Source organism: Pyrgilauda ruficollis, unplaced genomic scaffold (genome assembly GCF_017590135.1).
Source record: "Pyrgilauda ruficollis isolate IOZ18807 unplaced genomic scaffold, ASM1759013v1 scaffold180, whole genome shotgun sequence".
NCBI classification, from domain to species: Eukaryota; Metazoa; Chordata; class Aves; order Passeriformes; family Passeridae; genus Pyrgilauda; species Pyrgilauda ruficollis.
The window spans coordinates 470,365-542,453 of record NW_024516985.1 but is presented as its reverse complement, the minus strand read 5'-3'; the positions used below and the strand labels follow the sequence as shown (position 1 = coordinate 542,453).

The following is a 72,089-nucleotide window of genomic DNA, read 5'->3' as shown; positions in this document are numbered from 1 at the left end:
GGAAAATGTGATAGCTTGAAGCATAGACCTTCTGCCAGTGGGGAAAAAAAAAAAAAAATAAAAAGACAAAGAAAAAAAAAAAAGACAGCATAAACCCCACATTTTAGTCTTTGAAAAAAAAATATAAAATTACCCTTTGAGCTCTTGCTGCCTTGTTTCATGCTAGGCTGAGACTCCTCACTCAAACCCACTTCAAAGCTCCCACTTTGACAACCTGTGCTGAAGTGACCCATCTTTCCCTAACACAGCTGAATTACCCTGGTGCAAGGGGACAGGGTGCAAGTATCCTCTGCCTGTGCTGGGCCAGAAGATTGCAGCACAGAGATAAAAACAAACAAAACCCAGCGACAGTACCTCTGTAACAGTAACATTTGAAACCACAAGGCTCTGCTCTTGTGAGGTGAAAAATGAAATAAAAGTCCCTGGTTTTTAGAGTCGAAAGAAAGGTTGTCAGACAGCAGCACACTGATCAAGCCCCAGCATGGAGTAATTAAAAGACTCTCTAGCTAATAACCCGCCTTGTTTTACAGTGAAAAAATAAAATAAATAAAAAAGGCAGAGGCAAGAGCTTATCTGCTTCAGATAAGTGCAAGATATCTTTCCAGCAGATTGTTGGTAGACCATCCCACCCACACAGCAATTAAATGGGACACATTTTAATGATGCTGTATACTTTCAGCTGTGCTTTCAAGGAGATTATTTTTTTTTTTCCCCTCTAGAGTAGAATGACTTGTGTCCCAACTTCTGCCTCATGAAAGTTTAGCTGTTTTGTTAGCTGAACCCCTTTGCTCCCTGCAGTGTGCCACGCACCCACCAGGTCACCCTGACACCAGAGCCCTTTGCTCCTGGGTGCACGTTGCAGGATTGCTATGACAGCTGAGTCCCTCTGGAAAATATCTATGCTAGGATCCCAAAACAAATCATTTTCTACTGCTCTTTGCAGTAAGCCAAGGACACAACTGTAAACAATGCAATCAGACTCTTTTTCTGGAGTGCAGCACCTATAATAATTTATTTCTAAATGCTTTAACAAATTTCCACCTGACCCAAGAAAGTACTCACTTCACTTATTGTTTAATAAGAAAGTCTCTTGGAGATCTGCTGGACAGAGCAGGATGGTGAAAATACAAACTACACAGGCAAAGTAACAGATTTCTACTTTGTGGAAATGTCCTGGTCCCACCTGAATATTTTCATTTCTAGATTCTTACTATTTGAAGGCAAGGTTTGGGCAACCACAGACAAAAGCACATCACCTGTTTTGCTAATCTCAGAGAAAAAAAAAAAAAAAAAAAAAAACAAAAACAGAGAGGATAAGTTAACACAGTTTAAGAGGAGACAAGGCGGGTGAAGTGACTTGCCAAATGTCACCCACCAGGGAAAGATCATCTTAATTACAAATAAAAAAATTTACTTCACTTTATAGTGAAGTACATTTTTGCCACACTCCTGATCACTCCACTGTACAGTTCAAAGACAAAGCCTGTGGTTTTTGTCTTGGTTTGGCCAGAGTCAATCAGCAGCTGAAGAAGGAACCCTTGGACACACCTAAAATCAACAAAATGTCCAACACCTGTAGCAGATAAGCCAAAACCCTTGGAGGAACTTTGACACAGACTTGAAAACGAGAACTATTCTGCTACAACCAGAAAGAAATTACTTCAATCCACTACAGCAGGGAAATTGATAATATTCTGACCATCCCAGCCATCCCTGCTTGCCAGGGCAAGGAGCCCTTTCCTGGCCAGAGGGGCTGGGGAAGAGTCCCCTGAGCTCCACAGGCACAGGAGCTGGAGGCTCAGAATGAGATAGGGGGGGATTGAGCTCTGCCAACGCATTTCCCAATCAGCCTCAGCTGATGCTGTGCAAGAATTTTGGTGCTTGCACCAGGCTGACCCCTTCTCTCTGTGTGGTCTGTGTGACATGCTGCCAGATGCAGCACTGCTGTAGTCCTTAGAGAAGTTCAAGGTTATTAAAAGGAAAAAAAAAGAAGAAAATAAGGGTGAAAAAGGAAAAAGCAGCTCTCTCTTCTGAGAATGGGATGGTGCCCAACAGATACAGTGAAAAGAAATTAAATGGCGCTAATTTGTTGATTGCTTGCACTGCCATGAACACGGCAGATTAAATAGCAAATTTATAAGCTGACTGCACTCCAGCTGAAAAATCACAGTGCTTGGAAGAGAAAAGCCCCATAAGAGTGCTGCTGTGCTACTTAACTGCTTTTTCAATTGTTATGACCCACCTCCCTGCCTATTTTACAAGACATTTCTTTTCCTTTTCTGCTCCAGTTTAACAGGTGCCTGGTGCAGGAACAGGAAAGGGAAATGAGGCAAACGTGGAGGAGGACAGAGGCAGAAAGATGGGTGGAAGCAGAGCAGAGGGACACAGAGACATCATTTGAACAATGACATTTGCAGGGTTTAAGATGTGACAAAGGCTCATTCTCAGGAGCAAGAGTGGACCTGTGGGCCTCAGAAGGAAGGCAATGTTGTTGTAGGAAGCAGAGAGGAAGAGGCCAGTGCTCTGACTCTTCCATCTGCTCATCAGGCTGGAGGAAATAAGATTTCCTCATGTTGAAGGCCAGCAGCAGAGTCCCCTTTAGCAGCAGAGAGGACTTGTTCCTCTGCTGCATCTCCAGGCATCAGACTGGCTGCTCAGGAGGCCAGGATGACTCTTTGAGGGCTGCAAGATTAACAGGCAAAGAGAAAACCTGGAAACCAGTGATGCTGTACTAATGAGGGGAAAAAAAAAGCTTCCCTTTTATTTTAAAAATGTGATTATGGGCTCCCGACAGCACGGGGAATAAAACCAAAATGTGGAAGTGCCTAAATACAACAAAGGGAATCTGTTATGGGAACAGCCTCAAATATGGAGGGAAGCTTTTCAGTGGATGTCCCAGTGGGAGAAGTGGTATGAGAACTACTCTTCCTTATCTGCATCAGCAATTCCAGTGATCAAGTGGGAGGGTCAAGAGGAGCTCAGTTTCTGCCAAAAGTAAGGATTTGGCTTGCATGTGGACGGGACACCAAAATTAATGATTCTTCAGGACCAATCAGTGTTAATTACAGCATGTGTAGGAAGGTTTTGATAATGGCCTGTGGTGGGAAGCAACTCTGAGTTACCCTGCCTAGAGCAGATTGTTAGAGTTGTGAATTTGCTTTTCCCCAGCTCCAGCCCAGGATTAAACTTTCCTTCCCCCTAAAACTTCAAGGGAGTGATGGAGCACTGCTGCAACTTAGCTAACTCTCCTAAAAAAAAAAAAAAAAAAAGAGCAGCTCTTGCCTCTATTCTGGCTCTTGCTCATTTGCTCCTTCCCCTGCAAGCTGGCTCTGCTGAGCAACCTGCAGCACTGGTGATCCCAAAAGCACATTTGTGTCCCCTCTCCATCCTGCTGCCTACAGGAGTGCCAGGCTCTGGCTGACAGGCTGCTCCGCCTGAGCACTTGTGAAACAGAGAGGCTGTGCCAAGGAACAGGCAGTATGTCTGAAAACTGAGCACACAGATCAGTGCTTGGCCCTAAATAAGGGCATAAAATATATTACGATGTGTGAGTGCTAGAACCGATCCAAGTCTTCGCATTCTGAAATCCTGAGGGGAATTACTAATCTAATTTCAAGGGGCAAGGAAAAGCAGGGGAAGGTGTCCTTCTAAAATGTGGTCAATTTCTGTGCAGCCTGATTAGCACCCTGAAGATGTAGGGGTGCTCTGCACAACTATTTCTGGGTTTTAGTTAGAGTAGGTGGTGATTCTGGCATTGGACTGAGACCAAGGCAAGACCAGGGGCTGTGTTCAGAGTCACCAGCACTGGGTTCTACAGGCTGCTCTCAGAAGCAGCTGCCAGCAGGAAGGCTGTTTGATCTCCTAAGATTTTCCCTACCTGGTATGCTGGCAGACCTGCAAGACAACATTTTGCTAACCTCTCGGAAGACTTTCAGGAATTTCCACAGGAAACGAACAGGAGGCCAGGCCCTGGAGCTGACAAATATGACAGAGGGGAGTTTGGAGGATTCACATCTGGAATTCAGGGAGGTGTCCTGACAGTGGCAGCATAGCCTGCAGGGCTGAGGTGGCCTCAAGTCTGCATGGCTTTGGGCAAACTGCTTCTCCTGTAAAGGTCTGTGCCAGAGATGTCTCTTAGCAGATACTGGTGTGGCCACTGGCCCCTGGTCTCAGCTGGTGGCTCTGTGGCCACTCTGACACATACAGAAAGACTCTTTCCCAGTTAGTCACGTTGGGTTCATGGGAAGGAAAGAATGCCTGGAATTCTAAACACCCCAGCTAAACTGCAAGGAGAGTTATTGAGGAGTTCACTGCTATCCACCCAGGCTGCAATCCCCAGAAAAGGCAGGTCTACAAGCACACAAAGCTGAAGTTATCATTAAAAAAGTGAAGACAACATCATGATGGCCTGACTTAAAAAAGTTTCATGGAACCCCACAAAAGGTCCTTTACCCAAAATTGCTCCATTCAGCTGCTTCCTTTTTACAGCCACAAGAGAACAGCTAGACCTCAGGAGGAGGCTCAGGGTGAGGGGTGAAGATTAATTCTCTTGGTGCACAGGACATCTTATGAATGAGTCTCCTGCCAAAAATACGCGCAGGACATCCAGCACATGAGAACATCTTTGACCTAGGGGTGTAAATGTATCCCAGGACATTTTTTCCAGCCACCAGTGCCTACAAAGGTGCAAATGGCTTAGAGAAGACCTCTGCTTTACCTCTCCAGTGGGAAAGTCCAGCCAGCTGTTAGCAGCAAAGGCAAATGGAAGCCTGATTTAAGTGGGAGGTGGGACAAAACAAATGTAGTGTATTTTTTCTAACATGCTTTCCAGGGTGTGGATTTCATCAGAAGGTTTTGAGCAGCCAAGCTGCAATGGCTGTAAGAACAGATGGAAGGTGTCACTCCTCAGCTGGAAGCTGCCACCTCCCATCAAGCAGCAGTGCCCAGTGCTCTGCTCCTCCTCTGCAGTAGTGTTAGCTGAGAATAAAACTCCCACAAAATCTACAGCAGTCGAATAAGACACATCCAGGCATTTCCACACTGTGTGACTCTATCAGACACGGCAGACAATCAATTCTTACTTCAGCTTAAGAACTGAACAGCATTTTGTGGAAAAAGTAAACAAGCAGGACTAGCAGGGGGGACAGGTAAGTGATCCCATGCTGATTCATGAACACCCATAGTTTCATGACTAAGGGGTCAAGACTCCAGAAATCTGAGTCCTGGAGGTTTCAGTTCTGAATTCAAGACATCACAATTACCAGGGTGTGAAGCACAGGTTCTCTTGTGTGAGGTGGGGAAAGAGTGAAGCTCTTACTAAAGCGGAGAAAGAGGACTGTGTGTGGCACAATTTTTTTTTTTTTTCCATTCCTTATCATCCTCTTTCTAGAGAAAGACTGTGCCAGATTTCTGCTTGTCTTCCAGGAAGGAAAGCATGCAGGAATCACACATGTGATAGCATGGGGCCAACCTGGATAATGAGCAATTCTCTTGTGTTCCATCTTTATCCTAGACCTTCAACTGTAGCTGTCTAAAATAGGACACATCTCTCTTTATGGGGAGCCAACTGCACTGCATACCAAAACAAAGCCAGTGGCAGTTCTGAAAGGCACATTCCAGCCCAATCTGTCATTATCTCAAGCCCTTCATGCCCCATTTTGGGTGCCAGAAAGGACTGACAGTGAGTAATTACCACACAGCCACTTGCTCACTCCCCCAGCTGTGCACTGGGGGCAAAAGTGGAAGAGGAAAAAATGAAAAAAAACTCCTGGGCTGGGACAAAGTTCTATAGGAAAATCAAAAGCTGCACACACAAGCAAAGCAGGACAAGGAACTCATTCCCTGCTCCCCTTGGGCAGGCAGTGCTCAGCCATACCCAGGAAAGCCAGGCTCCACCACAGGTGGCTTGGGAAGACAAAGGCCACCACTCCAGACGTCCCCACCTCCTCCTGCCCCAGCTCTGTGTGCTGAGCCCAATCCCACACGGTCTGGAGCATCCCTGGGCCAGCTGGGCTCAGCTGTCCTGGCTGTGTCCCCTCCCAGCTCCTTGTGAGGAGCAGCAAAGCCTGGATGGGCAAAATCTGAGCTTCCACAACCAACACATCCCTGTGATATCAGCACTGCTTCCAGCACGGATCCAGAGCACGGTCACACTCCTGTGGGATGGAAATTAGCTGTGTTCCAGCCAAAAGCAGCAAAAATTATTGCTGTACACTGGATATCACAGGTGTACTCTGCTCCAGCTGTCCTTAAATGTGCTCTTTCCATGGCATTCTGCAGTAAGTGAAATTTCTCACTTTCTTCCTGGCATAGGGTACTTTGTACTGCCTTTGGTTTACTCCAGATAAAAACATCCAAACAGACCATCAACACAGATCATGACTACTTGTGACCCTTTGGGAAGTGGTAGCTTTAGGCTGCTACACCATGGGAGTAAATGGAAATTTATCTTGATTCCCTGACTTGGGAGTTCTGGTAGATGAAGCAGGCATTGTTGCGTTAACTTTTTTAGGCCTTTTGTGTCTCTGAGAATTTCTTCATGACTGGATGGGCCAAAATCTGATTCCTCTGCAGGAGGCTATCACCCGCATTATGGGAGAAGGAGATCAGATCATGTCTCTGCACCTCTGCTGCTCTCTTCTTGCTCAGGGTTTTATTTTTGTCTGTCAGCAAAGGTGCTGGGCAGTGAACAGTGCTGGCTGAGACAAAAGCTCATGCCCCTTCATGCTGCCCCTTTCCACAGAAGAGAAAACCTTTGGTAGCAGGAGAAGGAAAGTGAGCAGCACCACAGCACCTGCCCAGAAAGGATGAAGGGGGGAACCAGTCAGATCCAGACAAAGAGATTGTGAATAAGAGAGAAGTGTCAGGCAAGAACAGTGCAGAGAACCAGAGAAGAAATGGTTGGATTGCCTGGATACTGAGAGTCAAGCAGTGTACTGATGCCCTGGAGACCCAGCTGATTTCCCTTATAGTTGTTTTGTACTTGTACTTGTAAAAAACCAGCTAGTCTTCACCACTGTCTACTGCTCAAGAACCCTTTTGCTCTAAACAGACTGTTTCTGATGCCTGTGAAAAGTTCTGCTGAATGTGTTACTTTGACAAGTATTGTGAAACATTATTTCCTTACCACTGATGTGTGGTTAGAAAGAAATACCCCACAACCTATCCAGCTAAATCTGCAGTCACAATTTGTCAGGCAGATGCAACTGCCAGATCTGCAGCTGCAGAAGTGAAACCAGAGTTTGGTCAGTCAGTCACTGAAAGGGCTGTGCTGTGCAGTTAGACCTGCACTTGCTGTACGGTGAACCCAAAATTTCACTGCGTTTCCAGCTGCTGCAGAGTATGAAAGCCAGCACAATCCAAATGGGGCAGGATGGGATCAAATATCAGAAGACACCTTTTCCCCTGTGCTGTTTTATTAAAAATATTTTATTGTAGAAAAAAACTACATAGCAGTCAAAGAAGTTGGCAAGTTTGGGGTTAGAATTGCCATCAAAACAACTTACTCTCTTTCAGTTTGAAGCCATTCTCCCTTGTCCTGTCACTCCCAGCCCTCGTAAATAGTTTCTCCATCTTTCTTGTTGGCTCCTTCAGGCACTGGAAGGGGCAATTAGGTCACCCTGAAGCCTCCTGTTCCCAAGGCTGAACAAGAACAATTCTCTCAGTCTTTCCTCACAGTGGAGCTGCTCCATCCCTCTGCTCATCCTGGTGGTCTCCTCTGGACTGGCTCCAACAGATTGATGTCCTTCCTGTGCTGGAGAAGAGGAAACCACAAAGGAACCTGTGCATACAGAGCAAATTAAGGACACTTCAAGAATTCCAGGTGGAAATTCTGGGGCAATCCTTTCTTGGCCACTCTTCACTGTACTGATAGCACAGTGCTCTGTGAAAGTAGTGTCCCCTCAATGGCTCACCCCAACAGCTCTGTCATCCAAAGCTTACCTGCAAGGCTGTTGTGTGTCCCATGCTATTCCTCACCTTTGTTCAGCCTGCAGGCTTTGCTTGTCCTTCTCTGTTTGATCAGAGTGGGATGCTGCTGAGGTCAGACTCATTTTTGCGCTGCACTCTGCCATGCAGGCATCCCCCAGAGCAGTCCCCACTGCTTGCAGCTCTCAGCACACACATATTTGCTTCTATGATCAGGAAAATGAAAGAGCAGAATTATCCCCTGGTGGGATCTTCACGACCGGTTTGAAATGCTGCTGTCAGCCAAGGTATGTGGAGGCATGAACTGAGGCCTCTGCTGTACCCTACAGACAGCCTTTGTTGTCATCTTGTAATTCACACCAGTAACCTCTGCCAGTTACAGCTTGATTTTTTTCATCTGCCCTAATGTCCTTCATCTAAACAAAAACTATGCCCCAAAAAACAGCATAATGTCAAAATGGGGGCCTCTTCTGCCTTTTGAACCCTTGATGAACTCCATCTCCACTGGTGAGGATGCACCAGCATGGAAAACCATCACCACTCAGTCAGAGATGCTGATAGAAACAACCATGCTTTATCTATCCAGTTTAGCCTTTCCTGTCTGAGTATTAAAATCTGCTAGACAAAATCTCATGCCTCATATGCTATCAGTTTCCATTTAAAAGGAGCACTGAATTTCATTCTGCTGATTCTTGCCTAGTATACGTGCAGTGTACACCTTCCTCTTCTGAGTTTTTAGTCAGAATTTGTTAAATTCCAGAGTATTCAAATTAGGCACTTGCTAGGCACTCTGTAGGTGCAAATCAGATTTTCCATTGATTCTTGGACATCACAACATCTGAGGAGCTGACATTTTAAGCTGACCATATTTGCCCTTCTAGGTCTGTCTGAATAAAAGGAGATAGTTTTTTATATTCAGTTTGGGAATTCTGCCCTCTCCAAACTGTTTCTGAAACCACTCCTGGGATAAGCAAGAGTATTTCATGTGGTATGACTTTTCCCTAACAGCCAAATTAAGATGTGTTATCTGATGAAATACAAGGCCTGATGCTTGCTACATGAGAACAATACCTATTTTAAATGCCAATTCATAACATCTTTATTATAAATCACTTGGACAACTGCAATGTCTTGTTTTTGTTCCCATATAAAGGTCAAAGTGTCGTAGTGAACAGAAGTTCTCTACAAATACTAGGAGCTAATACTCTGCATGACTAAATGCTTGACAGAGAAAACACATCACTTGGAGCAGACCTGGACAGAGCAGCAGAGTTTATAAAAATCCTGGATCAGACTTTCTGATATGCCTGTCTGAGGACAGCATGCCTGAAGGGCAGCAGAAGTGACACAAATGGCTTTTTGCCATCATCTCACACTGTATCTTCCCCACAACTTTATCTCAGACCTCATCTTATCTAAAAAGCATGAAGGCTTGTGACACTAAAAGCTGTGTGTTTGTGTCTTAGTGCAGTCTTGAGCTCCCAAACATTTGCTGCTTTTAAAAAGAAAATGGTCATACAAATGACAAAACAAAACAAAACAAAGGTGCAGTTTTGGTCTCACATTTATTTTAATTTTCACAAAATTCATGGTTCAGAAGAGATACACGGGAGGCCTAACCAGGATTATTGGGGTGTTTGTTGTTTTATGGCACTATTTGGAACAGTTTTATCAAGAAGGCTGAACAGCAAATTGTATTGCAGACAGCTTCCAAGAGCAACTTTTTGTTTTCAGACCATAAAAGGCAAAAATAAACTGCCTTTTTCTGTGTGATCAAAGACCCAGCATAAAAAGTGTCAGGAGGACCTTAAATGCCAGTTCCTGTACTCCCAATGTGTGTATCTTGGACTTCTTCCAGTGTGGGAGCAAGATGGACTTTTATTTTTATTTTCCTTTTAAATGGAAGAAAGCTGCCAAAATACATAAGGAGAAGGATTAGAGCCAGTTGCTTTTTGTTGGTTCTTCAGTGGGAACACTGCCAGGCAAAGCTGTATGCTGAATTCCCAGGGAATTTCACTCTCAAAAGCCAGCTTCTGGATTTCCCTCATTTGGGAAGCTCTCCCTGAAAGGGATATTCATATCTAGGAATCAGCTCAAAGCAGAATTGTTGTACTGGCAAATTGGCTGCTGTCTATTCAAATGCTGCTCTGCATAGCAGCCTTTGCTGCTTTTTTTTTTTTTTTTTTTTTTTTTTTTTTTTTTTTTTTTTTTTTTTTTTTTTTAATTATTATTTTTTTCCCATTAGGTTGGGATGCCTGGTGAGCTGGGCATGTTTCAAAAGCAGGATTGCAGAGCACCCTGGGTAATCCAAAGTGTGCTCTTACAAAAGCAGGAAGAGACCGTTGCTCTTGGTATCAATAGCTGCTAACACTGACTCTCCAGGGTCACTTGCCAAGGCTGAACAATGGGCCACAAACACATTATTTCTGTCTTCTCTGGGCCTGTGGCAGTGTTGCAGCTGTTATCCTATAAAGGGACAGAGGGATGTCTCTTGCTGCTCATCCACCCTGTGCCAAACATCCTCCTTGTCCTGCGCCTCCCCTCTGCTCCCTTAGGTGGTCACATCTTTGGGGAAGAAAGGAATATTTCTAAAGGAAGCTGCAGCTTCCCAGAATCTTCTTGCTTGCCTACATAAGCAGAGGAAAAGGATGTGAAAATCAGACAAAAGATGCAATTCTGAGAACTGTTTTGACATGGCAACGGTTTTGTCGACTCAAAAGAAAAAATCTTGGCAGGAATCACACTTATTATTTTTCATGTGTCAAGGAGAGATTTCCTTGAGGCTTTCCAATAAAATACTGTACTGTACAAAAGCTAGACCCATGATTAAAGAATTAGACAGGGCATCTGGATTTTTCTTCCTTGGAAGATAATTTTTACATGTCTACGTATCACTTCATGCCCCTATATTTCACACTGTAAAATGGGTACAATAACATTTATGTATTACAAATAAAATCTTGAGCTGTTTTGAGACATTCAGAGGCTGTAGTGACAAGAACAACAACAAGAAGAAATAGCAGTATATATTACAGATCCTGCACAGAAAAACTAAGCCATTGTCAGACATTTCAGTTGGCTTCAGCAGATAGCAGAGAAAGAAAGCAAGAGCATACATCATTGGCCAAGCATGAAAACCACAAAATCCACCTTTAACCTACAAACTCCTGTGATTTTGAAATAGATTATTTCTCTGTTCATTAGTACATTAGTAGAGGCATTATTTACCTTTGCAATAATGTCCAAATGTCCTTATTACTGCTGAACCCTGATGCTGAAATGTAGCTCTTTTAAAGTTAGCACTAATCATTTGCAATACAGTAAGCAGATGGAGACCCCATCAGAAATCAATGTCCCATTGTAATAGGTCCTGTGTGTCTAGACAGTCAGAGACAGTCCCAGCCTTTGAAAAGATTACAGGCTGAATAGACAAGAGAAACAAAAAATGTGGAGAAGAAGCCAGCAGACCACAAATGAAGTGTTGTGCTCAGGTTCCCAGTGCTGGTCCCTGGTGAAACGGAGATGAGGATATGCCTGGGGGTGCTGTGGCTGAGTGCCTCACACCCCACCTCCCACTCCGGGCACAGAGTAAGGACTGCTGAAGGGCTCCTGCTGCCGGGGAGAATAACAATGAAAGAAAGATAACAGGATCATCCAGGGATTCAACAGCGGAGGAGAGCTGACATGATATTTATCTGCTGTCTGCAGGAGAGAATCATATTTCTTTTGCACAGATGGATGTGCCCACAATCAACTTCTGAAGATGCAAAACAAGGGTTTCTGATTTCCACCCAGGCTTACCTAGTGATTACACTAAAGCCAGAGATAGCTGTACCTGCCTCTGAATAATTTTAATTAGCAAAAATTAATTAGTGCTCATACACAGCAGTACCTGCAGGTGTAGTGGACTTGCTTAAGGTTAGTTAAGGTCTAGTTGGGATTTAGCTTCTGTGAAAACAGTTTGTATGACCTCCAAAATGGCTTGCAAATGTCATCCAAACTTGGCAATTAGTTTCCCCATAAGAACTGTGAAAATCTGTGAAAATCTGTGGATTGATAGTGAAGACAGAAACAGTAATAGTATCTATGCAACTGCAAAACCTTATTCCACTGGATATTGAAGGTTCCATGCAGAAAAAGACACTAGTAATTGGGGTTTCTTTTGTCTACTGTACAACTTATTTGTAAATGCACTTATTGTATCTTATTTTAACATTCCCTTACATGCACTTCTTCTCTTTAACAGCAGTAGGATTGAACGGTGGTTAAACCAGATTTGGGGATTTTTTAGTATATATGCTTTGACTGTGAGGAGTTATTTTTGATAGATACTCTTTTTCTTCTTAGTGTCTTACTCTGAAGCTTTGATTAAAGTCTGAAGTCCAGGAACAATCCTGTCAAAGTTACTTATGAACCAACAAAAATCAGCATTAATCTGAAAATGCATGTCTTGGGCTTACCTCACTGGTCCAGGAATTTCACAATGCAATTATCTGAGAAATCTGTCCCTGTTGGGTTCCTGGGTTTTGCTCCAGCCCCAGATTTTGTCATGGCCAGCTCACAAGGTTGTTGGGACAGGCCACTCCTCCTGCATATCCTGTTTGTCCCTGCCTCTTCTTCCAACCTGTCCCAAGCCTCCAGACAGCCAGAACATTGTTTGAAATCAAAGACGCAACATTTCTGTGGCTAAAACCCCCCAGTCCCTAAGGATGCCTGCCTGCTGCTGGCCAGGCATTGCACCTCACTGCCAGCCCATGCCTTGCACCCAAAGGCTCTCCCACTGCTTCTTCTGCTCAGGGATTATTTATTTCCCTGTGGTGACCAGAACAGAGATGTGGTGCAGCCCAGGCAGATGCTCCTGGCAGAAGTGTCAGCATCTCCCCCATGGCTGGCTAGACAGGAAGAAGTGGCCTCTTCCCTCACTGAAGCAATGTGTGCCACCAGACTGTGCCAGCTGGCCTTCTCCAGGGCACAGAGGCACTCAGCATTTTGTCCTGGCTGGAAAAGAGGAGCTGAAGAAGAGGGGTTCAGGGTGAAAGGCAGCCAAAGGTCTCCTGTGGAGGCACAGCTGCCAGCTCACTCTCTGTGGTGGTGGTGGTGCTGCTGCTGCTGAGCAGCAGGAACATTCCAGGACAAGGAAAAGCCTATTGTGTTTGGGGCGGTACCTGCATATTGCAGTTGCAGAAGAATGTGAATGAATGGCAGTATCTTTTTCTTCATTGATCTGAGCATAGAAGGGCTTCAATGATTCAGTTTTCTCATCAAGAGGACGCTGGTCTGATGAATCATTGCTTGGCTGTTTGCAATACCAAGGGATGTAGGTGGCACTGCTTTGCATGCACGTGATCGAATTAATAGATCAGATCTACACATCTATATCCAACTACAAAAATCACATCAGTGCTTTTGCTGATCACCCACAAACCCACATTGGCTGAAAGTTTTGCTTAACAGATTGTATTACAGGGACATGGTGATTTCTTTTCTGAGCAAGACACAGAACTATCAACATCTTTTTGCTGATGTGCTCAAATGTGCTGGTCCAGACTGTAGATTAATTGCCCACAATGTTTCAGTCCAAGACTCAAACAAAATTCTTTCATTTTAATACATTTACAGTTTCAACAGCTGAGTTACATAATAGTAATCAAAACTTGGCATAGACACATTAAAAACAGACTATGCCTTTTTTTTTTCTTATGAGGTGGCATTTTACAACTAGAGAACAAATGTTCCAAGAGATCAGTTTGGGGAAACAAACACTAATTTATTGCAAGAATCTTAGTCAAAGATCAAGAATCCATTTTCTTAAGCATATAACTTTCTATTTAAAAGTATGCTTTGATCCAGCTGGGTTGCATACTAAAGAATAGAGTTTTCTTAATCAGGAAAAAAAGATATAGCTCTTATAAATAAGTCCATTTTGCACTTTTCTTATTTGTGTCTGTCTCTGTGTGCATACAAAACAACCTGTTAACCACCCTGCTTATAAACTCTGTCTGATACTAGGGACCCTCTATGTTATTCTATTCTACATTGCAAATTCTATTCTCATTGTTGTGCATGCCTGTGACCTTTTGCCTTCAGATTCAGCTGAAGTCCTCTGGGAGGTGACAGAAAGAAAAAAAAAAAACCCTTTAACTTGGCTAGATATAACAGTGGAGAGTCATTAAATCTTGGTGACCAGCTATTCAGTTACAGTCCATTTAATCATATGGCAGCAAAATAATTGGCAATGGCTCAAGGCAAACTAATTATTCCAATCTGAAACTCGGCAGGGTAACAAGTAAACTGTGGATGAGGTGGTGATAGATTTTGCACATCTGACAGGCCTGATCTGTGATGCTCTTGACAAGGAGACTAATGACAACCCAGGAAGTGTTCTCTCTTCAGTCATGCCAAAAAATGAGGAACGACTGAGAGCAGAAAAACATCTGCTGGAAGGAGAGGAAAAGACTACTTTCAGGAGGAAAAAGGGAGACGAAAAGAGTGGGCTCTTTAAAAGCATCTAATCCAAACCTTAAGGTTGCATGGCTGTAGGGGCACAGAGGCAGGCTAATGAGTACAGTGTGCCCTTTCTTCTTTTTTTGATGATATTTTTCTCCCCTCTGAATGTCTTGCATCAGCCAAAAAGTAATTAGGCTTGCTGGCAATCATACGCATCCCGGGAAAACCATGTGGCAAGCTCAGAGAGCTCTTGGACTTGCAGCTTGGGGAAGGAATTAGCCAGAGCACTCTGGATGTCAGCACCAGGGCTGGGAGGCTGGCCTGTGAAATCCCAGATACCAAGGCTGTGGAGTGCCCAAGAGACAGAGCCTGAAGTCACAGCAATGTTGACTCAGCCCATTGGAACTCAAAAAGCAATATTTGGGTGAGTATTTGCAGGTTTGTGACAGCACAGCCTCTTCCTCTTTGGGAGGTAATCACACAACTGCTGTCTGGTGAGGCCCTAAAAGGCTCCAGGACACCTTAGGGGAGTAAACAGTATTCACTCCTGGAAAAACATAGTAGTCAGCTGGATATTGTTCTGGTGCAGGGTGGAAATTCAGATGTTCCTCACTAAGACCTCAAAAATCAGACCTGCCAAAATCTTTGGGGGATAGTTTTGAGGACAGAATTTTCCTGGAATGGAGGTACAAAGGTCTGCCTCCTTCTTTCTGTGTGGTAGCACAAAAGCTTTCCAAAAAGCAGAGCAGGGTGTACCGAAGCAACAGAGCAACAAAGTGGAAATTATCCAAGTGGGAGCTGTGAAGAAGTTATCACATCTTGCTCTGTAAGGCATGAGCTGGTGAGTAGCTGCAAATACCAGAAATTACAACAAAACTTTTTCATTAAGAAAAAGTGCTTTTCCACTGACCCTTAAATAGAAGTTAAGAGCTAATGACAGAAGCCAAAGATCAAACATTATGAGCAAATAATTCAGAATAAAAAATTCAGTGTTTTGGGGAATAATACCTCTCTCTCTGCAGCTGCTTCTGTGATCTTTAGTGCAGGGGGACAGGACTGTCAGACATGCAAGAAAAAGAGAAATAAAGTTTAAGGGATGAGCTATGTACAAGGGGTTTGTAATCAGACTACTTACTTGTTTGATTCATTGTAATCCTTCTGCAGAAACCAGAGGTGATCATAAAAATGACATAAAGGTCCAGATTTCAACAGGACTTCAAACTTACATGGAAAGAAATGCCTTAGATTAAGTTCTCCATTCTCTGTCAAACTGTCTCTTTAATACTTTCATCAAGAAAAGTCCACCACTTTCCCGGCTCCCATGACTAATTACTCTCATGGTGATTTTTTTCTCCCTGAAACTGGGGAAGGTATCTATAGATGTCCAGTTTGTGGAGATGGTCCTTAAATGAACTCTCTGATACATTTTTTTGTCATTGCTTCTCAGCATAGAGACCTGGGAGCTGATCATCCATGATGACTGACGTGAAGAGGGCACTGAGTACTTCTGTCTTTTCTGTGGGCATTTTTAATTAACCTTCCATCTCCATTCAGCAGCACACCTGCAGCTTCATCGTGCTTCCACTCTGTAACAGAGCAATAACAGCCTTTTATTTGCTGTGTTTGACATCATCTGCCAATTTGAGCTCCGGCTGAATTTTCCCTTTGCTAACTACATCACTGCATGCAGGAGCACTATTTCTATATTTCTTTGTGCTATTCTCACCTTTTCCATCTCCCTTGTATCTCTCTTTTGCATTGGAGCTCCTTCAGTAACTCGCTGTTTACAGGATGTTTTCCTATTGTGACAGTTCCTTTTTCTGATGAAGAGTGTAGGCCAATTTTATGCCTTGAAACTGAAAATATTCCAGTACTCCTGAGCTCCTTTGCCCTTCAAGGGGCACAGAAAGGTGGGTGGCTGGTGCAGCACTGTGCTGTTTTCCCAGCAAATACTGAGTTAACTGGAGGATGGACAGCAGCTTGCATGTGCCTTTTGAATGAGCTGCTGATAATCAGATGAAGCTGCTTTTGACAAAGGGGTGGTTTTCTTGCACAAAGGCATGAGAGAGAGCCTGTCCTGCCCATGCAGGATTTGCTGTGAGTCTATACATGATTTCTCTAATAAGTTGAGACTGAGAAACGAAGAATCAGAAAGGAGCTTCTGAAAGCTGATTATATGTAAGACAGGCATAAGGCAAATTTATGGCTGCGGGTGAGCACCTGAGGCTTCAAAGCATGCAGAAGAAAAAGATCCTTTTCACAGGTAATCAGGGAGGAATAGAATTATTAGAACCTGATAGAATTAACAGAACCTGAGCTACCTGCTGAAGGAACAGAGAAGGCATTTTAATTGACATTTACTGTCTGCAGTGGGCACAGAGACAATGACAGCTGACGGAACCTTTCCTCCTAAGCACAGTTACAGTCCTGCTCACTGCCTCCATGACAAAGAAAGAAGCTGAGGACACCAGTTCAAGTGATCCTCACCTCTGTTTGACCCTCCCTACTGTTCCACTGACTTTGATGATGGCAGAGAAAGAGACTGCAGACAAAATGTGCTCACAAACCCATTTTTTCCCCTGCCAGCAGAACTGGCAATCTGGGTATTACCACCCTCAATTTCCTAAAAAACCGAACCTCTTTGGAGATGATCTGAGCAGGAATTCTGCTAGAACAATAGACAACTCTTTGTCAGTTGCACTGCAGCAGCACTGGGGGTTCAGATGGTGTTGGAATTTAGGGTATAGGGAACGAATTTTATTTCTACTTTTCTACTAATAGCTGATTATTTGTCTGTTCGTGCAACATTTGCATTGCAGCTCGCTCTTTCAATCACCAATCACTCTGTGCTACAAACACTGCAGAAAATGGAGTAGATGAAGAACAAGAAGGAGATAACACCCAAAATCCTCCATCTTGTCTTCTATCTACCTCCATACTAAAACCCCAAAACTCTAAGTCTTTCACCCTCTGATAAACTACACTACTATTTCACACACTCGTAGATCCCAATTCATCCCAAAATCTTGGAAGATTTCTCCATCGATGAAGGTTAGAAGCAGTGTTCTCCTGGGGATCAGGACTTCTCGGGACAGGCAGAGAAACATTCCCTGTGCCCTGGGTTCCAACAGGATGGAGCTGTCTGGCCATTGTCAGCTGGTGGAACCTGTGTCCTGGAAAAGCAGGGAGTGGTGAGCTTGGGAGCTGCCCAGCCAGGGTCACACAGCACTTGGAGCTCCAAGTCTCACACAGATTACTGGCCACTGGCAGTGAATCCAAGTGAGACTTTGCCCAGCAGCCTGAAGCAAAAACTGGTACAGACAGATTCCCCCCACCTTCCATTCTTTTTTCACATCTGCATTTTGTTCTGAAAGCAAACTTTGAATTCTGGTAGCAGAATACGGAGTCAGCCACATGACCACTTAACCTGGCAGTCTTCAGTACTTATTCAATATTTAACAAGCATCACTTCACATTATGTTTTCTACAGTTGTTATTTTCATTTACCGCAATGGTGTAGTAGTAATTAAATTATTATGTCTGTTAAGTGATTAAATAAATAAAATTAAATGAAATATTTTGAAGCATCATTCAAGAAGGAGTATTATTTGTCTTCTTGGGAATGTTATGCAAGTATGCAACCATGCAGATATGCATTAAATTAATCTTATTAACAACCAACATATTATTTATTTACTAAGAATGCGATAAATTCTGTCATATTACATATCTGAAAAAAAAATTATCATTAACCAGCATGGATAACCTCAGTGAAACAGAATTAAGGATAGAGAATTAGCATGGTTTTTAAGAGTAGAGTCAATAATAGTAGAATTAGAATTAATATGAGCTGTAATTTTTAATGATATGGAAAATAATCCATAAGACACTTGAATCTCCTGCATAATCTAAAAAATCTACTACCCAAAACCTAAGTAACACTTCAAGAAATCCTTAACAAATACCTTTATCACAGAATCCATACCACTGAGGGATGTAAAAAGTTGTTGATCCAGATGTTGTTTTCCCAACACCAGTAACTGAATTTACAATGGATAAACTGGGAACAGGCAAAAAATTACTTGTCCAATGTCTCCATACATCTTGACCAATCCATGGTTCTGAAAGTCAGAAGAAATCCCACTGCCAGAAAAGGTTAGGTTCCTAAATTATTTAAAGCCAAATGGACTTCACTTTTAAAACTTTTCTTATCTGTTTTATTGTTCATATCAGGGAGACACAGAAAGATATTTGAGTACCACAAATTATGAGGGATGAGCAACAATTATTTAATCCATAAATATTTTAATCAGATAAATGGCTCAACATTTTCCCCCCACTAAGGACTGTTTTCTGGATTTCTGAAGAAAAATATTCTACCATACATAAGTTCTGTTGAACTAAGAGAATTATTTGGACTCCCCCATCATGTGTAATTTAATATTCCTGTTGTTAGCAGTGTTAAAGTGGTTTGTTAAAAAGAACAACAGGAAATTTTTTTTTTTCTTGTTCTGTTTGCACCTAAAAAAAAGTGTTTCCTAGGAAAGAAACTGGCACAAGACACTTTCCATGAAGACTAGTGTGGGATTAGACACAGACATTCAGCTGTCTTTTGCCATTCTGGCAATGAAAGAGCAAATGGGTTACACTTTACTTTTCATAAGAACTGAAGAGATAATTACAAATTCCTTTCTTCTAGCAAAGTATAGAAATCAGAGTCAACTTTGCAACTGAATTCTTAGATCTTATATATTCACAATGGGCTTTTTGTATTAGTTTTTTTTTTAAAGACATGCAAGCAGCCGTTTTGCACAGAGTATTCATAAGTTATTGAATGCCATACATAAACTGTGAAGTCTAACATCAGGAAGCAATACAATTTAGAAATAATATTACTTTAACACATTTGATTAACATCTGTTCTTTTATCCAAGTCAGCATTCATAATAACCAAACTTCTGGAGAACAAATACTATTCTAAAAAATGAACCTGAGAAATCAGACTTAAAATGAGATATAAAATGAATCCTCACTTAAAACCATTATAAGAGAAAATCTTAAATTTCCTCTAAGTACCCTGAAAGAGAAAAGTAAATTAAGCTTCAGGAGAAAGATCACCAAATTTTAAAAATGGGTACATACACTACTATCAAAATGTTCTTTTAAGTTAACAGCAGGCCAAATGGAAGCCTATTAAAATAATAATGCTTGCACCAAGATGTCCAAGCCAAAAAGAACCTGGTCAGGGTCCGAGAGAGTGGTGAAGTTTCTGGAGCTTCGATGCCATCTGCTGTCCGGGTAAAAAGAGTGCAGTGCAGTGATCCCGACATCCACACAGCAGTCTTCCATTCCCACATGGAAAACTGACCACGGGCTGGCCTCTCAACTGCCGATTCCTAACAAAGTGACTGCAGAATTGGAAAAAAAAAAAACAAAAACAACACCCCCCAAAAGCTTCTTGGGACTGGGCAGCTCTCCAGGGGTCTGTGCCTTGTTTTTTTTTTTGCCTCATGTGATAGGCTTGTGACAAGCAGTTCTGATCATTTCCAGTGAGGAATTATAAGGAGAGGAAATTCATATGCATCTCAAAATCCTACAAAAAAAAAGAAAAAAAAAAAAAAAAAAAAAAAAGGATGTAAAACAGTAAACTGACACCTCAATTCCATGCAAGGAGGGAATAAATATTTCAAGAAAGAGGGAAGTGGACACCAACTTCACAGCTTTTGAAAAAGTTTCTCCAGCAAGATTCCTTTCAAGACAGTAACCTGTCTGCTTGGGTCCTAAAGTTAGGACAGAAGTCTTTTCTGTAAACAAGACTTACACTTCAAAGATAAGAGACATGAGAAGCTACAACAAAACTGCAAGTACAGATGGTCTAAGATTTACATCTTAGTTGTAAATGGCAGGAGACTGACAAATAAAACTCCAGGGATAAAAGATTCCAAAGGACTTTATCTCCTTTGAAGGCCCACAAAAGTGAGATTTCTAGTCTATTTTACATTACTCCAGATTTCAGCTATGCAAGTTTGGACTGTTACACTGACAAATTCTGTGACATTCACAAAGCAGTAAGGTTTCCGTGACACTCCCACTTCAGAGGGCAAATGGCAACGCCACTTGGCAGAGAAAAATGAGGCAGTGCAGCAAGTGAGCAGTACGATTTGGGAACCTCCTACCTGAAGCAGCAATCAGACACTTGAGGAGTGCATATTGAGGCATGAGCTAACTATTTTTCCCTACCCAATACAGTCAATATGTGCATATTGGAAAAAACAGCACTTATCATATTACTATTAGATTTTTACTATAGGGGTGAGCTTTTACAATTGTATTCCTTGAATCTTCATGCTAAGCCAAATAATCTCCACTACAGTCTTGGCTGTGGAGCTTTCTGCTCTTTTGGAGGGTCCTTTGCCCTGTCTTTTTTTCTCCAGCAGGATACTGAGAGTGTCTTCAGCAAAGCTGGAAGTCTCTGATGAGATCCCAGAACAGCCTGAACCATGGCAACCAGCTGCAGCAATCGTGCATGGCTGCTGTGCTGAATAGCTGGGGCTAATCACTTGGGTTTCCAGGTCCTCTGTCCTGTTCTCAGCAGGTAGAAGAGGTTTAATCCACGCTGAGTGCATTGGGTGGCATTTGTACATGGATAAGCATGTAATTCACAGGAGCTGCCTGTCTCTTGTGCTTCAGCTGGAAACATGAAAGCCCCATCCCTTATAAGAAGCAGCACACTGCTGAGGGTTGTGGTTATTTGGGTCTTTTGCCTCTCAACGTGAAGTGCTATTGAATACATACTATTGTTGCTCCACTGCCAGGTTCTTTCTGTTTTCCCCATTACTTCTCTTCTGCTCCTTTTTAAAGTGTGCACTTCTATGGAAGCAGGGTCCTTTCAGTCTTTTTTCTTACAGCAGCCATGCAACAGCAATGCTCAGGAGAAAGAAAAATTTATAATTGATAAATTTATAATCCTAATAACTCTAACTTTAATTTCTCTCCTCAGTGCCAGTTAACTTGGACAACATGACCTCTCCACTAGGTCTCACTGAAGCTTGGTTAAAGTCTGCCTGATGTTTGCCCTTTATACCCAATTTGAATGACTTTATGCTTAGTTGTTTTAAAGTTTTCACCTCAAGCAAACTATCCTTTTCAGGCCTCTTGCACTTCCAATAATCTTATTTGTATGTGACAATTGTAGCAGAAATGAAGTGCCACTGTAACGACCAATATTTGTAACCTGACATGCAAGAGAACTTTGTATAAATCCTGAAACATAATTGCTGTTGTTTGGTTCTCTCCTTGATCTCAGAAAACACCATTTAGCCAAGAAAGTATGAAGACAAACCCAGCAATACAGATCAAGTTTGATTTTCCCCTTCACTGAACCTGTTTTCTGACACACAATTAGTGAATGACTGTTACTTCTCGTTCTCACTGGCAGTAATTTAATTTCCTCTTTCATTTTAATTAAAAAAAAAATATCGTGAAGCTAATTTTCAAGTCATTGTACTTTGCAGAGTCTGCCCGATGAGAGAGGATTGAGCCACATACAGCTAAAATCAAAACCATTAGCTGATCATTTACTTTGGGCAGGATTAGCAGGCAGGCCTCTTTACCCCCAGTCAGGCACCCTACCCACTCCTCTGAACCACTTCTTAAACTTGCGGTTGGAAACTGCAGAAAAAGAAAAGAAGAAAAGATTTTAGCCAGCTGGGAGTAAAGAGGAAAAAAAAAAAAAAAAAAAGCTACTAAATCCCAAGGAAATCAGCCCTCTGTTTTATTCATATTTGATTTCACTGGTAACCATGGGAAACTGGAGCCAAACCTGTTACCCTCTTGTGTACTGCAATCCCTCACTATAGTGGAGACAGAGACAGAAGAGCTGCAAAGGAGAAGGGCATATCAGTTAAAGGTGGCTCAGTTAGCACTAGAAAAGGCTTTACTTGAGAGGTTCAGTAGGGGTCCAACACTAAATATTAAATGTCCAGGAGGACTTGAGAGACTCTGCTTGGGAACCCTTGGACATGGTATTTTGCAGGGACCTGGTGTGTGCAGCCTGGGCACATGATTCCTGGTGATAAGCTGGGTGTCAGAACACAAAACAAACTATCTAAAGATGTGAGACTGCTGTGTGCAATGCAGTCTAAAGCATAATTCTGGGCTTTGGGAGAGATGGAAGGCCCCTCTGAGCTAAGAGACTGCCGCTACCTAGAAGCTGAACTTTTTTTCCCCCACCAAGGTTGACAGGTAGACGGAACAATCTGTTCATCTGTTTTACATTTCAGCCTTTCACAACTCTGTAATTATTCTGTCTGCCCCAGCTCAATTGTTTGCTGAACCTTGAAATTTGGCTGGTAAGTAGTGCTCAACTGGAATGTGTACTGCAGCCAACTAAGAATCTGTGCAGATCTCTCTTAAAGCTTCTCAGCCACCTAATGAAGCAAGGCAGTGCTTCCCTGTGAGCCTGCTGCCCCATTAGCATTCAAGCACTTGCTGTGGCAGTTGTGTGCAAATATCTGTGGATGCCTTCCTAAAAAATTACATTGACGATGTAAAAGGGAAGTACAGAACAGGGATATGTGTGTGTGTATTCACTTGGGTGTTAGAAGTCTCTAGGCACAACAGCATCATTCAGCCCACGTCATCTGAAGCAATCCAAAACATAAAAAATAGTCTTGAGTACCAAGAGCCATCAAAAAATACTGGATATTCTGCTGATGACCTTTGCACAGACAAAACATTATCCACACAATCAAGGTCATCTGAGAAATAATTAGCATTACTGGCATGAATGGTGATCAGTGCCATCAAGGTACAGCAGGTAAGGAGCTGACTCCAGGAAGAGTAGGAAAAGCAGGTGCAGAGAGGGGACCTTATTTCAGGAGTAAGATTTTTGAGAAATTCTCTGGGGACTCACTGTAGCTTCCTTTAATGACAGTGTTGCAAAATGTGGAAACACCTTGCAGAAACTTAGGTGTATTGGCTCAAAGTTTACAGACACTGTCTATGTGGAAAAAGATGTGCCTCTGAAAACTGGAAGAAAGTGTATAGATGTAAGCAGCATAGACTCCAGACCCTTGTTTGGCAACAATAGCAAGAATTTCTATGAGATCAGTGGTTGAAAACTGCTGAAAGAGACAGGAAAGTGTGTGTAACTGTGTCCTAAATGTATCGACATGTCACTAAGAAGACAGAGATGTGAAAAACTCAAGCAGTTCCACAGGGCAGGTGCAAAGCAAGATCCAGAAGCACAAACCACATCAGCGAGATGCTGCATAGGCTCCAGCTCAAGTTCAAGAAAGATTGTATCAATTCAGAACAATTGCAGAGAATGACAACTAAAATATTCATGAGAAAGAAGGCAAAATTATAGAAGTTTGGCATATTTAGTCTCATAAAATGCAAGCTGAGAGTAGTACAATTACTGTACATGAATACAAATGAATGCTGAAAACCTAAGTGGTCATGCTGGCCCAAGACTAAAGAGGTTTAAACTGATCACAAACACATTATACAGGAGATAGGAAGACATTCAGTTACAGGAGAAGCAGTTTCTGACTCATCATAATTAATTAGGAGAGATCATATGGAGTAAAATACCCTGAACAAAACAACAACACAAAGCCTACAACAAAATCCCTGATTTTATTATGCTTTAAAATATTTCTAGGAAACAGGGACTCATATTTGATAAGCTGGCCGTGTCACATATTCCTGCGTTCTACATTTGAGATAGAGCACAGTGTGGGAGACAGAACTACAGTGCCCCTGCTGTGGTTGAGTTTCTGGTCCCTAGAATTGGTTCTCCTGGAGGGATTCATTATCCCTGGAACATGCAGCAAGGGAAAGGCCATTAGGGAGATTTCTAGAGGATGTTAGCTGTACCAACTGGGATTATGCTGGTCTGGATGTGCTACTTAAAAATAAGGAAGAACTGGTCAGATGCATAACTGTAATGATCCAGACCCAGGGAAGTTCAAGATCCTGGGCCAGGGTGGGGAGTAGGAAGGTAGGGAAGGTAGGAAGGGAGTAGGAAGAACCTCATTACAGAAAGCTGTGGATTACTCAGGAAAGGGGTAGGTGTGAGGCAGCTCTTATGGGAGCCAGCTCTTGTAGGGTTTGAAGGGCAAAGGAGCTCAAAAAAAAAAAAAAAAGTCCTTGCTGATGCTCAAGGATAAAACACAACAGATATTTTAGGAGGTTGGCTTGGCTAAAAAGAGAATTCATGGCAGAGCAATGCAAAAAAAAAAAAAAATTATAAGCATAGTAGGAATTAGAAGAGGTTATGACAGAGATTATATTACTATTCCTGCTGAGGTGTGCAGAGGTGTGATCAGAAGAACCAAAGCTAAGCCAGGGTTCAAGAAGTGATTCTGCTGCTAGGTAAGAAGTAAATCAGGTAAAGAAATTATGACAAATGGGTTGAGCGGTACATTGACAGCAAATGCAGGCAAAAATGAGGTACTTGGTGCTCTCTTCCTCTCAGTTTCCACTGACACTGTTCCCAGGTGTTTTAGCCCAAAGGCAGGGATGAAGAAGCAGAGGAATTCCAGGAGTAGAGGACATTCAGCTCAGGGGTCTCCTAGAAAATCTTGTCTTATACAATTCCATTGACCTGGTTGGGATTTTTGTCTGGAGGGGGTTGAGTGAAGTGGCTGATGACAATGTGAGGCCACTCTCAGGCCATTTTTGAGCCTGGGAGGGGTCCCTGATGATTTCATGTGCACCTAGAAGGCACCTAATTATCCTATGATTCCCAGGGCTCCATCAGGTCACTCTGTCTGGGGCAGTGAACTCCAGGCACGTGAGGGAAGAGGGTTCATTGAGTAGTACCTCGTTTCTCCCTGGGAGGCTGCAGTGCAAAGTTCCACAGGCTTTTCCCACATCTCAAGCACTTCTGGCCAGACCACTGGGCTCCCCTGATTCCTCCCACAAGGCAATTTTCATAGAATCTTGGAAAGGTATGGGTTGGAAGAGACCCCTAAGATAATCTAGTTCCATCCCTCCCCTCCATCCCCAAGAGCAGGGATGCCTTCCACTAGATCAGGTAGCTCTGGGCCCTATATAGCCTGGCCTTGAACACTTCCACATAGAGCACTCACAGCTTCTCTGGTCAAGTCTGTGTCAGGGCCTCACTATCACCTGAATTAAGATTTTCCTCCAAATATCTGCCCTCTTTCAGCTTAAAGCTATTCTCCCTTGTTTTATCACTACATGCCCTTGTAAAAAAATCTCTCTCCAGGTCTCTTGTAGCCCCTTTAGTACTGGAAAGTGCTCTAAGGTTTCCCTTCACTTCTCCAGGCTGAACAACCTCAACTCCCTCAGCCTGTCTCTCCTTAGCACAGGTGCCCCAGCCTTCTGAGCATCTTTGTGGCCTCCTCCGGGCCAGCTCTAAGAGATCCACATCTTTCTTGTACTGGGATATCCAGAGCTGGATGCAGGTCTCCAGGTGGAGTCTCACAAGTGCAGGGTAGAGGGGAAAAATCACTTCCCTTGACACCTTGCCCCCATTGCTTTTGGTGCAGCCTTCTAGGCTGCCAGCCCACACCACTATCTCATTTCCACCTTAATATTCCACCAGAACTCCAAAGTCCTTCTCTCAATGAATTCTTCTGCCAGTCTGTGCTCATATCTGGGATTGCCCCAGGTGCAGTACCTGGCACTTGGACTTGTTGAATCTTACTGGGTTTTTTGGGCCCCATTCTTGGGCTTGTCCAGGTGCCCCTGGCTGGCCCCATCCTTCAGGTGTGTCACTGTACCTGCAGCTCGGTGTCAGCTGCAAACCTGTTAAGGAGCTGCTCTCCCTGTCTGTGTCATTTAGGAAGGTATTGAAGACCCCTAGTCCCAGAACAAAGCCTGAGGGAGACCACTCATCATCAGCCTCCAGCTGGACATGGAACCATTGACCACTGACCACAACTCCCTGGCTGTGTCCATCCAGCCAACTCCTCCTCCACTCAACCCCAGACCCTTCAAACCCAGGTCTCTCCAAAAGCCTCACAGAAATCCAAGTGGATGACACTGGTCAGTCTTCCCTTGCTGACCATTGCAGTCACTCCATCACAGAGAGCCACCAGATGGGCAGGGACAATTTTCCCTTAGTGAAGCCATGCTGGATATCTTAGAACACCAGAACACCTCCTTGTCCTCCATGTGCCCTAACATTGCTTCAAAAGGATCTGGTCCATGATTTTCCCAGGTACAGAAGTGAGGTTCACTGTCTGTAGCTCCCTGTGTCTTCCTTTCTCCCAGTTTTAAAAATAGGAGTGATGTTTCCTTTTCTCCAGGCACAAGGGAATTCCCTTGACTGCCATCACTTTTCAAATGTGATGGAGAGTGGCTTGGCAACATCAGCCAATTCCCTCAGGACTCTGGGATCTATTTCATTGGGCCCCATAGACTTGCACATATTTTCTCTCCTATCCAGGGTGCAGGGAGGGCTGTCAGGGTGATCCCCTCTGCTCAGCACCCACCAGGTTTCATTGGGGCACTGTGTCCTCTTTGGGGTCCCCAGCAGAACTGACAAACCAGAAGGGCTCAGGGCAGGCCACTGGAGATGTGGAACTGAAATAATCACCCTGAGAGGAGGTTCTGAGGGGCTGGGGCTGGTTCAACATGGAACAGAGAATGGTTTGGGGCAGCTCACAGCACACCCTTGTGCCTGTGGGGATGAGATCAAGTGGATGGGGCCAAGGTATTCCCAGTAAAGAACACTCTCTGGCAGGAGGGCAAAGGACAGTGACATCAGCAAAACCTAGAGATGTTCAGCATATGGTTAGAAGGGGAAAAAATGAGAATAATTATGCACTACAGCACAAGCCAGAGGAGGCTGTGGGATTTTTGGAGGTTTTCAAAGTCTGGCTGGACAAAGCTTTGAGCACCAGGGTCTGAATTGATTCTGGAATCCATTCTTCTCCTCCAAGTAAAAGTTTGGGGTAGAAGCTACCCATATCTGTGCCAGCTACAATGTTTTTGTGGTCTGTGACCTAGGAGTTGGTATTGTTTTACCCAAGGCTTTATGTAGACAGAATAACTACACATCCAAGTGAATTCCTGTTGAATCCAGAGGGCTCACACTCCCCAGCTGTCAGGTTACACATATGCTAGGAAAGCAATGTACTGTAGCAGCAACATTACTCCACAGCAGATGGCCTGTACAAGCTACGAACACTGTGACAAAAGCTTCAGAGCACAGTGTATTGTTCTCTTTTATCTGGTAGTCAGTACAGAAAGCAACATGTTGGAAAGTGCATGCTCAAAATCAAGTAATGTAAAAATCCATAGTCAGGTCTCTGTAGGAAGATCTACTTTGGTGTTTAGTTCCTCACACCACACTGGAAAGGACTGGTCTGTGTGTGTGGCTGTTCAGCTTAGGCCAAATTTGTTTACATGAGCTTTAACTGCATTTTGATTAAATTAAAATACTTTCCGATAACCACAGTGATGACTGCGATATGATTAATGACTCATACAAAAATAAATGGATCTAATTTACTCATAGTAGGCCCAGTTAGACCTGCAGGATTTGATTCACTATTTTTCAGATAAATATTATTCTTGGAATCGATGTTCCAGATTAATTGCTGATGATTCTTGACATCATTTTCCTAGAAGCTTTTTATAGAGCACTCAGCAATCCACTCTGGAAATGCTCAGTCCTATTCTGAAGCTGGGAAGACTCACCCTGTGACAACTGTCAATAGAAATGGCCTGCCCTAGCTGGCTGCAGTATTTGCCATTCTAATGGTTCATGCAATTATTAGTCTTGCTTTGGAATATTCAGATGTCTGGCCTTTCCACAGCAGCTCTGCAGGAGGACAATGTACAGCTTCCGGCTCCCATTTGTCCTTGTTATTACAGGACAGGCAGGGACACAGACAGGACAGAAGCTCAAACAAAGCCTAAATATTAGAATAGTTGGCAAAGAGTCTGCTCTCTGAAACACTGTAAACCCCCCCCCAGACAACAGCAGCCCCTCCTGCTAACAGACACAGACATCAGATAACTGTCTTCAGAGGCATTTGTCAAATCCCAATCATTTTTATTCCCTTCCCTTTTAGCTGTCTGGCACTCCAAAGAAAGCAGTGATTAAATAAGGAAACTTTACATGGGTAAAAATATTTTTTCATTCCCAGATAAACTCTCTTGAAGCATACAAGAATTCAATACCACCCTCTCCTAGGTCGTTTCTGCACACAGAGATTTAAAGAGTTTGATTCCAATGCCAGTCAAGAGTATGTTCAGGGCACTGACACTGCTGCGATAAGCTTCCAGAGTCAGCAGCCATGGCTGTTACAAGTCTGGAAGATGACCTCTTCTCTGAAATGCTTGGGGCAAGAAGCACTATGCAGCCTGGTACTCAACTTCAAGTCCCATTTGGCATTTCTTGGCAAACCTCATTTCCTGCAGTTGCAAAATGACACTGACCTGATGGCGAGGGAGCATACAAACAAACAGATACATAAAGGGGTTAGATTCCAACTGCAAGCCCAGTGCTATGGACTATGCCATAGGAGTAGCTCCTGAAGGCAGCATGCCTTGCAGACACATCCTGGACTGAGATGCCCCCCCTACCCCACCCCCTGTCCCTTAATAAATGGTATAAAATAAATTAATAGTGATTTCAAATTAAGTAGTTCATATACCTACTATAGCTACTGCTCCCAAATCTCTGTATAGAGGAAATAAATTAAAGTAAAAAGTTTTGCAGCTGAATGAGAACTTTTATTATATGTTTAAGGAAAATTTGCAGATTAGAGTCAGCTGAGAAATCTTTTGCGGGTTTCCCCATACTTGGTAATGATTTTACTGATGAAAATATCTAGATATTCCTAATACAATTACTACACCCACATAATTAGCATAATAAATATATAAGCCTGTCAAGCTGATAGTCTAACGCACTTGCCACGCTGTTATTTTATAGTGAATTCCAAGTATTCTTGGCAGCTGTTTGAGTGTCAATCAGGCTAAAATACTAACAACAGAAAAGCAATTGCTCTCAAAATAAAAAATAAAAATTGCTCTCAAGCATGAACCCTGCATAAAAGAAATTGTAGTCCCTTTTATCAGTAACCACTGGGCTTCATTTTGATCTCATAATAACTTTCCATCAGTGTGTGCAATAAAATTGAACTGTAGGTTCTTCTCTGAAGACTCCAGTGCTAACATTCATGGTGTCCAAGGGCTAATAAGAGCTCTAATGCAAATTTCCATGCTTCTGAGTGCTGCTGAAGATGCACCCAACGATTTCCCTCACCCAAGGCAGCACCACTGTTTCAAAGTGAGATGTCTCCAAGTCTGAAGGATCTAGCCCCTTTTGTTGACCTTTTTTATTTTTTCAGATGATGAGGCATGCAGACATGAGAGATTACAAATAAATCCAAAGAAAAGAAAGATCCAGATCCTCTTCTTCCTGCAGCTGGTAGTGGCTGAAGTGGTTACAACCACCTTGCTGCATGTAACCACTGCCTCCATGGTCACTGCCTAATACCTCACTGTCTAATTAGCTGATTAACCTGAACAGCTGCTCTTTACTACAGTGACAAACAGTGTGAACCTGCTTCAGTGTTAGTCCTGCACAATAAATAAGGATGATTGAGGAAGAGTGGTAGCAGTACAAGTAAACCCCCAAATTATTTCTGTACCAAAAGAAACAATGCTGCCAACAGGAGGCAGATGGAGCTCCAGAGTGCCTGCGGAATAAAATTGAGGGTGAATGAACGAGTTACTGCAAACTGAAATGTAAGTAGAGGTTCACCTGCTCCAGAGACGTGCCTGCAGCTGGTTCAGCCTTCACAAAAGGTCCACTGGTGTTCTCAACTAATTTGTGATACAGGGAAAGCCAGTGGGAGGTCTGCATGGAAAAGTGTGGAACAGCAGAGACCAGTCAACTCAATGGAAAATCTCACCCTAATGCCAAATAAACACTACAGCCTAGGACCCCTCACATTAATTCATTTCTATTTCATGTCCACATCCAGTGGGAAATTCTGCTTTTGAAGCATTTTTCAGGGATAGCTCACTTATTGTGAAATAAGTGTGAAATGCTGCCTTTCATTAAGGGTAAGGTCATGTCTCTGCCTGTCAATAATAGTGCTAACTTCCCTCACCTCTCCATTACTAGCATGTGCTGCATTTGAACCCTAGCCCCTCCAGGCTGTGCTGCCCTTCTGGAGCTTTGCTACACATCTACCTGTGTAACAACTCTTCCTAACCACCACCAGCAGCTCAAAAGCTTGCCTCTCCCTTCCATCACTTCTGTTATCCAGACTGACAAGCATCTGCCTGGAGTACTGCCCTCTGCATGCTTCCTCCCAGTTCAACACAGTTGCCTCCTCCCAGTTCAACAAAAATGTTACTTTCTACACCTTCAGGGCCTTGTTCAGGCCATTTCTGTCAGTGGTCTCTTGTTTTTGAAAAGGCTGCGTCCACCTCAAAAGGCCTGAAACACAATGTGCTGCTTTCTTGCAAGCACCATTTCACCCCTTGCTTCCCCAAACAGTTCTCTGGGGTGAGAGTCACTTTCACATCCTTTATCTGCCATCAGTCCCAGAATCTGGGCAGGACTTGTAAAAATTATGGCAATGATAAGGCAGCCTGAATTGCACACAGACATCTAAGGCAGTGGGATGGCCCAGGTAACAAGGAGGGTGTGTGTACTTACTGCATGTTAGTGCACAGGTTGAATTGACTTACCAAGAGCACTGACTCAAGTCTTTGCCTCAGTGTTTGCCATGAAAACTACAGAAATTCTTCCCAAGATAAGCAGGCAAACCCGAGTATCATGCAACAGGGGCTTCTTTTGTGGCTGGAGAGGTGACATGCATGCAACCTGAGGTGACAACAGGCAGAGGTGTGCACACTGATACAGTTACAACAGGTTCTGTAACAATCAGGGTCCCTGAACCCAGGAGTGTGAACAGGTATGGGCAGAGAGCAGCTCCTGGGAAATCATGGACAACCAAAAAGAGCTGAGAGGGGCAAAGCCATGGCAGCACAAAGCTGGAGTAAGTGCACCAGGGAAATCGAGTTACTTGGAAGCAAGAATTCAAAAGTAATCATCGTGTGCATTTACCAAAACATCTTTCTAAGTCTTTGGCTTCATTTCACATCTCTCTCAAATCAATCCAGGTTTTTTTCTCTTTGCATAGGAGAGGTCTGTATGCTGACTGAGTCAGCATATAAACTGTTGTAAATGAAGTTAGCTAACTGTGATGCTTCAGTCAGTACACAGGGCGATTACCCAAAATACTTCAGAAACAGAATGGAAAAATAAAAACCCACCAAGCACTGGCTGTCAAGGAGAAGCACTATGAAACTAAATGATGAGAGTGCTGTGGGGAAGAAATTCCAACCCTCAATTCTGCAACTGCAAGAAAGAAGTGGAGAGCCAAGCCCTGCCAGATTTTATGGAGCTGAATGGACTGAGCTAGAGGAAATACCAAGAATCTGTTTATTTATTATATTTCCAATATAGTGAGTTGTCATAAGTTCTTGAACCACTCAGAAGAAAAAAAAAAAATCACAGCTTCTTTTTTTTCCCCTCATTCTATTTCAAAATTCAAATAAATGGTCAGAAAAAAACCTTCATCCTTAGCTGTTCACAGCCTCTGGAATTCTGGGAATTCCCAGTTATTCTGGGGCTTTTACAAGCAGAGCTAAACAGCCACTGTGCAAATGAACCCTTAGCCCTGGGCAGAACTGCTTCACACACTAACCAGCAAACACAGAAGTCAGAATGAGTAGTTTAACAAAATCTGAGCAGAAAAGAGTAGTGAAACTGACACAACCCCTCAGCATGAGGTACTTTAGTTTGCATGTGAAGCTCAGCACTTACATATCTGGACTGCTGAATGAAAAGTTTAAAAAAAAATCCCTTTTATCTTCAAAGTATAGACTTAGGTATCAGGCAAGAGTGAAAGTGAACAAGCAGCATATTTTAAGTTGTAACCACCCAAGCAAAAAATAGCAAGTGATATTTTTTCTCTCTCTCTCCTTTTTTTTTTTTTTAATTTTTATTTTTTTTAAATGGCTCTCCACGCAGAGCAAGCAAGTTATTCTGTGCTGTCAAGAATGCTGGATTCCTACTAGCAACAGTCAGCGGTTTCTTTTTAGTTGCAAAAGCTGCAGGAGGCTCTGGCTGTCTGGCAGCTGTGTGTCAGAGTATGAGCAGGACTCTGGGAGAAGCAGCACCTCCAGCCTTATGTGTACGTGCAGCATGTCCCCATTCCCTCACTCCTGCAGGGAAAGGGGTCTCCCTCTTTCCCTCTGCCTGGCAATGCCGTCTGCTGGCCGTGCTGCTGGGAGGAAATGGTGAGGAAGCCAAGCTACTGTAAAAAACGAGCTAGAAGATGGTTCTTATTACAAACATTAAACTGACAATGTGGCAGGCTAGAAATTCTCTGGCCATTACACAATACTAGGAAATTTGGAGTTTCACTGCCATTAAGTCAGCCTGACACAAGTATCCCCTTCTGCAGAAAGACAGTCTTTGTACAAAGAAAATGCCCCAGGAGATCCCACACCTGCAGATGGAAGAGGTTACAAGGTGCAGGGGAAAGGGTCTCTTTTACCAACACAGCTGGCTCAACTTTAAAGTTTATTTGTAGCAGTTCTCCTCCTATATTACCTAAGGAGCACCAGGGCAAACACAGGTTAATAACCATCAAAGGCACACATCAACTACTCAAACACTGAACTACAAACCACTAAACTCACCATGAGCCAGCAGCGTGCACTCACAGCCCAGAAAGCCAAATGAATCCTGGGCTGCATCCAAAGCAGCGTGGGCAGCAGGTCAAAGGAGGCAATTCTGCCTCTCTTCTCCTCCTGTGAGACCCTCACCTGCAGTGCTGCATCCAGCTCTGGGGTCCTCAATGTGAGCAGGACATGGAACTGCTGGAGCAAGTCCAGAGGAGATCAAGCTCATCAGGAGCACCTTCCCTGTGAAGTCGGGTTGAGAAAGTTGTTCACCCTGGAGACGTTTCCAGTATCTGAAGGAGCCTACAGGGAAGCCAGAGAGGGACACTTTGTTGGGAACTGTAGTGATGGAACAAGGAGGGATAGGTACAAACTGAAAGGGGGGAGAGTTAGGTAATCTCCCCTTTTTAGGGGAATCTCCCCTATTTATCCTCAATTTAGGTTGGACATAGGGAAGAAATTCTTTACTGTGAGGAACAGGTTGCCTGGGGAGCTTGTGGATGCCCCAACCCCTGGTGGTGCTCAAGGACAGGTTGGAAAAAGCAACCTCGAACAACCTGGTTTAGTGGGAGGTGTCCCTGTCCATGGCAGAGGGGTTGGGACTAGATGGTCTTTTACATTCTACGAAACCAGAACTGGAGGAACTGAGGTGCTGTAAACCCGCAAGTGTGTATTAATAAACTCATCTAACAACTTACAAGTGGTGTATCCTGTGCCACTCATTTCAAGGACATTGAGAGGCTGGAGCGTGTCCAGGGAAGGGAACAGACCTGGGAAGGGGCTGCAGCCCCAGGAGAGGCTGAGGGAGCTGGGAAGGGCTGAGCCTGGAGAAAAGGAGGCTCAGGGGGCCCTTGTGGCTCTGCACAGCTCCTGCCAGGAGGGGACAGCCAGGCGGTCGGGCTCTGCTCCCAGGAACAGGGACAGGAGAGGAAAGAGCCTCAAGTAGCACCACGGGAGATTTAGCTGGATATTAGGAAAAATTTCTTCAAAGAAAGCGTGACTGGGCATTGGAATGGGCTGCCCAGGGAGACTGCCGAGTCACTGCCCCGGAGGTGCTCCATCAACGACTGGACGCGTCACTCAGTGCCACGGCCTGCCGACACGGTGCTGTCCGCTCACAGGCCGGACTCGCAGACCTTTTCCCCCGCAATCGTTCTGTTCCTTCTGTCTCTGTCTGTCTCTCTCTCTCTCTCTATATATATATATATAAATATATTTTTGTATTCCTGCGTCTCTGCCCGCACCCCTCCTCCCGTTCTCCCCGCCCTCAGGCGCGCCCGCGCCTGCGCCGTGCAGGGCCCTTCAGACGGCGCATGCGCGTCCCCCCCTCCCGCCTAGCCCGACACCGCCTCCCTCCTCCTCCTCCCTTTCCCGGCCTCTTCCCCGCCACCTCTTCCCGGGGAAGGGACGAGGGCGGCCGGAGCGCGGCACGTACCCGCCGCCATGCAGATCACGCTGAAGACGCTCCCCACATCCCCGGGACGCGGCCGTGGAGAGGGATGCGGGGATCTGTGCCCTCACCCCCGGGGAAAGGGAGGGACGGACTCCTCCGGTGGAGGTGGCTGGAGATCCAGTGAAGGACTGGGGCCGCGGGGGTGGTGCGGTGTCCCCCCGGGATGATTCTGGGGGATTCGGGGCCGCGGGGAGGGGGTGAGCTCAGCCGGGGGTGATGAGGGAGCCCTTTTCCTCGGGATGCTGGTGGGTAAGAGGGACTTGCCATCGCCGAAGGAAAGAGGCTGCCGTGGCCAGACCTCCGGCGGAAGGACTTTTCCCCCCTTGTTTTTGAGGAGAACGCCCCGGAGGTGGGAGGGGGAATAGCTCCGGGGATGGAAAGGGGGAATACCTCTGAGGTGGAAAGGGGAATAGCCCGGGGAAATAGCCCAGGAGGTGGAAAGGGGAAACAGCCCGGGAGGTGGGAGGGGGAATAAATACCTCACGTAGTCCTGGGGAGGAGAGGAGCGCTATAGGAAGCGAAAGTTTTTCCTTTCGGAAGCGGGGTGCCGTGGGTTGGCAGTCAGTGGGGCCCAGACCGCTGCTGGTTTATAATGGGAGCACTGGGAGAGGGGATATTGCGGGAGAGGGGTGGGGCTGGGGATCCAGCAGAAGGAAAACCTAGTGGTCCTTCCCATCCTTCCATGGATTCACACAGGGCAAACGCTGGGAGAGTTGTGGGGCTTTTCTGCCGAGGCAGGAGCGCGGTCTGGAGAGGGTTTGCTGGTGTTTGCTGCCAGGTGCATCGCTGTGTGCCCGGGCAGGTCTGCGCTGTGGAGGTGGGAGAGTGAGGGAGGCTTTGTTGTTTGGCCTCCCGGGGCGAGCTGCAGTGATTAATCAGTCTGCGCTTAGCAGGGGAGGGAGTGCAGGAGGCACTCTGCTGACCTCGGTGTTGGGGTGTGTGATGGGGTTCACAGCAGCCTCGTTCCCCCTCCCCGGTGCCTTTGGATGTGTCTGATGATGCTGTGAGCGAGAAGAAGATGATGTTTTAGTTCCAGGTGGATGTCTTCTTCTGGCTCACAGGAGCCTGCTAGAAAATCCTCGGGGAAATGCAGTATTTTGAGATGAGAGGAAGGGCCCTAAGTGAGTTGGCAGGGTTGGAAGTTGCCTTGTCACTTGCCTGAGCAGAGATGGTTGTTTTGATAGCCAAGTCCAGGCACACTCGTGGCCTTGATTTGAAAGATCTGGGGAGGCTGGCAGCTTTCCTTTCCAGCAGCTTTTCCTGTGACAGGTGGGCATTGAAGCTCTAGAAGCTATGGAACATTGTATCTGCTTTTGTAAAGTCTGTTGGTTCACCCTCTTCCATCTCAAGAAAAATAAAGGACGACAGTTGAAAGTTGGACTAAGAGCTCATTTGGGTTACCATTGTGACTGGGGGACATGGCAAATGCCTAGGAGAAGCAGGGGTCAGAAACCTTCAAATATTTGAAACATAAGTCTTTGCTGTTGCTGAAAAAACTCTTTTCTTTTTTTTTTTTCCTATTTTTTTTTTTCTCTTGCTCTCTGCATTCACTAAGGTCCTGGGAAGTAAATTCAAGGAGAGGACTGAAGGAATGTTGCCAGTCAAAGCCCTCACCAGTTTATGAGACAGCAGAATGCAATGACTACAAGTTGGATTGTGGGAAAATGAGACTGCACCCTCTGTTTATAAATGTAGCTGCTACAGTAGATCAAAATAAAAATGCTCCTCATGAGCATAAATTCAGGTTTTGGCCAGGTATGGGTGGCAAGGCAGAGGAAATCTGGTAGAATTTGAGGGAAACTTTGTTTTGAAAAGGGCAGGATAAAGACTTGATCTTATTGTTAGCTGTAGAGGTGAAAAACGTGTTTTAATTTCTGTGGCACACTTTTTAGAAAATTACTAAGAAATGATTGTTGGAAATACTAAAAATCATAGAACTTAGTAAAGAGAAGTTCAGCTTTGAGCCTTCAGTTACAAACTGAGTCTTAAAATCAGAAAACACTTTGAAATATGCTATGTTGAGGTAGTGCCTCACAAGTGTGTGCTTTGAAGTTCTCGGTCAGATTTTTTGGAATACACAAATCTTAGCTAGAAGTGTGCTGGTTTCTTAGATTACTTTCCTGAAACCTTGAAACGTGTTTCATGGAGTTTGGGAAACATTACTTTTAGTCTTTGGACCATGTGTGTGTTTCTCAGAGGTAAGGCTTGTTTACTTGGATTTCTGCCCTATGCTGTGACAAGGCCAAAAATCATGTTAGTTGCGATAGGCACAGGAAACTTGTTGCTCTAAAGTTGGGTTCTGGTTCTGTAAACTTGCCTTTGTGTTCCTAGCAATTTCTCCCCTTACTCTCAATACCCAGTTAATCTGGAGAGACTTGATGTTACTGTGCAAGGTAGCAAGATTTAATGCTTGTACCTGAGAGCTGTTGATAGGAATATTTAAACCAACCTCCAGTAACAATTTGAAGCAGCATACTTCCCAATAACTAATTAGCCTTGTGTCATGGTTTGAGTTTGGTTTTACACAAGCAACTGGTCTTTTTTTTTCACTATTAAATCACACAGTTGAGTTTTAAACTTAGCTTCAATAGCGTGACTAGTTTTGGTTTGGTTGTGTTTTAAAACATTGGCCAACTGATTATTTTGAGTGAGTGAAAACTCTACTTGAAGTGCCAAAGCACTGGGTGAAGACTCTATGGTACCGTGACTGACTAAAGAAGATGAAAATATTTAGCCTCAGGCCCTATTATTGGGGAAGGCCTGTTATCAAATTAAAATTTTGAAAAGCTGGCTGTTTTTCCTTAAGTTCTGTGATGCACCCATCAAGCTCCACACGGGGGTGTATTTTACCCATTGTGGCCATTCTGGTGTTCTGAGTGGGGCCACTCAGGGCTTGAGCATTTAGACTTAACCAGGGTAAATGAAAGCATATATCCATCTGCACAAGCTGCTGCTTCTTTTTGTTGGCTCTCTGTGAGAAAGTAAATCTGTTAAACATTGTGTTAGGAGCAATAATAAGTGCTGTCTGACACTGGTGCAGACCTGTGTAGCCACATCTCTTGTCTGAGGTGAACCTGTAGGCTTCTAAATGTGACACTTCTGTTGTAGTTATGTAGACATGAAGCAGGGTTTTAAAAATCTTCAACAAACATTCTTAACTCTGAAAGTGAAACACCAGGCAAAAGTTAAGTCTGTCCTGCTTTGTTTTCGGCTCCCCCTGTGCTGTTAACCTAAAAACCTGATTGTCAAAATGCAGAGAAGTGCAAGGAATATTCAGGATGTCAGCAGTCTTTTGGCTGCAGTCTCTGTGTCACATAATATGGGCTTTCACATTTCGCTGTTGCACCACAGCACTTGAACACCCAGGAAAAGCCAGCTTGTTTAACACCATGTCAGCAGAACACTCAGTTGTGGAAGTTTGAGCTTCTGCTGCGTTCTGGTGTGTCCTTAGTATGCGTATGCTTTATGTGGAGATTTCTGGATGATAACGCTACTGTGTCAGAAGAATTAACTTTGTAACAGTTCTGGAAGAATCGGAGACTGCTGCTGAGTGAAATGGTGAAAGCTGACTCGTGGGCTTGTAACTTGTGAATGATTGTGAACATACCCTTAAAAACCTCCTTCTTACGTGTGTTTCAGTGCAGGTTAATCCTACAGCCGTTGTGAGTAAGAGGATTGTTTTTGTATTTCCCTGGGGGTTTATAATTTTATGGTTAGAGGAAAAGTGCTCCGTTCAAAATCCAGAAGTACCCTTCTGGGCTAAAGATGTTTTTCATGTCTTCAGCTTTTAATTGGCTCTTTGCATTGTACAGCAGGTATCTTTCTCCTCTTCTGTTTTGTTGCTCTTGCCTCTCTTTAGGATTTTATTATTTTGTGTGTGTGTGCTTGCACAGGTAAAGGAGGTGTGAATTTGAAAGGCTTGTACTTGCTGCTTGTGGTTTGATACATGACTCTGCAAAATTGTAACTTTAGAGATCACTAGAATAAGAGTAGCTCCATTTTTTTTTCTCATTGTTGTCATATTTTCTTCACAGACTGTAGCATTTTGGAATTTTGGTTTGTTACAATTTATACTTGATTAATTAACTCTCCAGAGGCTTTTTGCTACTGCTTTTCTTTGGTGGATAGTCCTTTTCTTTTTCCTGATTAGAGTTAGGATTTTCAAGCAAGGAGGTTGTTCTGATTCTTGGCTGAAGAAGGCTAGGCTTTCACAAGTTCAGGAGTATTTTCCTGACATTCTAGTCAGTGTTTTAAATATAATTTCCAAATAATTTTGGGCAGGATGACACATTGTTAAAAAAATTAATAAAGGAAAGGATAAGATAGCATTAATTACTTAATATAACTACAGTTATTTTATTTGTATTGGAATATGTTTTTACATGTTGCCTATTTTTCAAATGTTGTTTCTCTGCCCGTAATTTTTCAACTATTTTGTTGAGAATGTTCTTACGCAGTTTAGCTGTCAGCAAAGAAAAGGTAGCTTTGTACTTTTGATAATTCGACAGTATTATGTGCTGTACTTCTCAAAATCTAAACTTCCCAAGGTGGCCAGTACACTGAGAAGTTAAATACAGAGATTGTACACACTTAAAGATGTTTCTATGCATATATATAAAGTCTATTTTGCAGATATGACTGGAAAGTGAGGGTATCCGTCCTGGAAGGTGTTCCCTTTGAAAGTTGGTGAAAAAGGAGAGTGCATTTTAATTAAAAAGAATTAATATGAGCAGATGATTCTTATGCTGTCTGGAGTCCTGTTGCTGCCCGTGTGTGTAAATGGCTGTATTTACTGACAAACCTTTCGAAAATATTTTCTCTGAATTCCTGAAACACAGCAAAGGTTATATGTAGGTGTGAGGTAGGGGGGTGTAAAATTACAGCACTGAAGGGTACAGCTGGCAATGTTTTCTCTCACCAAGGTTTGTGTCTTTGGTCAAGGTTCCTGTGGGTGGACTCAGTGAAAGAAATCTCTCTTTATTTCACAGGACATGGTGATGTGCAGCATGTCCCACCTAGAGCCTGTAAGGGTGGCTGTTCTATGTGTGCTGCCCTGCAGGGAGCACCAAAGGAACGGGAAAAGGAGAGGGAAGGGCTTGCCATGGCTGTGAGCACACAGATTGTTGTCTACACACTGACTCTGGTTCTCCCTCTCCTTGTCTTCCGCTGTGTTTTTGTGTCAGAGGCACCCCTCCAAATGGCTGGTCAGCATGCAGTGTTGGAAAAGGGTTTTTTTAAGTGTCTTTTTATCATTGATTGAAATGGCTTGCCAGTTTTCTTCATACTCAAACAACTGTATCACTTTTATACTTGTAAACCGGTTTGTGGGGAATATGCCTACTGTAAAAATCATCTGCCCAAAGCTACAGGAGGATTTTTTGTGCTAACCAACAAGACCATGCAAGAGTCGCCACTCAGAATGTAAGCTTTCTTCCTAAAACAAGCCTTTGTGGCTTCAGTGGCAGGACTGTCCATCTTGCTGCTTTTCTTCAGGCTGTAGATAGCTGAAAGCTCTGCTTTAGGTTGACATTTGTGTTGCTGTGTTAGTACAAAGCTGCTTTTAGTCACCTTTTTGCATCAGAAAACTGGCCTCGGTGTCTCCTCTTTCAGCAGGGCATACATCAATTTTGAAATGCAGGGCAGAAGAGTGTGGAGGCCTGGAGGCCAGCTTTGAGATCAGAAATTATTTCTCTTGATCTCTGGTCGGTGCATAACAATTACTAGACTTGTAAATTTCACTTGCGTGGAGATGAGCTCAATTTTGTAGAGGAAATGAAAAAGGTAGAGGTAATTGCAGAGAAAGTAAATGTCAGGGTTAAATTTGGATTTTTACCTTGACAATTCCAGATTATTTTTCTTCAGAGAATGCTGCTTCTTTCTTTGTCTTCAAACTTCAGCAGCAGTAAATACAGCAAGTAAATAAAGGAGCTTATGAATGCTCTATCCTGTCTGTTTTTAAATGCTGGAGTAATTCTAGATGCCTTGTTTATTTGAGTACAACTGTTGATTTTTTTTCCAGGCACTTACTAAGCTCGTAAGCCTGACTGGATTCACAAGGCTCTTCCTCTCCTGTGGTTCTTCCCAATTACTGTATCTGTTATGCTTTTGAGGCCTGAAGTAGGGCAGTGATCTGTTCATGTAACCACCATTATTGTTGCCTTCTGACTAAATATGACTGTCCTGTTTAGAAAGGCAATATAAGAGAACACTGTAAATGGAGTTTTGTGCCAGAAAAACCTGCTTTTATAATTTGTAGAAAGAAGTAGTGGGAACCAAATAGATTCTTACCAGTAAAAGTACTGTAAAGCATTGACTTATGAGCTTAGTAATTTCTTATCCTCTGTGTGTTTTCAGTAGTAGGCACAATATTTGCCATTAATCAGTTGCTGATCATGGAGTTTGGTTAAGGGTAGTGAAACCTGTTGCACTGGTCGTTTTGTTTCTTCATTAGCAGGTTTATTGTCTGATACATCTGTGTTGTCCTCGCCTGACTTTGAGAAGTATCTATGAAGCAGTGTAATATGTGGTAAATATTTTTGCAAGGGCAGTGGGAGGAGAAAAATCAGGAACATTAAGCATAAATTCTAAACAAGTTTTTGGACTACGATGCCCTCCCTCAGGGAGGAGGAAAAGAGCAAAGCCCTTTGGAGTAAAAGCTTTTGTCCTTGTCTAACTATGACTTTTCCCAAAGTCTGGGAGAAACACATTAGCTTACTACAGAAAAAGATGAAGAGTGGTACAGAATTATAATGTAGATTTTTTAAAAAAAGCCCTCTGTGCAGCATTCTCCACGATAAGCATTTCAGCAGAGCTAGGTTGGTAGTGAGGGTCTTTCAGAGTTGATCTTGGGATCCATCTCTTCAGTCCTTGAATTCCTTTGATAAGAATTTGAGTACAAATCAACAGATGCGTGATAACATTGAAAAACGCAAGGTTCAACATTAGTACCTGTCTGCCTAATTGAGGGTCAGACTTAGGTAAACAGCTCTCAAATGAGCAACATGGATTAATTGGAATCAGGTTCATTAAAAGGTGAAGCCCTGAAGATCATAGATCCTGAAATGTCTGGGGAGAGTAGTGATGGTATTCTGCTTCAGGTGTGCTGGCCACCTGTTCCCAAGGGCAATGACTTTCTACCTTTGGAAAGAAGTGCCTGGAGCCTGTGGGAAACTGTGACTGACATGAAAGGAAACTAAAGAGCTTGGCTTAGCTCGCAAGTTTTGGTGAAATTATGTAAATGTTTTATACTAGCAAGCACCAGTGGATCTGGGAAGGCTCCTCATGCTTGAATCATAACATCAGCATAAGAACAAATCAGTATTAATAGTCTATGAATTAACTTGGGGTGGAATCTAGGAAAAGACTTCCAATATCAGAGCAAACTTTGTAGCAGCCTCATGGTAGAGGTAGCAAACAACCTTGTCTGTGGGTGCATCAGATTCCTGATGAAGATTGTGGTGTGGAAGATGGTTTGTGGCTTGGTGTCGGAAGAGATCCTTTCCAGCTTTGTATTCAGTTTCTCCCAACAGCTCAAGAAATTCAGCAATTTGTCTTGCCTATGTAATTATACATTAAAACCGATGCAAGTACACTGTTCACCTTTTCATTAGGATTTATGAAATGAGTCTCTGAATAAACTAATGATTCTTGCCTCTTCTATGTTAGCATTTATATGAAGTAGGAGAAGTGAAAACTGGTGTGTGAGAGGGAAGGGGGGAGGATGTGTGATCAATGGGAGCTGCTTGCCTGGATGGAACCCAGCATGCCCTCCTTGCTTAGCTGGCAAGAAGTGACTGCAGGGAACAACTGGGAAACTCAGCAATCATGATTTCATGAAACCCATTTTTAGTTGCCTGTCTGGGATGCAGTTGATGACTGGTATTTCTTTGGAAGACCTCAGTTTTTCAGTTAGGAGTCAGTTAGCTCTAGCTCTTTCTTGAACAGATTGCATGGCATAATATATTCTTGAGGACATTGCGTTCATTTTCTGAGTAGTAGGGAGAGTTTCGCATCTGAATTCATAGGGGACAGAAGAAAGTCATCTTGGCCTGTAAGTGTGCTGTTTCTGAATCTTTAGGGTAAAGTGTTTGTAGATGAATTGATGCTCATTCTTAAAGTTATTGCCATGAAGTACAGGCTCTGTTTATTGTGCTGTGAAATTTTATAAGGGTAGAGGAAAAATGGGATTTGGTGAGGTCTGAAATACATTTTGAACCCTAATCAGGTTGAATAAAGCTAGGAAGCCTGAAGGTTTGGTTTATGGATCTGTAGTTATGAGTAAAATAAATCATAATCTATGAATAGTTTCTCAGTTTGATGGATCAATAGGCTAGGTGTGCTTCCCCAAAATTAATTTTCACTTAATAACCAATGGCTGTGCTGAAGTTAGGTTCTCAGCAACCTAATTTGCTAGAGGCAAAGTTTAGGATGTTGCTTTTTTCAGCCTTTCACTGTTCCAGCAGCTGGAAGATGCAGTTGTCCTTTCTAAAAAGCATTGAAAGGGTTTCTCTCTCTCTCTCTTTCTATCTTTGTTTTTTTATTCCTCTTTGAAAATGGAACATCTATGTTTTAAATCTAAATGAAAATGGATCACACCTGACATACAGGTTGTAGCACCGTTATGCATTTTCCTCTCTTAGCAGAATTAATGGCACAGTTATTTCTCACTATGCCTTCAGTCACTCCAATTAGAGCTACAAGAGGAAATTCTATGCCACTGGAATGTTATGCTAAAATTGATGTATCTCACCTTATATATTCGTTTTTTTATTCTGAGAATTAGTATTGTATCCTCTGCAAATGATGTGTTTCTGACCTCCTAGGCTAGGCAGTGATGAAAGCCAGAATAGGCAAGCGCTTTTTATTTTAGCCTGTTTCTTGAACTTCTGTCTCTAATAGGAGAATGATGAAGTCTGCAGCTGACTGCATTTTCTTGCAGGTTCATGCTCTAGTAGTTAAGAGTTGGTTTAAGTCCTTTTGCTCCTTTGAATAGGTGTGACCCAATCAGTTCATTGTATTCATTTGAGATAGGACAGACTCCCTTATCTAAATCACTATTCTTTATAAAGCAGTTAAGCAATGCTCTGAAATGCTTTGGAATGTAATCTTGAAATTGCTCGACTATTTGGTGTATTTTCAGTTTTAAAGGGGCAACTTGAATGACATTACAGAATTTTAAATTTGTACTTAAGATCCCATGGTAGATTACTGTTAGTAATCATAAGATATCTCTGATGGCAAGAGTTCACAGTAGAGTGAACATCCATTCAAATGAGAGACCTATGTAAATGATCTTCCCCTTTGCAAATGGCAGTGTCCCTGGGCATAGATAGCAAAAAACTGTAAATTGGCTCAGTTATGTTAAGCTTAAATTTCTTTTAGATTTTTGTAAGCTGTCAGCTGGAGAGCAGAAGTAATTTGTGTTCCAATTTAGGATATAATCTGTTCTTAAACTGATTGATGTATGTGGCAAGAATACAGGCAGAGAATAAAGACCAGCACTGAAAACTGTAACGGCCTTTTCTCCTCCGGATTTCCAGTCCTTTCAAGAATTAAGAAGTTAATGGTGGCCCCTGTATTGGCAAGCTTTAGCCAAAGATTGTCTCTGTTCTCTAGGAGAAAACCTCTAGTTTGTTTTTATGTTCAGAACCACCATGGTTCTGTAGCCTCATGGTGTTATTTGCATTGTTATTTCACTGAGGCAATAAATGCTTCAAACTGCTTCACAAGGATCCAGTTACTGCATAGTAATTAGTATATGTCTTTAGTCTGTCCTGACCTAGACCACCACAATAATAAAAATTATGTCAGTACTGGTATGCAGAGAGGGTTTTTGGATTGTGGAAGGGGCCTGCACAGCTGAAGCACAGCCACCTGAATGTCCAGCAAGGCTGAAACTGCCTGTGGCTGCTGAGTTAGCTTTCCTAGGTGTAATCCTGTGGAACATGGGGCTGTGTGCTCTTGGTGGTCCTCAGCACGCGAAGGATGTGGACCTTTTGGAGCTAGTCTGGAGGAGGCCATGAAGGTGTTCAATGGGTGGAACACCTCTCCTATGGAGACAGGCTGAGAGAGCTGGGGTTGTTCAGGCTGGAGAAGAGAAGGCTCTGGGGAGATCTTGGAGAACCTTCCAGTGCCAAACAGAAGGTTCTTTATAAGAAAGGTGGAGACAGACTTCTTAGCAGGCCTGCTGAGAGTAGATGTAAGGAAGGGATTTTGTGCAGTGAGGATGGTGAAACACTGGAACAGATTCCCAGAATTTTTTTTTTTTTCTCATTTCTCTTGGCTCCATGGTGTAAATGGAAGTTTGCCTACATCTGGAGATGAATGCCACCTGCCAAAGGGATGAAAACATAATCCAGTTTGTTGCAGACTTATGAAAGGGGGAACATTTTGGGAGGTTTTGGAAGACGGCAGTGCCTCAGGTCGCTTGCAGTACATCAATCACAGCACAGTAATAACAAGGGGAAATGCTACACACAGGTGGTCAGCAAAGGCAAATGAATTGTTGGATCCTCCTACAGTAAATATCTTAACTCCTTTTCATGGATCCAATTATTGTGTAGTAAATCAACATGCGTGTTCAGTGTGTCCTGACCTAGACTTTTAGCTGTTCAAACATTTGTGTTTGGAAGAACACATCTTGGTTTTGTTCCTTGTGGGAAAAAGACTGTTGTCTGGAATAAAACAATAGGAAATAAAGGAGACTAAGTAGACATTTGAAGCCAGTACCTTGATTGATGCAGTGGACAAGAAACAAACTTTAATTTTCTCCCTGAAAATAGATTATGCACGTTAGTCACATTGCAATATTTCTTACAAATCTATGACAAACTTGGTGCCTGGGTATAAAAGAAGTAGTCTGGAGTCATCATCTTTGAGTGATTGGTACAAGTGCATAAAAATACATAAGGAGAGTGTTAAAAATTAGACATTTGCAAACATAACATGCTTTTTACATGATTCAAGGGATTTGCCCTAGTGCATGCAGGACTTTAACTGAAGTTGTGTGAAGTATTAGACAGTATTATTATTAAAGTTTAGGAAAAAAATCCTTGATGGCTTATCTGTGGTGAAGGAGATTGTTCAGTAGCAGCGTGAGTCACTTCCATCCTTAAAACTGGGGAGGAATTAACAAGTTCATATTTTTAATTTTCAAGAAAATATGCTTTAAAAATAAATGTAAATCCAAGGATAGGACAGATTGTTGTAAAGTGTGTGAGAATTATAATGCTTTCAGCAAACTACTGTCAAATTTGACTATCCTGAGGACTTAAGAGGCAGTGACCTGCTCTTAGTTTTGCTGTGGGGAAGCAACTGCCTGGTTGGAGATTAATTCCAAAGCATTTGGCAGGTGCTGGGATGGCATGTATGGTACAAAATACCAAAAGCATCCTTTCTTCATCTGCTGGGGGAAAAAGAGCTGGCTCCCTGTTTTTGTTTACTTCCATAGAGGGAAGCAATATGTTGCGTTCTGTATCCTTACAGAGTTTTATGAAATAGTTTTTGGATATTCAGGGAAAAAAACCCCAACCTTTAGAAGATGGTGTTAGCTTGTAGTAATAAGCTCATAGCAGACTGGTTGTCTTTGTTTTCTGTATACTGGGAGTATCTGCAGAAAAGCAAGAAGAATTGACTGTGTGTGCAGGCAGTTTGTCTTAAAACATGACTGCAGATGTGTCAGTGCAGAAATGCTGTTACAGGAGCTTGCTTTACCTCCTCAAGGTAGCATTACAGAGTCTTCCTGGAGAACTGAGAGCATTCTTATACATGACAGCAACTAGCAGTGCCACTTGAGCTATTGGTGCTGTGAAAGTGTGGGTGATGCATCAGTGCAAGCAAGTAAATGTATGTGAAGCTCCAGAAATTGTGGTGGAGAGGGAGGAGTTGAAGACAATTTATGTAAGATATGCATCTGAACATTTTGCACAAGTCCTTGCTTATGGGGACTTCAAGGTTGGATGTCATGGTGATCTTACCAAAAAAAAAAAAAACCGCCCAGGCATTCCCTGAAATGTGGTTATGATGATGAAAACCTTCTGCTCTGTTTATAGTAGGTGTACCCTCTGCATTCAGGGAAAGAACAGGGCAAATGGGTCAAGAGATGAAAACAATTTTCTTCCCCACATTTCTCAATTTACTTTTTCACTGTGTTTTACACTCATACTAATAACTTCTCATGGAAAAATTAATTATCTGATTTGATTCAGCACAGGAGACTATTTGGGAAAGGGACATGTTCCTCTGCAAAGTGGTTACAGTGACATGTTCAGAAGACTGATAAACTTGACATAATGATTGAAACGGCTCTTCAGTATTTAAAACTTAAAGTATACTTAATTAGGTTTGTACTGTGAACTTTGTTTTCATTAAGACTGTTTTTGTGCTTTAGGTGAAGGCACTGAAAGAGAAGATTGAATCAGAAAGGGGGAAAGATGCCTTTCCAGTAGCTGGCCAAAAACTAATTTATGCAGGTAATGGATATTCTGAAGATAACTTATCTGAACCTGCCTTATTTTATGTTGTTGTTTGACTTGGATGTGAATGTTAAGTCTTCTAAGAATTCTAAGAACTGAAGTACAGACAGGATAAAAACCGCCACAAACACAAAAATTAACTCAGTGTCAAAGGGAACTCTTAATTTTGAATTAGAATTTTTTAGGTTTTAATGCATGTGTGTCTGTCATCTTTTTCTCTTGCAACATGATGTCTTAGGGATATGCTGGGTGAAGAAGAAATGGCTCTTTTTTTACAAGAATTCAGGATTTAAGCAGGTCAAAGCTGGTGTTCTGGCTTAATTCTTTTCTTGTTTAATTTATGCTGTGTATAGCTGAAGCATTGCTGTATATACCACAGAGAATTAAAAACCAGATTATTTCTTTTGGATTGACAAAAGAAACCCACCACCAAATCCTTACAAAAGTACTTTCAATACTTTTAAGCTCTGTCACTAGAAATGTGCATTATGTACTAGCAAAAAGCAGGCTAATGTCAGTTAAAAACATGAAATTAACTTTATTTGAGCTTTATTTTGCTTGCCTTGTTCATTCTGGAGCTAATACAGAAATCCATTTTTTTGTTCTCACTTCATGTCAGAACTTTGGTGCTATTCCAGTACTCCCTCTAGTGTTTTGTTTTTCCTCTAAAACTGAGTTTGAAAGAAACTTTGGTGGACTTTTCACTTTTGTCATTTACTGCTTTGTAACAAGTATTGTCTCTTTCACTTGTGATAAACCAAAGACACTGTTAACAGTGGAGAGAGGCTAATGGGAGAGAAGTTGTGAGTCTCTGTGTTTGTACAGCTCCTCTGGAATACATCTCCTAGCAAGTTTTATGTCCCTGGTACTTCAGTGCGGGGAGTGCATGTTAAGAACATAAAGGTGGAAGTCTCATGCACAGCCAAGAAATGTGAACCAGGCAGAAGGCTTTGTGCAATGTGTGTAACTGCATGGCACTCTTAATATTGTGTACTGTGATTGCAAAAATCAAGGATTGCTTAAGGTTCTGTGACATGACTTGAGTGTTTTGTGAAGTCAGAATGTATCTGCAATATTGAATAATCCTCACAAGCAGTAGGAAATATAGGAAAGAAGATTGAGAATATAATATTATCCAAAGATGGATTCTCTTTCTTTCTTTTTTTTTTTTTTTTCTTGGACAAGCGATATGAGGGTATATTGATGACATTTTTACTTTTATTAAAATGAGCTGTAGATTTTCATAGTTTGGTAAAGCAAAGCGATACCCCCAGCTGACTTTGATTAGAGAGGCAGTTCCATTGTGTTGACATCTGAATTAGGATGAGCTCTAGAAACCCCGAGAGTGGTGTGTTCTGAGAAGACAGATGTCTGTATATATACTTTCATAAAGTATATATATTATATTGCATACGCATTCATTAAAGCCTTCCCCGAAGTGCCTATAAAAATTGTGAGTAAACCCTTGTGGGTTCTGAGTCAGATGCTACAGGTATTGCTATTACTGCACTACATGCAATACTTCCTTGAATGTTTGACCTGCAAGACTGGTGGAACCAGTGTTCTGAATGCCATAAAATGTATGTGTTGCTTGATTTCCTTGTAATCATCAGGATAAGGATGTGTCCTTGTTGCAGTCCACTAGAGAGGTTGTGAAATGGAAATAGCCTGTGGCACATCTTCAGGAAATTAATCAGTTTAAATTGTAAAATATTCCCTGAAAATTCTGTAGTAGAAATCAGTGCTATAGAACTCACTGAAGCACAGACTTGTTTTTCTGAATTGTGGTGCTACCTCTAAGTCAGCTGATTCTAAGAAAAGGCAAAAAGTATATGGCTTACTGTGTTCTTAAGTTTTTGTAGAGGTGATGCAAATCTGTTTTGTCACAGTACCACCTCTGCTTATGAAACATCAAAAGTTTTAGTACAACAGATGTTTCAAGGTTTGTCTGATAGCGTTTTCATCCTTCTGTCAGGGTGGCAAGTTATGGAATAGTTCTAGCTTTTTCTAATGTTTTAGCCTTGCTAATTGTTGAAGTTGCAAGTTTACACACTTGTTATTGCAGGTAATGCTCTTATGTGAAAAACAAATGGAAGGTAAGTAGAAAGGAATTTCCCTTACTGTGTAAGCAGACATAAGTTACTTGGTTAAGCTTTTTGTGTGTTAATGCCTTTCCTCTGTATTACATGTATCTTTCTTGAGGATCTTTCCAGGTTCCAGTGAATCTTTCCAGATTTCATGCTTTTATTTTAAATGGTTTTAAAGCATCTTCAACACTTAGGGCAGCAGCCCTGAAGCTATTCACTACTCTGTACATCATATGAGGAAAATTGTGGCTCTGCTGCCAAAGCTTAATGGCCAAACTGCTTTTTGTTGGGTTGTTTAACATTTATTTATAAATCTGCATAAAACATGTTTTGTGAGGAAAGCCCAAGATCAATTATTAATTCGTTAAACAATTTCTTAATTTCTGCCTGTTTAATTTCCCAGGTAAAATCCTTAATGATGAAACTGCTCTTAAAGAATACAAGATAGATGAGAAGAACTTTGTGGTGGTCATGGTGACAAAAGTGAGTAATCGATTCTTTTGAGTAGGAAGCCTCATTAATTTAATTCTGTTTTTTCTTGTGATGAGTGGTTGTATATGCCCATCCTTAAAACCAGTGGAATTTCATCATATGCAAGTTCAGGTCAACAGTACAAAGCTTGTGTGAATAGATAAAAAATACTGCTTCACAGTCTTGGTTTGCCAAAGGTTTACTTTTATTAAAAGATTTTTGCTGTTGCTCTGTGCTGAATGTTTGTATCAAAGAAAAAAATTGCTAATGACTGATTTTACTGTTTATTCTTTCTTTTCTCTCTGTTATTTTTTCCCTTTTATTATTAAAAGGAGGAAGGCAACCTAGGTAGTTTGTTGTTAAATCCTCTCTATGGAACTCTTCCAGCCTTGCCATGTTGCTTTTCGTAGTTCATGGCTTCTTCTTCTGTTAAACTCTACAGCATAAACCAGCAGAGACAGGATACATCTGGCAGTAAACAAACCTGTGGGTTTTGAAAGACTGCAAGTGCAATTTATAGGGAATGACTGACACGTGTTTGAAGTATTTCTTCTCTGAACCACTTGTCAGTCTGCTTCCAGGAATCAAGCCACTGATTTTCCAGGCATTCCAGACCACTGCAATCTGAACAAAACTGGCTTCATCTGTGTTTTGGAATATGAAATTAATTTTGAAGCTAGAGTTCCTCCTCCTGACAAAGAAAACATATATTCCCTTTATTCCCAGATATACCCTTTATTTCTGTCTGGTAATAGTAAACATAATTAAACATGTGGGCTTGTTAAAGATAACTGTTGTTGCTGTCTTCCTGAATGAACAGCTTCCTAGTCTGTGGTTTGCCACAGGGGCATTTATCAGTACAAGAAAACAGGTGCAGATGAGATGTCAGAGTCCAGTTTTTCATTTTGTTGATAGCAGAATACTCCAGAGAAGTTGTGCAACTGCCACTCCTGGAAGTGTTCAGGAAATGTGTGGCTGTGGCACTTAGGGACACTGTTTAGTGGTGTGGGTGGCAGTGCTGGGTTAGAATCAATCATTTTAGAGGTCTCCTCAACAATTCTATGATTCTAAAGGCAGATCTCCATGAAGAACTGCCAATTTCAGTATATTCTGATAATAAAGGACCCATACATTGGGCATATCTTCAGTTTTACCATCTTTTTGCTAGTCTTGGAGCTCAATTGCCCTTTCCTGATTCTATTGTGGGTAAGACATGCCCAGTCATGTAGGCACAGACTGCTAACTTTGTCTGATGCTCAGACGTTGTTGCATTAAGGGTTTAGGAATCCAGCAGAAAATAACCCTCCTTGCATTCCGACTGTGTCAGTGTTTTTCTTTGAGTGCTTATTAAAATGTTATTTGCTGTGCCCATCATGTTGGAAGCTATTCATTCTTAAGCTTTACTTCTCCTTGCAAACAAAGGAGGAAGTAAATGTTTTCTTCTTCAAGCAGTCGATGTCTGAAAGTGGTGCACCTTGAATAAGTAGTTTTGTTAAAGTTCAGCTATTTCTCTTGAAAGGCTATGATTGGGATCAACTTTGTCAACCCTTGGGGCTATTCCTATATAATGGGATTAATAATGCATCCAAGAAAAATTCAGGTTTCCATTAGAGATATGAAGATTATTTCACAATTGCATGCAAGTATTATTCACTCTAAATATTCTGCTGTAAATTTGGTGGTCCTTCATTCTGCTGTATCCTTAGTGCTTAATTCAGAACTATTTCAGAAGTATTTGAGATTTTATTGTAGTGCTCTGAATGCAAAGATTGCATAACTGAAACATTTTGCAGGTGAAGGATTTTTTTGCATCTTGTGTTCCAGCCAATAGCATTTATAATGAAATATGATTTCTGTCTTAGTAATTTTTTTCCAAATCTGAGTGGTGAGAAAAGCTTATGCTTGTTCTGCAGATGTTTTCTGGCAACTCTCTTGGTTTCTTCTGGAAAATGTGCTTTTGTAAAACACAGGATTGTTTTCATACTTAGAGTATTGTGGTCTGTAAATATTTAGATCTTTGCATTTCTCTTTATCCTCAGAGTGTGAGCACTCAGGTGTGTGAGTACTTCAGTTACGCTCTCAGTTGCTTGTTTAAACACAGCGAAGGGCGTTAGAGAGTTAATGTCTTGCCACATTTTAATGTTGTGCTTGATGTTGAGGCAGCGGTAGCAAACACAAATGGTCATAACAGAACTTAGAGAGCCGTGGATTTATGATCTTTCTTCCATGCCTGAACTCTTTTGTCCTCCTGTAGCCCAAAGCAGCAGCTGGAGCAACTCAGCCATCAAATGCCGCTTCCACTGTTGGCTCAACAACTGCAGCTCCCACAGCAGTTGCTGCACCAATCCCTGTTCCTGCCCCTGTGCCAGCTCCTGTCCCTCCACCACCAGCACCAGATGCAGTGGCTTGTGAACCTGCACCTGTGAGTGCTCCGAAAGAGGAGAAGCCAGAAGAAAAACCACCTGAGGCACCAGCTGCTGTCAGTCCATCATCAATTGACAGGTATGAATAAGCCTCCAAAAACAAGTTCCTGTTTCTGTTTCTTCTAGTTTTGATTTTAAGTTTTTATTACAGTGTTAGGTCAAATCACTGTCTCCATTCTATATAATTTTTCTTCTTTCTTAACTGTAATTTCAGTGTCTGACTCAAGCATGATATTACTAATTGTGGGAAGCACCTCTCTTTGCTTATGCCTTCTCCTGTGGGAAGTGTGGTCTTGGGAGCAAACTGTGGAGGGGAGGGTTAAATGACACAAGACTTGAGCTCCTGATAGGCATTTCAGAGTTGCTGTCCTGCCAGTTTCTTTTCAGACTGAGGATATTCACCTGCAGTGGGGATCTACTGCTCACAAAGCTCTTGAAGTCTGAAGAGGAATGTGTCCTGTCCTGCTCATAACCCTCTGATTGTGCTTTTGATAATGTTGGACAGATTCAAATCATAGATTCCTTATTGCTGTATGAGTGTCTTAATTTCTGGAAAGAGCATCTTCTTCCAAAATGTAGGATGTGATATTGCTCTTAATCATGTAATGCCTTAAAGCTACAAGGCTGGGTTTTTTTTTTTTTTTTTTTTTTTTTTTGTTTTGTTTTGTTTTGTTTTTTTTTCCCCTGAATATTCCTTGGCCCATCTGCAGGTAATTAATTGTGGGACCTGGGAAAACTTTTCACCTCAATTTTCTACGGTTGAGAAAATCAAGTGGAAGTTAGAGGTTTCATCCCTATTGTATGCTGCTGCCTTTTTTTGCTTAAGTTGCTGAAGTACTGCATGGGATTAAAATGTTGTTAACTGGAATTTAATGGCCCCTGAAGTGCTGCATAGCATCAAATCTTCATTTTTCATGCTCTGGGTTTTAATTATTTGTGTGTTTTTTCTGGGAATACTGGTGCACAAGACAGTATTTTTTAAGTTATTGTTAAAAGTATTTTTAAGTTATTGTTATTTAAACACCATCGAATACTAATTTGATGATAACAAAGCAAAACTTGCTATTGCCTAATGTCTTGAAAAACTCATCACAAATTTCTTGCACTAAATATGCAAATTGACGATTTAATTTTGTAATTCTGAGAAACGAGTATCTCTTAGAAATGGAATGCAAATAAAGTTTCATTTATCAGTCAAATTAACTTAGTTGTTAAAAAATACTAATGAGTGGGGTTCTTTTCTTTTTTTTTTTCCCTGCTGAGTTTGTCCAGTGGGTTCAAAGATCAATCTGTCATACTGAAATAGTATTTTTCAGGTACGCATTGCAGTTTTGTAAAACTGCAGTAAGGGACCCTCAGTGTACACACTTGACAGGGAGGAGCAAAATAATTTAACATGTGCATCAAAGTTATCACCTGCCTTGATTTCAGTGAATACTGTTTGCTTCTGATTTGCTTTAGAAGCTAGATTACTAAGGCAAGATTTATTGACCCAATGCCAGGCCAGCTGGCGTCCACCTTTGTCTTTGATCTTTTTTTGATTGTAAATCTTAACTACTGACAGATTCTAGTGAAGCATTCTTGTTGGAACAAATTATTTCTTGCACAGATCTTACAGAGATCTCTGTAAGTGCCTTGTTGGATTTTTAGTGGCATCTTCTGAAAACATTCAGATCAATCTGATGATCTTTCACTTGCTGGTAGGAGTTGCTGACTCTGGTAGCCTGATAAGTGTGAGGCTTCTGCAGCTCCCTGTCCTCAAGTCTATCACATTATCAAGACTGTGTATTCCCAAAATATACACACAATTTGGATATACCTATAAATACATGTCTGACTGCTTAGGTCAGCTCAGGCAGGGAAAATCCCAGTACTCAAGCAAGATACATCAGCCACATCCACTTTCCCTCTGGCTGTTTAGGGCAAAGCCCACTACTGCAAAATGAATATGTACAAAACACAAATGAAAAACATGAATTTCTGTTTTGATAGCTGGCCCCTTAGAGTTCACCAAGTTTTTGGTACCAGGGTATGAGGACTGCCTGAGCCCTGCCATCCTGCTCCAGACCCTGATACTCAGATTCCCATTGCACATGCACACAGAGGACTCACCCAGGAGATGGCTGTAGTCCTTTCAGACTTCCACAGTGTCTGGTCTCAGCAGTTGCTGGATCCACAAGTGTCTGGATCCCCCCATCTCACAATTCTCTGTCCCTAAGAACACTTGGAATTCCTCAGACACATGCGCGTGTAGAACAGAGACACACACACACTGCACTACAAAATTTTTTTTCAAGTAGAATTTAATAAAAAGACAGGATAGATGGGTGTTGAGGAGCAGAGCACAGCCAGGCAAGTGTTTCTTACATGTGACTGGCCCTTTTTCTCCTCTTTTTGCTCTCTTGACCCGTGCTTTTCTTCTGCATGGTCCTTTCCCTGCCTTTGGTTCTTCCTCTAGATTTCCTCCCAACATTTTTTCCTGGTAACCCCACTCTGGCACCACCCTGTAGGCTGTAATGCCCTTGAAGGAGTCCTGCTGACCCACCCTGGGTGTCACCCTGAGACCAGGGGGCTGATGCTTTAATTTTGCAGCTCTGGGAACTGGGCACCCTTGGCTGTGGCTGATTGAAACTGGTATTCCTCTGCCTAGTGTTGTGCCTCTGTGTTCCTTGCTGTTCATGGAGGTGAGCCTTTAATCCTGTAATTTAACAGCTTTGATAACTTGAGATGGAGTAATTGCAAATGTTAGCAGTTTATATTCCTGGGAAAGTAGTATACTGAAATTTTAATAAGTGCTTGCCACCGACCTCCTTGGGTCCTCATTGAGGTCAAACTGGTGACTGTGGGGAAGCAGTTAGTGAGACTGCTGTGTGCTTTTGAAAATCCACCTTGTTCTCCCACCCTTTAAAGCATTCAAGCAAGCAGATGGCTAATCCCTGAGCAGATGGGCAAGAGCCAAACTTCTGGGGGGTAGTGGGGGAAGGTTGGCCTTGTTTAAAAATGCTACCATTGTAAGTTTGTAAAATCTATTCTCACTATAGGACCAAAAGAGAGCTCTTTGGAAAGCTTTGTTGGTTTTTTAGAAACAAAAGGGGCTATTAGAGTTACAGCTGCTGCTGCTTTTTTTTCTTTTTTATTTTTTTCTTTTTTTTTTGAAAAACAGGAAGTTTTCCAAAGTTTTGTAATTACCATTGCACTTGTCTTCATCTTACAGTACAACAGGTGATACATCTCGATCAAATCTTTTTGAGGATGCTATAAGTGCACTTGGTAAGTGGAGAGTTTTTTTAACGTAGACACTATTTTGGTGCAGCAGAAACATGGCGGATTAGCAGATGTTGGCATTTTCTTCTGTATCTGTCATTGTTAAAGTTATAATCAAAGTGCTCTTCTCTAAGACCTGAAGTTAATATCTTGCAACCAGCTTCAAGAACTACTTTACTGAAGAATATTTCCCTTTAGATATTTTTATTGTGTAAAAGGAAGATCCTTGCACTCCTGCTTTTTTTCCCCATTTGCTTTAATTTCTCTTCTAACTATTCACTTTGAAGTAGCTTAAATAGAATACTAGATGTAAATATGTGTGTGCTTTTCACTTTTGCACGCCAGAGTGCAGGGCTGGTAAAATGGCTGCCTTTATTATTCACTTGTTCCAGCTTTGAAAGTACTTTGCTTTTTGACACATTGAGATGAGATAAATTCACCAGATCTGCTGCTGTCTGGGCTGAGAAATGAATGCCTCCATGTATTTACAGTCAACTTACTCTTATTTTGACAGTTTAAATAATCTTTGTTTCTCAGTGGAATAGACAGAATAAAGACAACAGGAAGCTCTGCCCGTCATGCTGATTTGGGTAGCTGGGAAATTATTAGGCAAACCCACAACTCCTTACTCCTACTGAAATTTTTGGGTTGTTTTGGAGTGTAACAAATTCAGGTACAGAAATAAGGAGGAGGTAGGGTTTTTATTCTGTCTTTTGTCTTTAAATATGAAGCTGCAATTTTGGTACAAAGAGTGAAACCAAGTAAAGAGTTTCACTTACATTTTCATGTGGATATATTGGAGGCAGGTGCTGTAATTAAGCGGCTCAGGGTGATTTAGAAGCAGCAGTAATATTTTACAAGACTTAGTGGTAGCTGCTAGGTTTAGTCTGTCCAGCTGCAGTTTAGATCTTAGGTGTACACATACTGTTTTAAATTGTATGATCCAAAATAGCTGATAGAGACTGATAGCAGGAGAAAAAAAAACGTAACACTAAAACTAAACTGGCTGAAGTGATTGTTGTTACCAAAGGTGCTTCTTTAACCATTCATAATATCTTAATGGCCAAGATGATGTCATCACCAACACTTGTGTTAACAGTGTTGATCAGCAAGTTAAATGAAGCTGGTGTTCTTGATTCAAATCTCTTCAAAATTGGGGGAAAAAATCCCAAAATATTTCAAGATCATCATGTCACGATCCATTTTGTATGGGAGTTCTTTGGTTGGTGTCTGATAGAGTAAGCCCATGTGTCCCTAACATGTTTGGAAATAAGAGATCTTGAGTGTGATTTTCTGGGTAAGCATACTGTAAGTGTTGTCAGCCAATAAATTTTCAAGGGCAATAGCCATGAACTCTGTGGTTCTTTTTCTTTAAAAACTGTCCTGAAGGGAATTTTCTTGCACAAATTCATGGAGTATGTTTTCACTTCATAACTTGAATCCAACATGTATTCTTACTGTGGCTTCTCAATTACATTTTCTGAAATTAATTGACTTTAAAAACAGGGATTGTTTTCTATGGTTTGCTGTTGTTTTCAGTTAAATGCTGAAAAGTGATGTGGCTTTGTGTGCTACGTGAAGATCTGCACGTCTTGCAATCCTTGTGCAACCACATCTTTCGCAGGAGCAGCCTAAGATTTCTTTAGGGCATAGAACGAGAATTATTGTGGGGAGTGTGATGAACTGGATTTGAGAGTTAATCCAGCTTTAAAATGTTGCTTGAAAGATAAAAGCAAAGAGCAGAATCAATTCAGCATTGACCTCAAATATTTCCACTAGCACTAGGGACAGATAGGCCTGACTCTGTATCATGACATTGCTGGTGTGCAACTTCTGAATTATTATTCTTGATCTTGCTCTTGCACAACTTATGAAGTAGACTGTATAGAGTACATGCACCTACATTTTCAGTAATTCTGTTTTTTCTCATTTAGCTTTTAATTATGCCTTATGTAGCAGCCTGTGTGGAGCTAGCCAGTCTTTTTCCATCTTTTTCCTGTATCAAATCTTCTAGTCTCTACCTTTCATATGTTGAAAAAGCAATACAGAAGTGTTCAAGTAGTAACTAATTACATCAACAGGTGTTCTGTCTGCTTGCTTAGTTTCTTAGGAGTAGTAAGAGTGAACTAGTGCTGTGTAAGGAAGAATGTGAGCAAAAGAAGTAGCAAAATAATTGTGTTGGGATGATTATTGGCTTGGCTTTTTTGCTTCCTTGAAGATATGTATAGAAGTATGTATCCTTAGAGCAAAGTTTAGGTGATTTCTTTTTATTTCATGTTTCAAAAAATGCAGGTAGATATGAAATGAATGATCTTGTAGTTCTGCATGAAGACATGAAGAACTTACCATTTCTTAAACTCAGGTTTGCACTATTACTTTGAAGCCCAAATAAAAAATACTCAAGTTAGTCAAGGCTTTTAAATTCTTTATTTATGGATAATGCACAAGTACCCTTGGACTAGGGCTGTTTTGTTGTTTGTTGTTGAACATACTGCCTGAAGTCATACACCCGCTGGTTGTTTAGAAGCAGACATTAAGAAACAGGCAGTGGGTCTGTTTTAATGTTGGATTGAGTTAAACACCTTCTCCCTAAGGGAATAAAACATCATGTTTTCTTTGGTTCTTCTAATTACAACTTACTTGCCTTAACAGAGTAGCTCTTGTATTTGTTTCCTCTGGGTTTTAAAAATTATCATTAATTAGTTGTATTTTATGATGACTGTTAATTGTTTTAACTTTCCTGTCACTAACTTGCTAGTTGCAGAGTCATTCAGTAGTAGGATTTCACTGAGATCAGGAATACCTTTATCCAAGGAAGGAGATGGTATTTTAATGCCTGGGTTTGTTTGTGGCTTTTTCTCCCTCAAGGAAGATAGCCTTGAAGATTTGCCCAATTACAATGTATAATAGAAATTTACTTTTTTTGTAATTATAGTACTTACTGTCTGCATTTGAGGCAGGAAAATTAAATGGATTATGAAAAGAGCTAATAATTGTCCTTACAGTGACATTAGTGAACAGTTGCCCTTAAATAGTTCCACATATAGTGTGTGTACCTTTTGTCTTGATTGTTGCAGGTGTGGGACAGTTTTCATCTGTTTTTGCTGTAAGAGGTGGTAGATTTGATGTGATGGATGTCTAGTCAAATGTTACATTGAGTGAGATAAAGATTAAAAATTAAATGAGATAACTTGGTTTCCTGAACTGCCACTGAAGTCTTGAGTGACTTTCCTAGATACAACTTCTAAGTCTTGTGCATGATTTGAGTTGGTCCATATTAAGTTGATTAAATTACTTTGATCATCATCTCCAGCATGTAGCAATATATAGCAATATCTAATCACTAATTGTCATCTAACAACAGCATAGCAGAAAGTCTTTATTTGGAAAATCCTCAATGGCTAATAATTTGACAGGCAGATTTCAAATTAATACATTTCCAAATGTAAGCTGCAGGAGACTTCTCTTGATTACATCAGGAATTGAATATTAGCTGTGAGGATGCCCTTGACCTTAAATGAAAACTTGAAGAGAGAACATTATTTCAATTACAAGTACAGAAGTATCACAAGTACTGCTTTTGTCAGTAGAAGTTTACATTTTCTTCATTACCCATCACTATTTCCAATCAAATTCATAATGAAACCACTGAATATATTTGGAATTAAAGCCACAGAACCACGGCATGTTTAATATGAAGTACTCTTTTGAATGAACAGCTGCAATTCAGGTGGAAATTACACTTACCCATTAAAACTTTTTTTGTGTGTGTGTGATTATTTTTATCTTATTCCCTTAAAATGGTGGTCCTGTGACTTCTAGTGACCGGTCAGTCCTATGAGAACATGGTGACTGAGATCATGTCCATGGGCTATGAGCGGGAGCAGGTGATTGCAGCACTGAGGGCCAGCTTCAACAATCCTGACAGAGCAGTGGAATACCTTCTGATGGTGAGCACTTACCTTACCTGCACCTTCGTTTTCCGCTTAATACCTTTCACTTTGATTTTGGTGTTATTTTGAACATTATTCAGTCTCTGAGAGTGACATTTGCCATCTGGGAAGATGAGATCAAAATTTTGACAGACATGGTGTGTTACAGAAAACACTGAAGTAATCCCTAACCACCTCTACCACTTCTTTGCTTTCATTTTTTGTTGATTGATGTGGATATATCTGTAAACTATGTCCAGTTACAGTCATAGTTTTACTGCCAATGTCACCTCTTAGTGACAGCATTATTTGATTAGTTGTACTTTTGTATCTATATCATCACCATTCCTTAGGATCCAGTTCACTGTTTTTGCTGATAATACAGTGCTCTTAATATACCTCACAAACAGAAAGAAAGGTTTGAGAGGGGATTTTTTTGAACTGTGCCTAATTTTACTGATGTTTTCATTTCAGCAGTGTTTTAGAAAAGAAACAATTTTCATTTGATAAATAAAGCTTGAAGGGTTAAACAAACTTCATTGGCATGAGAGGAGATGGAAGTGTAGTTTCACTTCAGTGAAAACCCTGGGCTTTTTGGATTTTTTCTTATTGTGTACCTTAATCTGACAGGTGAATTGGAACCACATAGAATCTGTCTGATTTTGTTGCTTAATCAGTATTTCCAGTACATTTAATTTTTGCTCTGGCACACCATTTTTCCCCGATGAGGTTTTTCCTTTTAGCAGATCTGAACTTTATTAAAATCTGGCAACCAGATATCTTGACCTAATCCTTGCAAAATACATGTGGATTGAATTTCTGATTGATTGATAAGAAATCTGGCATCTTTACCCTCCAGTTATAAAACTTCAATTTTGTTAATGAAGTTTTCCTTCAGTAGTTTTCCTTCCTTAAAACTTCAATTCCCTGGCATGCTTCCTATTTACATTAATGTTCCCAAGACTGTAATCTTCAGATTTTAAATTGCCAACAAATGTTTTGAGTACAAGAATATGAAAAGTTTAATTCCCAACTAGCATTAGGCCAAGCAAGGGTGAATGCAATAGCTCCCAACTCTCTGTCATAAGTCCTCAAGTTCAAACATTTGTTTTTCATGTTGTAAAAATGTTGGGTTTACTGTTCATCTGCTCTGTAAATACACCATTAATTCAGTGCCTCCCGTAAGTGTTTGGCCTGCTGTGTGTGTGGCAGTCCTACACAGTGTGCAATTCTTGTGCACTCAGTTTCTGGCATTCCCTTCCTCTAGCTTATTTCTGTTCAGGAACTCCAGAATAGAGATAGAGTATCCCCATGATGGAGCTACGTGGCATATCTGCCAAATACCTTGACTGCTATGAGCAGTTAATTTCTAAGTCCTTCAGTAGGTCTTGTGTATAAAGTGGGTCCTTCTGTTGTATAAGATGTCCCTTTATGTGTCATGTTATCCTTCCCAGGAAAATACCTTTTCTTTCATCTTCCTCTTCCTCCTGCTGGGAAACAGAGTAGGGAAGAATGGTCTTGCTCTTGGAGACCATATTACATGGCAGACGTTTTGCTGTCCTTCTAGAAGAATCCTTTTGCTGTAAATGATCTTAGTAACTGTTCTGGATCTCCTGGGGTCTGAAGATGTTCCTTACTCTCCTACTGCATCACAAAAAGGTTCTTTTTAGTTGTTATTGATCTGATCTGTGGAGGACACTGTTCTTTGACCCTCTCTACATTACTTGCATCCAAACTATCATCAGCACTATCTTTTGTATAAATCTTCAGATTAGGATTAAGACATTGAGATCTATAAGTGTAACAACACTGTCCAGGTTCAAAAACCAAGGTACAACAAGGGTAAGGTGTTGGGAAGGACTTAAACTGTAATTAAAGCACAGCTATTCCTCAGATGAGCGCTGAAGAGTGTACTTGTTTTCCATGGTTCAGATGGCAGGTTCTTCAGTTTTCATGGCATGATCATTGAGAATTATAGATGTAATCCTGTGGTTGTGGAAGGAGTTGCAAAAGATTATCTTTATTTTTCTATGCCCCACACTCATCTTTGGAAGCATTTACATTCAGATCTCTCTCTCAGCCAAGGCTTTCCTGCCCTCTAGTTAAGAATGAGTTTTGTCATCTCTTCAGTAACCAGCCTCTGGATATTTTTAGGGAACATTTCTTTAGTGTGAGTGTAGTCAAATACTGAACATAACTCCTAGAGAGGTGGTCAACGTCCTGTGCCTGTCAGTGTTTCAGAGGCATTTGGACAGTGCCCTTTACAGACATTTAATTTTGGTCACCCATGAATTGGTCAGTCAGTGGGACTAGATGATCACTGTAAGTACCTCCCAGTTGGAACTGTTTTGTTCTCTAATCTGTGCATAAGCTGGACCCGTTGTGATTATTGCCCTGCAGAGAGCAACGTCAGCTGAAAACCGCTGTACTGCTCTGTTAAACAGTAAACAATTGTTTCATCCACCATAAGGCAACAGTGGCCTTTTTTGCTGTCCAAGCAGTGTTTGCATTCAGAGTGGCTTGTGTGTGGTTTAATACCATGCTTTATTCTGTTGTGTGGCTGTGTGAGCAAGGTCCATCCGCCTCACTGGCATTGTCTGAATTACAGCTATACACAGTCTCTGTTATTTGGAGAGTGGTACTTCAAGCTTGTGTTCAAGAGTTAAGATGATGTTCAAGATGACAAATAATTTCTGAGTAAATTTGTTTGAACTAGTTTACACAGTCCTTCCATTCAAGAGCAAACTTAGAAGTTTAAACAGGCACATGTTGTTTGATCTGGGCACAGATTGCAGTGATGACGTATGCCTGTGAATAGGTGAAATCAACTAGTAATTTCATAAGATTACCCCAAATTGTTACATTATACTTGGATTGCCAGAAATTACTGAGTTGATGGAAAACGTATTTAATCAGTGCTCTGTAAGCCACTGATAAGGGAGAGTTACATCAGAATTATACCATGAATGGAATCTTCCTCCCCCTCAGCAGAAGGAGGGATGTGTACTGAGCTTACTGAGCCATGTGAAGGTAATGAAGTGTGTGACAGGGAAATCTTGCAACTATTCCCCTGAGTGGCTTAAATGTGCACTTGATGATCAGGTGATTTATACCTTGATGTGCTTCTTAATTAACAGGTAAGGCAAGGAGCATTGCTTGGAGCGCTGTCCAATTCTCCCTTTCTAGATGTGCCCTCTGTATTAGCTGTATATTTGTCCTTTTTGTTCAGGTGTAATGATGAACATACCATGTGAAGATCATGTTACAGCAGGACTTTTAATCTACATTACCTACCAGTGATTTTTATGGTAGGCTTGACAAACCTCTTCATTGTCTGGTTACCCTGTAGTTCTGTAATATTTTCACCCACCCAGTTCCTTACGTTTTGTGGTTCCCCAACAAAAGGGTGACCCTCATTTGGGTAACGTCTCTGGGTTGTTCCAACAGGGTTTGTTGTATTATTCTTTGTGTCTCTCCCATGAGTAAGTTTGCAGGCTTCAGAAAGATAGATTAAAAGGACAGACTTGGTGCAGGAGTTCAGTGACAGTGAGGAAAGCAGGTTTAGGGTAGGAAGCTTGAAGGATTTCCATGCAGGAGAAAAGTAGTAGAGTGAGGTATCATTGTTGTATAACCAGCATTCTAGTTTATTATAATACTGTGTTTTAGCTTTGTCCATTTCAGCCCTCTGAGCAGTCAGTTCCTATATAAAGTTGCTTGCGCATAAAAAATAAAAGGCAAGTTAACTTTTTTTTTTAAACTTGCTAAAGCTGGGTGACATATAGACCTTTTCACCTTTAAGATACAATGAATAACAGCTTTTCATTGAGGAAAGAAGTCCCAAGAGCTGTGTTCTCATATCTCTTCTCAGTTCCTTGGCAGTTGTATGGAAGTTAATCTTAGTTAGCATTTTGTACTGCAATTTGTTGCTGTAATGTCACTTTTGCACAGCAGTGTAACACAGTGTAACAGTATATTTAGTTTAACTTTTTCACTCATATCAAATATCTTTAAACAGGATTCAAAGCAAATGTGTTTTAAAGTGATGCAGGGCATGCTTTAAAAGGGTGAGCCTTTTTATACAAACCACACATTTTTCCTGCCAAAAAATAAAATTAATCTTTTCACGCTGTTCTCTGTCAGTTATAAATGCATAACTCACAGGATCTTGCCTTGTATTTGCAGTGAAAGCATTTAAGTTTTCTATTTTCCCCCTTCATTCTGAAACCCAAATATTGCATGAAGTTGAAACGTGTCTGTCAGCATTCTGTGGGTAATGATGTGAACTGTGGCTTTAGGGGATACCTGGAGATAATCAGGCTGTGGCTGACCCCCCTCAACCACCAAGCACTGGTGCATCTCAGTCTTCAGCAGTGGCAGCAGCAGTAGCAACTATACCCACGACTACTAGTTCACTAGGAGGTAAGAAAGGCTGTATTGGAGAAGATGTGATAAACAATGTGCACTTAATCCATCTATTTTTCAGTCAGTTTCCAGGTGCTTGTGAGCTGTTCCGAGGGAATTGGGTAAGAGCTGTTAACATGGAAATTATTCCAGGTGTGGTGCTTTCTTGGGACAAGTGGCTTGTTGTATGTCACGTGCAAAGTTTTCAAAAAAAGCAGTGATTTGTTTAATTCAGTATTCTGGATTCTGAAGTGCAAGACTATGGATTGGGTGTGTGGGGGGGTGTTTTCTCTCACTTAAACTCTGATTTTCTACTCTGTGACTGACTGGAGACTGTCCACCATGACTCTATTAATATATTTCCCGCACAGAAGCTGGGATATCAAGGGAGAAACCTGAAATTAAGCCATGAAGTGTAGCACTGGAGAGACCTATAAATGACCTATAAATGACTCCTCACTCAGCAGTGCAGCACTTTGACAGTGGTTGGTGCCTGCTGAAGAGAAGGGTATTTATCATGTATTTATCTCCCCCTTAAAGGGAGATAGATAAATACATGAAAGGAGCCTAATGAAGGGGTAGGAAAGGTCTGTCTAGAAATGGTGCTCAGGATACAAGAGAGGAGAGAGTGGATGGGTAGATGTGTCTGATTGAGATTAACCAGAGATGAGACATTCAGAGGAAAGTGTTGGAGATAAGGATAAGGCTGTTGGATCTTAAGAGAAAACTAGGTGAGAAAGAAATGCATTGTTTAATCTTAGAATAAAGAAGGTTTGCTTAAAGCTAAGAGTGAGAAAGCAAATTCTTTTATTCTTCATTGAGTGGTGTATTATCCACTTTCATGTCCTGTTGCTATCTACAATTGCAGTGTAGGTAGGCATTTTATTAAGATTCTCAATAAGTTTTTAAAAAACATGTTGTTTGACTGATTTTTTTTCAGGACATCCACTTGAGTTTTTACGAAACCAGCCTCAGTTCCAGCAGATGAGACAAATTATCCAGCAAAATCCTTCCCTGTTGCCAGCACTGCTACAGCAAATTGGACGGGAAAACCCCCAACTACTGCAGGTGGACCTTAAAACAAGAAAATAATGCTTACTAATTCTGATTTAGCTTTTGCAAGAGAGTCACACGTTGATGTTGCCTGGGATAATATGTTACTAGCAGTTACAACATTCTGTTGCTGGCTTTCCAGCAATTGTTGCTGTACAGAATGTATTTTCTATGACATTAGATACAAATTGGAGACTTCATAAGAGGTGCAGAGGGGGTGAGAAAGTGGGAAGGATCAGTTGAATTGAAACATAAAAATTGCATTTTGTTATAGTCAGATATAACTTTTTTTTCTTCTGTGCACTTCTTGCACGTCCCTTTGACTTCTTAATTCTCTGAAAAAATAAATATTTTTACTTGTCTCTTGGCATGCTTAAAGTTCAGCTACTTAAGTATACATGTTTCTTTTACTGTTCTGTGCATCACAGCAAATAAGCCAGCACCAGGAACATTTTATTCATATGTTGAATGAGCCAGTTCTAGAGTCTCGCCAAGGTTTAAGTGGCAGTGATGATGGTGCCAGCACTGGAGGAATAGGAGATGCTGGGAATGCTCATATGAACTACATTCAAGTAACACCTCAGGAAAAAGAAGCTATAGAAAGGGTGAGCCCTTCTTCTTTTAAATTCTTGTTGCTGTTGGGTGTTGACTCCAGTGCATGCTTAAGACTTACCTAATTTCAGCTTTATTTAGCTCAGTAGTTCTTGCATCATATTTGATATTGTCATGCTTGACATTTCACAGCTTGTTGTAACCTTGTTTCAAATAATATCTCTTCTTGCATTATAGAAAGAAGGGTGTAAATATAGCAATTCATTATAGCAAGTTGGGTCTAAAATATCGTAAATCTGTCTTACTGAGAAGAGGCAGAGCATTTTAAGTGATCAGAGACCATCCTGTGATAATTGATGATGGAATGGGTTTCCCTCAGGAATTATTCAGGAAGTAAATCCTCTTGCAGAAGCCTCAGCCAGTACTGTTCTAGATCATGCCATGACAGGTCTCCAGGTACAAAGACCTGGCTGCTTGAGCACTGTTTGCAAAGTGCTTGGAAAGTAAGAACACTCACAGGTGGATTAGTTGAAGTCAAAACTTTACCCAGTTATTTGTCTGTCCAATGACAATTAGTTAATTATAGTTTTCTAAAAGTACTGGTAAGCATGAAAATATACTCTGAGATGGTATGTTGCATTCATAAATATTGTGTAACTGACTGAAAATGGTTTTGCATAGATGGCAATGCCTCTGAGATTTTTCTTGGCACAAATTGCAAGACTTTTGTCATACTGTGGTAGTGGTTTGGTAGTGCAAAAACAATGTTTTTTCATGTGGCAAAACAAAGTTTAAGTAAGGCTTATTAGAAGATACCTATTTGAATACGGGTGTCAGTTCTCTAGATCTTGAGGAAATTGGCAATTAATAAAATTAGTCTAATAAAATTATTTGTCTATGTATTTCTTCACAGGTTCTCATCTTCTCTAGTCTGTTGCATTTCCTTTTAAAGCCATTTTATGCAGTAGAGCTCTATTACCTCTACAGCCTGTTCTGAAACCCAGCAGAGATCCATACACTTCTTTCTCCTTCCATGAAAGACAAACCTCAAAATTTAAGTGTCTTAGTATTGCAGCTGATGCCTTCATGCTGTCTTTGGGCTAGAAATAAAATCTAAGAATGGCTGGTGTGGGATAATAAGACACAGTTTTTCTCACAGTTATTTGATCTACCCCATACATGAAATGCCTTGCAGGTGCTGTGAGGATTTTAAGAAAATCTCCAAATAGTGGAGTGTACTTGCCTTTGCCTAAAACAAGAATTCATTTGCTGAGTGCCCCTAAGTGCTGGCTAAACCCTTGGCACTGTAATAAGTTCTTCTCTGATGTTCTCATGCTCTGTTGTCACTGTGTTCCAGACACTAATTAATTCCTTGACTTCTGAAAACCAGATTGCTCTCAGCTTACTTGTCTTGGCTGCAGTGTGTAGTTAATTTTTTAAGATAAACAATTGAAAATATGGCTTAATGTGATGTGCTGGACAGCCTACTAAAGATCACAGGCTGGGAGCTTTTGTTCCAGGCAATTTTTTGTTAAAAGTGCTTTGGAGCTTTGTATAATTGTTTAAAATGAGCATTGTTTGAAGTTGGGTTTTTTCTCCTGCAGCAGTGCAATGTGCCATTACTTCATGACAATACTGTGACCCAGGTCTGTTTTAGACTTACTGTGTCACTGAAGAAGTGACAAGTTTTTATGGTGGTTCATTAGACTTAATCCAGTCACTTTTTCAAGTGAGGGTCCTCTTTACTAAAGGCAGAGGCAGCACCTTATTTTTCACTTGCTAAAATCTGCATTGAGCTAGGCATCAGTGTTATTTTCAAGAAGGCAGTAATTGCTTAAGTGACATCTCAAGACACTAGACATACAAAGAAGCCTAACATGCAAAATGCACTTCCTAAATATGTTTCTTTTCTTCAGTTAAAGGCATTAGGATTTCCTGAAGGACTTGTGATACAGGCGTATTTCGCTTGCGAGAAGAATGAAAACCTGGCTGCCAACTTTCTTCTACAGCAGAACTTCGATGAAGACTGAGAGAATTTTTTTTCTATTTCACACCTCACACCAGTGCATTACACTAACTGTTCACTGGATTGTCTAGGATATTTGGGCTTATATTCATAATGCTTGGTGTACGGAATATAGGGGGTGGGTGTAAGGGAGAACACAGGAAACAAAGCAAAGAAAGCAACAAGTTTTAAATGTCTGTTTTAAATTAGCAGATGCAGAAATTCGCACAGTGTAAAAAAAAATATATATATACAACCAAAAAATCAGCTTCTGCAGATAATTAGTTCCTTCTGTAAACTGTAGGTAAACTTTTTCTAGGTTTTCACTCTTACTGTACTAGTTCCAGAAATGTAGTGTAATGCACTGCTTCATGTTCCTTTCCACTTAGTATTGACATTGGAAGTAGCCTGTGCTACGTAGAATTTACAGTCTGTATTTCATGGCAACACTGGATAGCAGCTTTGTGAAATCTAAAAGATCTGAGCAAATGTAATCCTGAATGCCAAAATGGTGGTATTCGGGTTTTTTTCTTCAGCTGTGTTAAAGTAGTGCAAGAAACACAGTATTTTTGTCTAATGCTGAATTAGAACAGTGTTGGCTTTTTTGTTTTTTTCCAATGAAAACCCATTACAGTTAAAAGTGTCCTGATTATTGAGAAACACCACCCCCTCCTTTGTCCCCCTGAAGTGATCTGAGAAACTATATACATACAGAAAAAAATTATTATCCTGTTTACATATTTTCTCTTTGGGAAAAAAAAAAATTATAGATACCTAATTACTGTTCATTTAATGTTATCTTGCAGTAAAAGTTTTAAAAGCAATAGATTGCATGTTTGGTTTTGTTATATGCACTCTAGTGAGTTGAATATTCTTTTTCTGCCAGCAAACAAAATGCAAGCTTCATTTTTGTCTGCTGTAATGAGACTTTATCAAATCAAATTTCACCTTCCCAACTTTGTTGAACCAGCTTTTATAGTACAGCTGTAAGTGTTCTGTTGCTCTTGAGTAGATTGTAGTGTTCAAGCTATTTCTGTTAAGTAAGGACTTTTGGGGATTTATTCACTTTATAAGGATGAGAAGTTCAAAACTTGAGATATCAAGCAAACTATGAATTTATTCCAATGTAAAAAAGAATTGACACTCGAAACTTTCTATTGAAAATAAACTCTGGTTACAGAGTTTTACAGAATCTTATTTCTTCATACCTAGTTATCATTTATTTTGTTTAGTCATCATAAAATGTTAACAATCTTTTTTTTTTTTATACATGTTTACTTTTAGAGGTAATTTTGCCCATCATTGCAATACTATGAATAAAAACAAATGTAAATTTAATCTAAAGCTGTTCTGTGCAACGTTACCTGAACACAACATGGGGATAGTTTGATTTTTCTACTGTTGTAGTCCAATTACCTGGATTACAATTTTACCTCTACAGTAACCAGGAAAAAATATTATTAGTGGTACAGCACTGAATTCCTGTACTACTAATGATATTAATGATTTTAATGATTTAGTGGTACAAGTAAACTAAAAAATTATTTTCTGCTGAGTGTGTTTATCAGTGGATTAACTACTTAGCTACTACTTAAGCTCAAAGTACAAGTCAAGTGTCTTGAAAAACGAGCTAAAAGGACTGAAACATTTGTATTTCATTTCTTCATTGATTGGCCATAGTCTGTAAAAATATCTGCACAAAACAATGAAATGTATTAAAGCCTTTTACTTTTTTTTTCCTGTTCTTATACATCTGTGATATTTTTCCAGATAGTGTGTATTTTAATTATTCAGATTTTATTCTTTTAAAATTTCTTAGGTGAATGTCGTCTAAGTGATCAGTAGCACAACCCAAATCTATCAATAGGAGATGTGATACTGCTAAATAGGAAATAAGTATTTCATAATGTTTTCATTTTAGAGAAGTTAACATTAATACCTGAGTCAGCTAGTAAACTTCATCTACATAGGATTCTCAGTTTGTCTGGGAACTGGGAGAGATGAATTTTGGTTTAAGACTGCACGCCAAAAGAGGCTGTTTGTTATCTGTAAAAGGACCAGCTGTCAGGTACTTGAAAAACACCAAATTGATACAAGGACTTCTTGAATGTACTTTTACTACATAGCTGATACCTAACTAAGACAAAAGCTTTTAGTTTGTGGGAGTCTTCTGTACTGATCAAACTGCTATGAGAAATAACCATTCCTTCTCTAGGAGGGTGGAGAGTAAAGCAAGAATGTCTGGGTGTTTCAGTCCACTCCCTCCAATTTTGATTTTGAAATGTTTACTTATTATAAATGTATTTGAATTAAAGTCTGTTGAGCTTGTTCTTTGTAAAAAAAAAAAAAAAAAGGAAAAAAAAAAAAGCTAGTAGCTTTGTTCATTTGTAACTTTGTATGCTGAGTGACTGAGGGATTTATGGCTGCTGTGTTTGAAGCCTTACTAGTCATGCTGTTCCCGTTTTTTCCAGCAGTGAAACAGTGTTTTTGTGACTTCTGATGAACAACAGGTGTCTGACCTTACATGCTAGCAAAAACTGTTACCTGTCCAATAGCGGGATACTTGCCAGGGAGAATCATGTCTCTCTTTGTAGTAGCTGCCAAAAGGGAAGAATACATGGAATTCATGTGGTGTTGAGGAGGTGTGACCTGAGCAAGCTGCCTAGGTATGTTGTGCCTCGTTTTCTACCAAGTACTACCAGGAGTTGTCTGCACAGAGTGCTTCTCAGCTTCTCTGCTGCAGATCTCTTAGGGATTTGGGGATCAGTTTCCTCAGGGCTTTCTGAACAGTAGCTGAGAAAATAAAGTATTTCTTCCTAAGTTTTGGTACTGTAGTCCTTACCTTTGTTGTAAAACTTCTGAATATCTGCTTAGACAAAAGCTATTTATGATGCACTTTTAATTGGGATTAAAAAGTTACTCTGAAGTCATATTAATTCTGTAGTTGTCTGTTCTTAAGTCCTCTCTACAGCTGCATTTTGATGCTGTGGTTCATTTACCTCGTCCAGAGCTGCCTGATGAATCCAGCTAAAACCCAAGCAATTTTACTGATTAAATGCCCTGTTCTTACCCCACACTAACAGAACTTTGCAGGAATGTGAGATAATCACTCCTGAAGCCAGATTGTGACTGATTTTGGAGTGCTGGGTTGAGCTTCACTTCAAGAACATGCATGAATGAATCAAACAGAGACACAAAGCCAAGTTCTCAAATAATGCATGCAGATTTGTCACCCGTGGTTTCATTGGCTATTTCATTTGGTTTTATAGAGTTTGGAGGCAGCCACATCTTTCTTTTTTTTTTTTTTTTTTTTTTTGATTTCTCTTAAATCCAGCTCTGTGCCCAAAACTAACCTAGAATTTCTGCACTTGAAAATACTCTCTCTATGTTCAATGGAAACAATAAGGTGGGAGTGGGGAGAACAGCTTTGTCAGTAACCTTTTTATTTCTTCTTCCCTGCCTGGTTTGGGATGCCAACAGTGTTCAACACACCATCCTTTGAAAACATTGTTTTGACACCGCTACAACCACCACTATGTGGTTTTGAAGCAACAATTTACAAAATTTAGTGTCTTCATTAAACCATCCAGAAAAGCAGGCTTATTCCACCTGTGATTAAGTGATGTATGGGAAAAATTTAAGTCTTCAGTTAGCACTGAATACATGACTGCTGCTGGTGATGCATGTATCTGCAGACTGCAACTGATGTTGCTGACTTCTAATTGTCAAGTGCCAGTTCTGTATTGATATATTTCTTCATAGAATATGGGACCTGTGAGGGGGAGAAAAAAAAAGTCATGAAACTTCTTGGTTTTTGTCAGGACTCAATGTCTTTCCTTCTGTGCAAGGGAAATAAATGTTAAACACACACAATTTCACTCCAGTTCTGATCAAAGCACATTTTCATGAAGACACCAGCATCTCTGGCATTTCCTGTCCAAACTGCAGTGAAACTAATAAAGACCAATACGTGTGCTTCAGTAATGGTAGTAGTCTGGAATAACTAATAGTGGTAGAGTCTGAAGGTCTTCCCTCCACGTCATCCCTTTGCTTTGGCATTTTCCTTGCTGAGCTGATATAAAGCATTATCTGCTGTGTGCCTCCACTTGCTGAAGGTCTGGCACTAAAAACAGTCCTTAAGAGCTTTTGTGTTGTGTGTGCTCCATGAAGTTATGCCTCAGAGACCTGGAGTGCAAAGTGTCTTTTAAAATAGGTGTCTCTCTATTTTTATAGGGCTCCACACATAAATGTGAGTACTCTGTGGTGCTGAGGCCAAGGAGCAACATCCTTGGAATTCTTGTTGCCTGAGATAAGAGATTTTAGATGTGATAGACCAGGAGTAACCAGATACACCAGCAGGCAGCTGTTTGCCATCCCAGGGGAAGGGTTGGTTGCTGTCCTTGTAATGTGAAGCATTTGACTTTAAATGTGCAGCAGCCAAAGATAAAAAAAAGGGCAATGTCTCCCACATGTCTGTGTGGCTGTATCTGTAGAATTGTTCAAAGTCTAGTCAAAGTCAGACACACATTTTTAATTATATCTTTGAATTAAGCTTGTTTCTTCCCACCCCCACTCCCTTGTCTTTACTCTAAATCTCCTTTTTTTTTTTTTTTTTTTTTTTTTTTTTTCCCTTTTTTTTTTTTTTTCCCATTTCTTTTCATTATTGAAGAAAGCATGCCTCCTGCAAAGGCAGCACTACCAGCTTCTGTTGGAGGTTGGAAGAACAGGATTTCAGAATAGGAAAAGGGGCAGGAAATAGCCTTCAGAGTGGGATATGAAACAGGACAATAAAAGTGCTGAACATCTGGGATAGAGATCTCCATAGGGAGGTTGAGGTGAGGACTCTGGACCTGGAATCTGGCAGTGTGTGTGAAAGGAAATGCCTGGGAGAGTTACAAGTGTG

General features: G+C 41.3%; 1 protein-coding gene across 1 annotated transcript; it reads left to right on the top strand.

Moving 5' to 3' along the window:
• Nucleotides 1-38,065: 38,065 nt before the first annotated feature.
• RAD23B (RAD23 homolog B, nucleotide excision repair protein) lies at nucleotides 38,066-70,116 on the top strand. The gene is made up of 10 exons (XM_041464549.1): nucleotides 38,066-38,083; nucleotides 46,914-46,995; nucleotides 49,489-49,568; nucleotides 51,811-52,058; nucleotides 55,194-55,249; nucleotides 59,066-59,193; nucleotides 63,471-63,594; nucleotides 64,517-64,644; nucleotides 65,058-65,234; nucleotides 67,098-70,116. The coding sequence occupies exons 1-10, from the start codon at nucleotides 38,081-38,083 to the stop codon at nucleotides 67,209-67,211; spliced, it is 1,140 nt and encodes a 379-aa protein (XP_041320483.1). The 5' UTR covers nucleotides 38,066-38,080; the 3' UTR covers nucleotides 67,212-70,116.
• Nucleotides 70,117-72,089: the final 1,973 nt, after the last annotated feature.

What these genes read in the sequence shown, in the direction of transcription:
- RAD23B (XM_041464549.1), top strand. An exon ending in CCAAAAACTAATTTATGCAG is followed by an intron (nt 46,996 to 49,488) that starts GTAATGGATATT and finishes TTAATTTCCCAG; the next exon opens with GTAAAATCCTTAATGATGAA. An exon ending in AAAACCCCCAACTACTGCAG is followed by an intron (nt 64,645 to 65,057) that starts GTGGACCTTAAA and finishes TGTGCATCACAG; the next exon opens with CAAATAAGCCAGCACCAGGA.